The sequence below is a fragment of the Tigriopus californicus genome, chromosome 2 (genome assembly GCF_007210705.1).
Source record: "Tigriopus californicus strain San Diego chromosome 2, Tcal_SD_v2.1, whole genome shotgun sequence".
NCBI lineage: Eukaryota > Metazoa > Arthropoda > Copepoda > Harpacticoida > Harpacticidae > Tigriopus > Tigriopus californicus.
The window spans coordinates 5936475-6000388 of NC_081441.1; the positions used below are offsets into that span (position 1 = coordinate 5936475).

The 63914-nt window shown below is 43.2% G+C and overlaps 8 protein-coding genes and 1 long non-coding RNA gene across 10 annotated transcripts; 3 read left to right on the forward strand and 6 right to left on the reverse strand.

Moving 5' to 3' along the window:
- Positions 1-2923: 2923 nt before the first annotated feature.
- On the forward strand, positions 2924-11129 carry LOC131890876 (uncharacterized; the record flags this gene model as incomplete). The annotated part of the gene is given in 7 exon segments (XM_059240323.1): positions 2924-3852; positions 3924-4089; positions 4161-4855; positions 4958-5684; positions 5801-6841; positions 6988-9481; positions 9596-11129. Coding segments are annotated over 7 exon segments (6963 nt in total), but the record flags the coding sequence as incomplete, so codon positions are not given.
- LOC131890886 (uncharacterized) lies at positions 11011-12064 on the reverse strand. The gene has a single exon (XM_059240334.1). It carries the CDS (start codon positions 11794-11796, stop codon positions 11194-11196), a length of 603 nt encoding a protein of 200 aa, XP_059096317.1. The 5' UTR covers positions 11797-12064; the 3' UTR covers positions 11011-11193.
- A 631-nt stretch (positions 12065-12695) lies between these two features.
- LOC131890897 (uncharacterized) lies at positions 12696-17058 on the forward strand. The gene is made up of 2 exons (XR_009374351.1): positions 12696-15484; positions 15569-17058. It is a non-coding gene; the product is annotated as an uncharacterized LOC131890897 (long non-coding RNA).
- A 4856-nt stretch (positions 17059-21914) lies between these two features.
- Positions 21915-24298, reverse strand: LOC131891847 (monocarboxylate transporter 14-like). Its single transcript, XM_059241524.1, has one exon. It carries the CDS (start codon positions 24205-24207, stop codon positions 22054-22056), a length of 2154 nt encoding a protein of 717 aa, XP_059097507.1. The 5' UTR covers positions 24208-24298; the 3' UTR covers positions 21915-22053.
- A 186-nt stretch (positions 24299-24484) lies between these two features.
- LOC131891834 (intraflagellar transport protein 81 homolog) lies at positions 24485-36766 on the forward strand. 2 transcript variants are annotated; one of them, XM_059241514.1, is made up of 2 exons: positions 24485-24646; positions 34937-36766. In XM_059241514.1, the coding sequence occupies exons 1-2, from the start codon at positions 24569-24571 to the stop codon at positions 36692-36694; spliced, it is 1836 nt and encodes a 611-aa protein (XP_059097497.1). In that variant the 5' UTR covers positions 24485-24568; the 3' UTR covers positions 36695-36766. The 2 variants fall into 2 exon arrangements, with proteins under 2 accessions (XP_059097497.1, XP_059097490.1); XM_059241507.1 differs by lacking the exon at positions 24485-24646 and adding an exon at positions 33473-34007.
- Positions 36767-36827: 61 nt separating this feature from the next.
- LOC131891858 (guanine nucleotide-binding protein subunit gamma-1-like) lies at positions 36828-38491 on the reverse strand. The gene is made up of 3 exons (XM_059241535.1): positions 37947-38491; positions 37632-37730; positions 36828-36963 (listed from the first exon to the last, which is right to left on the reverse strand). Exons 1-3 carry the CDS (start codon positions 38025-38027, stop codon positions 36862-36864), a joined length of 282 nt encoding a protein of 93 aa, XP_059097518.1. The 5' UTR covers positions 38028-38491; the 3' UTR covers positions 36828-36861.
- Positions 38492-39351: 860 nt separating this feature from the next.
- Positions 39352-42757, reverse strand: LOC131891823 (AP-1 complex subunit gamma-1-like). The gene has a single exon (XM_059241495.1). The coding sequence runs from the start codon at positions 42218-42220 to the stop codon at positions 39554-39556; it is 2667 nt and encodes an 888-aa protein (XP_059097478.1). The 5' UTR covers positions 42221-42757; the 3' UTR covers positions 39352-39553.
- A 12132-nt stretch (positions 42758-54889) lies between these two features.
- On the reverse strand, positions 54890-59167 carry LOC131893143 (neurocalcin homolog). Its single transcript, XM_059243090.1, has 2 exons — positions 58963-59167; positions 54890-56283 (listed from the first exon to the last, which is right to left on the reverse strand). The coding sequence occupies exon 2, from the start codon at positions 55916-55918 to the stop codon at positions 55343-55345; it is 576 nt and encodes a 191-aa protein (XP_059099073.1). The 5' UTR covers positions 55919-56283; positions 58963-59167; the 3' UTR covers positions 54890-55342.
- A 2335-nt stretch (positions 59168-61502) lies between these two features.
- On the reverse strand, positions 61503-62941 carry LOC131892654 (deubiquitinase OTUD6B-like). Its single transcript, XM_059242475.1, has 3 exons — positions 62905-62941; positions 62290-62723; positions 61503-62151 (listed from the first exon to the last, which is right to left on the reverse strand). Exons 1-3 carry the CDS (start codon positions 62924-62926, stop codon positions 61555-61557), a joined length of 1053 nt encoding a protein of 350 aa, XP_059098458.1. The 5' UTR covers positions 62927-62941; the 3' UTR covers positions 61503-61554.
- Positions 62942-63914: the final 973 nt, after the last annotated feature.

Here is a 63914-nt window from a genome sequence, read left to right on the forward strand (position 1 = left end):
CTCGCAAAAGTCCTACGAGGGCGGAAATAAGGAACTGATCAAATCAAATGTTGGCATTAGCAAGCATAACTACGGTTTAACAGTTTCTTTAGTGCAACATAGTCCTACTATGATAAAAATGAAATCATGGGCATCTTGATGTTTGCTCTAGATTTTCATGATAAAAAAAAGACATTTTTGCTTTTTTTGAAGACAAAAGTCTTGATATTTGCCATCCAAAGCCACTGACGGGAGAGACTCTTTACAAACCTATCTTTATTTCAAGGCTCTGATGGTAATATTACGCAAATTATTCTTCAGGTTAACAAATTCATCTTCAACAAAGCAAGCCCCATGTTTTTCATTTTTATTCGTGATAATTAGGTTTTTTTAAGGTTTGCCCTGGTCTTGTGGGACGAAATCGAAAGAATTCTTAGAACTATAATTACAAGTAAATTTTACCTTTGTGGAAGTGAAGACATAGCTGAAGCCTCCTAGGAGCTGCTCATGGCTAGGGGATTTTCTGGTATTCCAATGTCCCATCCGTAATTTACACGCGGCTCCATCGATTGGAACCACTTTATGAAAACACAATTATTCAGAAACCCAAGAGTAGGCATCTACATTTCGAACTGGACTTAAAGGACAAAGTTGCTTGACCCTGCATCCACTCTGGAATCTGGCATCGGAGTCCCGGGACCTTTTCGTCGATCGATTTCTGAAAAGGTTCTGAAAGGTTAAGTTCTTTGTTTTCAGACATTTAGGCTGGATTGACAATGGGCAGTCACACACAAGCAACCCTTGCCTCTGGCCAATTGGGTAGGCAGGTGCCTTCTCTTACAGGCTTGCTAGATTCAGTGGCCAGAATCAGGATATGTGAGACCATTGAGACTTGTTAAGCACTGTCAGCTGCTAGATCAATCACTTCTACCTACGAATAGATGATGAATCTCTATGCCTAAATTTCTTATTGTCAACGTACGGTTAGAATCTAAAGAGATAACCACAAGCTGTAACCACGCAATTTTCTTGGTAATTTCATATTACATGAATTTTGTTCTGGCTGACAGAAGAAATATTGATTCATCCGGTAGAAATTGACCTAACCTCATTTTGATCGGGGAATTCTACTGTGGGAAAGTACTGATCTATAGCTTTTTTTCATGGCATATCTATCTTGATCGATAAAGGACACAATAATAGTAATAATAATCATCACCAAAATGAAATCCGGATAAATTCTACTTTTGACAGTGCCAGTTATGCGCAATGTGGCCATCAGCATGTCTCTGGGTAACTACCTGACTGGCAACGATCGTGGTCGAGTGATTGGTGACCCCAGTGCATGCCTCAGTCCCCTTGGGCTAGCTCTCGATCTCGGTTCCTTAGGCTAGTAGGGCGAGTGATCCTTCAGAACATGAGGGCAGGCTCACCTTTGGGCCAGTGCAGCATTTTTACGCAGTCATTCTGATCCGCGAGTTGGGCCGAGTCAGGCTAGCCCAAGTCAGTCGCCAGTGCTCGTCTGGCTGGTCCAGAGGTCTGGCTGAATTGGCGGGGCTAGGCATTGTCCAGCTTTGGGCTGACGCTGTGTGTACAAAACTTCTGCGGTCATGGCCTGACCGCCCCCGCGGATCCTGATAGGATTGACTGACGAAAGGGCTGTCCAGCCATTTGGCTGGTGAGGCAGGAGGTGGCTATTATTATTACCTTGGCTAGAAATTGCTCAGGCTGGCTAGGCAGTTGGCCTGGGTTGAAGGCCAGTCACACCAGCCGGGCACGAGCACGACCAAATCGAGAGGGCCGTGAGTGGGCTCCAGCCAACATTGTTAGGGTTTTCATTCGGCTGGCTGGCTGGATTGGCTGGGTGGCTGGAATGGCTGGCTGGAATGGCTGCTGTTGGATGAGGCCGTGAATGGAAGTTTTGATTGGACTGACGACTGGCTGAGTTGGGTGGCCCATGAATTTAAGCAGGCCAACACAGCCCATGCCGCCTGTTGGGAAGAGGATGACTGAGTGAGTGAGTGAGTGAGTGAGTGAGTGAATGGGGCAAGGCAGAGAAGAAGGCTAGGCCGCCAAAGAAAGGCAGCATACCACAGAGGAACGAAAGAACGAACGAAACGAACGAACGAAGGAAAGATCTGTGAAGCTCTGTGAAGCTCTGGAGCCATCAGCCATCAGCAATCAGCATTCAGCCATCAGATCCACTCTCCAAGTGGAAGGAAAGAAACTGAACATCGTCTGAAATTCCCCGCCGAACTCAAGGCCTCTAAACGGACCACGGGTTGAGCCAGCACTCCATTGGTCCAAGCCCACGCCATCCGTATTGAGTGTCAGTCGATTGTCAGCCCGCACTGGCACTAGATCACTACGGCTTCTGAACCCGTGGCTGATGGGCGGACGAGATTGACGAACGTCCTAGAACCCTCCCTGCCTTTGGTCGTCTGGGGGGTCTGACCCAGACTCCGACCAACGATCCCGCGGTTCCCGAGCCTGGGACACCCGTTGGACAGTGTAGCGGGTCTAGCCACGGCCAGCCACAGCTCGGGTTGGGACAGTTTGGATGTGGGCGTGGCCGTGTTTAGTCTGGTCTCAGTTGGATTGGCTGGCGGGTGGAGATACTCATTTGACCGCGTAAGGGGCCCTTCAAGCGGTTTTTTGCGCTGGCGGCTGGTATCGGCCTCCCCCGCCCGCCCGCCCTTTTCGCTAGTCGCCCCGCCCCCTCGTTTCGCACGCGTACTATGACGTGCGCGGGTCGCTGCCGATCGTCTGTGGAGCCGCATTACTTCCGTGAACCCGCCGCTTGGACCTGAGCCGTGCGTGCCCTCCTCGGCCGCGTTTCCCTTTCATGTTGGTCAAGGCCAATCACAGTGGGCCGGCGGCTACGGCCGGCTCAACCGTCAAAGGCGGCTCGCCCGCTCATGCTTTGCCCGCATCCGTGTCGGCTTCGTCCCCCTTAGCCCTCAGCGGCCATGAGTCGCTTCGTGGGGTGGGACCGTTGGTGGGGGGTGGCAAGGGACTGGATTCGGCCCCCCGCCTCACCGTGGGATCCCACGCCTCCAACGCCAGTTTGGCCGGGGCTGCCTTATTGTCTTTGGCCTTGGAGCGGCCGCCGGCCTCTTCCCCCTCGTCAGCCCACCCGCCCCTGTCGCACCCTCATCACCACATTGTGCAACACCATCCTCCCCCGGTTAGCACGCCCAACAGCTTGGCCTTGCATCCCGTTTCGCTGGGGGGCGTAACGACGGTGGTGGGTCCGGTTTCGTCAGGCGGGCCTGGTCCGGGTGATGGTCGAATGCGAATGATTCGTTTGCCTCCGGGTCACACCCCGGCCTTGCCTCAATCGCCAGTGCGCCAGTCCGCCTTACTCATGAGTTCAGCCTCAAATCTGAATCGGCCTCGTCTGCCCCAATCGCCCGTACCGTTGCCGCAGACACCCATTAATCTCGTACCTGCCCGCCCTCACGCCCGAGGGGGGACCTTTAAAACCGCGCCCAAGCTGATCATGAATTCCAACACGTTGGCTGCCATGTTACCCAAGACCCCAACGCCCGGATTCTATCCCCCCTCCACTTCGCAATCGGGGGCCTCGGTGACCGGCATTCTCCCCACCAACCCGGTCAGCTTGATGCCTCCCAGCGCTTTCGCGGGTAGTGGCTTGGCGGGCACGGCTCCTCGGAGTCATCTGCCTCAGCCCCCATCCAATCTTCAGCCGCCGGTGCGAATGCCTCACCTGCAGCCCTCGCATCCATCCCAACACCCCCCGCATCTGAAAACCCAATCGCATCCGCCTCCTCCATCGCTCCACCCTACCCTCCAGCAGCCCCAACGGCATCTCCTGCAGAGGGTCCATCGGCGCCATGACTTGGACAAAGGGTGAGGCAGTTTTGAGCTGGTTTTGGATTTGAGAAGGGAAAATGATTTTAGATTTACTTTCTTTGTTGCAGCTTGGACATGAGTGATAAACACGAAGTTCTGACCCACAACGCCAAGGGACGGCGGACAGTGGGCTTCCCCTCCCATCATCAAGTTCAAATGACGTACTCCCCCAGGTCCGCTCGGGCACCTCAGGCCACTTCAATTGTTGGCGGGAAGATTATGGCTTCTAGACAGGTAAGCATTGACCGACCTCATGAACCCAAGGCGTTCATTTCATCTCCCTTAAAACGACCACCTTGTTTCAGCTCAATCCGGCTCTCCAGGACCATAACTACGCGTCTCGTCCACCTCCTACCCCGCCCCAGAGTCCCACAACTCTATCTGGTAACGCGGACAGTCCCTCGTCTTTCAACACGTTTGGCATTGCCTCGGACCCCAACCTTAGCGCTACCCATGCCATGGTCGTCGGAAAATCTCCCATCCTACCGCCCACTGCAGCACTTGATCTGGGCGTGGCGGCTAACGTGAGTCCCAGCCCTCTTTCGGGGACTGCCCTCGAGCAAGCCAATACAGTATCCATCGAAGAAGCGGGCGTGGGGCCCATGGCCCCTTTGGTTGCGGCTGCCGCTGCGGTTCAGGCCGCCGCGGCCCAAGCTGCCACCAAGGAAGAACGCCCCACCGCCCCCAATGCGGGGGTTCCTCACCCGTTAGAGAAAGACGTTGCGGATGAGGAGGACACGCACTCCGGAAGTCAGCTCAGTCCAAGGGGCGGGAGTGAGGGCGAGGGTGAGGAGACAGAAACGGCCCCTGAAGGAGAAAACGAGGATGATGACGACGAGGATGATGACGACGAAGACGAGGAGGCCGAGGAAGTGGTGGAGGGTGACGCTCTCAATGAGAGTTTGAATAAGACGAGCAAGGATCAAGATGATTCTATCACCAGATGTATTTGTGATTTTCTTCATGACGATGGCTACATGATCTGTTGCGACAAATGCCTGTGAGTACACGCCTTGTCATGGCTTACATGGCAGAACAGACATTTTATTTATGCTCATGGCTTATGGGCTCTCGTGAAATGTATTTTTGAATTTTATTCCAGAGTATGGCAACATGTGGTGTGTATGGGTTTGGATCGGAACAATATCCCCGACGAGTATCTCTGCGAAATTTGCAAGCCCCGACCTGTGGATAGGAAACGGGCTAAGACTCTTCAGGCTCGTCGGAAAAACGAGATTTTCAACAATTCTAGTTCGAGTGAAGAAGGCGGATCGCGATTATCATTGGGCGCTCGATCTGCGCTCAAGGGACTGCGCGCAAAGTCCAAGGTGGCGGACAAGAAGCCCGAGATCGGAGCTAAAGTGACCAAAAGGAAAGCCAAGTGGACCCCCGGCAAAGGCGTACTGAATCCTATTCCCAAAGCGGACACAAGATTAGTGTCGGCAAATAAAAGCAAGAAGCAATATCGAAAGCGGAAGCCCATTGATAAGGATTCCAAGAAAGGCTCATCCGGCATTCGAAGGCTAAGCGGTCGAAGGAAGTCCACCTCGATTGTCCAGCCTCCCTTGTCCATTCTTGGCCAAGAAGACATTCCTCCCGAAGACGACGACAACGACGAGGAGGATGAAGAAGATCTACTAGAGCCTGAGCTCGAAGCGAATCAGCACCTTCGCTCATGGATCGATCATTATGAGGAAGCGGTCACCAATCACTATTCTCCAGAACTAAGGGCTCGGCTCCAAGGAGCCAAAGTGACGAGTGATTTACGTAGCAGTGCCATCGGAGGACCAGTCAAATGTAACGTGTCTCTGAAAGGAAATGGAGTCAAGGTAGGAAAAGACAGTACCACAATATTGGGTATAGTCATAGCCATGATACCAATGTAACGGCAATGATCGTTGTTGGCAGGCACATCAATCAATTTCCTCATCATGATTCATTTCAGATCTTGACTGCATACGCCAACATGACTGCGAACACGCCTGTGATTGAGTGCAGAGGGAAGCTGATGCTGAAGAGCCAATACCGGTCGCCAACTAAAAGCAAGACGCATGCCCATCCAGACTCGCCATATGTTTTTTCGCACAAGCTAGGAGACTCTCTCGAGATTTGCTTGGATGGAAAAACCTACGGCAATGACAGTCGATTCTGTCGACGTTCCCCCAATCCGAATGCTCAATTGAAACATGTGTTGGACCGAGGATCTCTCCACATCTTCATTGTCAGCACGAAACCCATTGAAAAAAATCAAGAGATTCTTCTCCCGGAAGTGGAGCACAGTGTGACCAATCACAGCCCATCGGCTCCTCTCCCTTCCATCAACGCGGATCTGAGGGAAATCAAGAAGCCCAATGGATCACTCTCCATCAATGAAGGGGGTCAGGCCCCGTTGTCGGGGGGCTTGACTGGAAATCGAAAGACCTTGGGAGTCAAACCGCTGAACTTCTCTGTAGCCGCTGGTGCTGCTGCTTCGCCTTTGCTTTCCACGGCGGGTGCGCCCACGGCTAGCTCTCGATCACACACGGGCTCATCACTTGCAGCTCCAGGGATTTCCTCTATCAAGAAGAAGGTGGCCAATGCCGGCGCTTCCTCTACTTCTGCTCCATCGAAGAAGAATCAGGGCCCTTCCAAGCCCACTTTGAGGAAAACTAGTCAGAAAGTGGCCACGAAATCCCCGTATGTGGTTCATTCTGACCACTCGGACGAAGGCCTCGATTCGCCCTCGTCCCAAGCCGAGGAGAGTAACAACCTGTTTAATGGGAAAGAGATGAAAGAAGAGCAAGAAGAGAGTGAGAAACCTTTGGACGAATTGGGCCACCATCGAGAACGTAGGTTAAGCAAAGGTTACGATTCGCAGTCCAGCCTCTCCCCGTCCAAAGGCAAACCCAGTCCAGGAAAACTTGGGCTACCTGACAATAGTGGCCTCATTGTGGGTGTGAACACGATCAACTACGATGCTTCAAGCTCATTGAGAAATAAGGCCAAGGTAAGGTGTAGTAATCGTAAATAGTAAAGCGTTGCTTCTTTCGGATGGAGTTTTTCGAACGAGAACGAATGTGGTAGTAGTCCTTCGTATGCAATTAACCACGATTTCATCCATTACGATAATAATGCATTGTATTTGGATTCTAGTCGAGAGAGGAGCGAAAAATGGAGATGATCATGAAGGCTATTGAACAAATGGAAAAGGCTGAACAACGCAAGAAGGACCTAACCGTAGAAGAGCAACGACCCCTGGGACCCATGAAGAGACGCCGAAGCCAGTCATCCAAGACGCAAAATAATACGGATTCGGCTTTGGACGCATCCTCTGCCGATGAGGCCAAGTCAGAAACTCGTCGGGTTGCCAGAAAGAAGGCAAGGAAGAGTGGCTCAAACACCCCGCAGAGAAGGCGTTCCCGTCTTCTCTCGGGTGGCTCTCAGTCCGCCCTGTCCGAAACGGAAGGCTTGAGCAACAACGAGTCAACGCCTAACACTGCTGAAAGTCCAAACGGACCCTTTCGGTTCCCGAAGACCAAAAAGATGCTCATGTCAGATTGGCAGCATGAGTCGGAATTGGCCGGTGGCGAGGATGACGACGTGTCTGCCAGTTATCTCAAAGGAAGCCGAAGTCCCCCTGGGATTGCTACTCATTTATTGAGAGCCACGGCGCCTCAAAGTCCCAACAAATCCGTTTGTTCGGCCAAAAAGCGTTGGCTGAGGCAAGCTATATCTGAGGACCAAACCGAAGAAGACGAAAACAACCACCATCGCCGTCAGCAACAGCAACAGCAGCAGCAGCAGCAACCGCAACAACAACAGCAACAGCAACAAGCAAGACATCAGTCACTGGAACACACCAGTTTTGTCCCCATCCAAAATGGTGGGGATGGCGAAAGTCCAAATGAGACAGTCAATGACTACGTAACTCCGTTGAAGAAGCGTCGTTTAGAGAACTACAAAAATGACCAGGAAAGCCCCAACTCTGAGCAAGAGGCTCCTGAGACCATGAAAGTGGAGGAGGAATCCGTACCCGAAGGCGAAGAGAACCCCTCTCAAGTACTAGATCACACGGATTCGAAAACGCCTTACGGTCCCAGCAGTCTGAAGAAGAAACTGTTGAACAACTTGGTTTTGGAAGCCGTACTTGACAAGGCCATGCAAGATATGTTGGGCTCGGATACGATTGTTGACCATCATGCGAGTGACGAGGAAGGAGTAAAACGACGTCAAGAACAGCAAGAGCAAGAAGAAGAGGAGGAGGAAGCCGAAGCCGAAGCCGAAGCCGACGTCGAGGAACACGAAGGGGAAAACAAGCATGTAACTTTCAAGAATGAGAGATACTTTGACCATCCTGCAAAAGACGAGCCCAAGGATGTCCCAATCTCGAGACCCGAGGTGACCAAACTGGAACTGAACGATGAGAGTGGCAATTGTGCCATGGAGTTTTCTCTACCGCCTTGCACGTCGAACGCTCGAGGCGAATCGGCTCGAAAAAGCTTTCGTCAGTCAGCCAAAGTGTCGGTCAAATGTCGTTCCCCATCCAAGAAGAGGAGGAACAGCCAGCCCGAGGAAGTCCACAAAAGCGACCCGATCAAACCGCCTTCTCCCAGTGATGTATTTAAATCGTTCTTCAAGCCTAACGTGTCCTTGGAGGCGCTCGAGGCTCAAATCGAAGCAGCCAAGCGAGAACGGGAAGCCAATCTCATGGAAACCTCCACCCCACCTACATCAGTGTCTGAAATCAAGGCAGAATCGCCGGAGCCCTCCTCCAAATCTGAGCTCTCCTTTAAATCTGAACTCTCGTCCTCTCTGGTCGTCAATTCACCAGAAATGAAAAAGTCTTTACCTGTCATTAATGACCCGCATTCTGCGCCCAACGAAATCAAAGCCGAACTTTCAGAACCAAATGACGACGAAGTCCCAATGAAACAAGGACACGAGAATGAATCAATTGCCCAGTCACTCGTTTCTGAATTGGACGCAACAACTCCTAAACCAGAAGCAGTGCCTGAAGCGAAAGTAGTTGAAGAATCTCCGTCCAATTTGTTTCCAAGCGAAGAGCCCATTGTCAGCACTCCTAACAGCACCCCATCGGTGGACACCCTGGAACCCAAAGAACCTCCTCCTCCTCCTGCTCCTCTTCCTCTTCCTCAGCTTCTCCAAACGGCACTGACAAAGCCCAAAGAGAAGCGCCGTGTTTCCTTGGCCGACTACAAACGTAGACGGAAGATCGAGGACAACTCTCCGAGCCCGAGTGCCAAGGTGGCCTCTTCGCCCTTACCCATGGCGACTACAGTGGCGGGAAAAGGGACTACTTTGCCGATCGTAGCTGCAGGAGTGGGGGGTTCCATCTCGTGTTCGTCTTCCGGTGCATCTTTACCTTACCCCTCTACCGTACCTTTGTCGATAGGCCAGTCTGAGTCCAGATTAACGTCCTTTGGAGATCCAGCTACATTGGGCGAATTGTCTCGTCTCAAGCCAGGACCGGAACTCATTTCAGGTGATCCCCAAGAAGATGGACCTGGAACGCCTACCTTGGACGAGCAATCTCTAAATCTCAACCCTCCACCCACTCTAAATGCCTTGCCACTCTTCGAGAAGCTTGAAAAACTAGAGCGAGCTCAGAAAGAGTGCAAGTTAAAAGGTAAGAAGTGTCCCCAATTTAGATAGTCGTCCATGCTTTTGTTTTTTTTTTGTTTACCATCGGCTCATCTGCTCATCATCATTGTACATGTCCAAATCCGTCTTCTACTTGCAGTACAAAATGCATTGCTACCTGAATCCATTGCTCCACCTCCCGTGCTGCCTGTCGTCAGTATTCCGGAACCGAAGCGAGAAAACCTAACCGAGCGCTTGAAGAAAGAATTCGGTCTCATGGTGGATGACGAGTCCAACACCGAAAACGAAGGCGACTCCACGCCCACTACTGAAGAGTCGTTCAAGAACAGTAGCGGGGTTTTGTCTCACGACGACCATGCCTCCATGTTACATCCAGGGCCACACATCCCTGCCGTCAGTCGATTGCCCACGAACTTCCCCACCAATCCCACGCCCTATGCCGGCTATCCTCCAGGGAATCCGTATCCACCGCCTCCCCCTCCTCTTCCTTCTTCGCTGGCTTTACCCTTGCCGCTGTCTAACGTGCCTCACTATCCCAAACCCAACACCGGAATCCTTCCCGTACGACCTTACCCCGGGGGACCCCCTCATCCGCCCCCAACCACGAATAACCATCATGGTTCGGGAGGGCCGCCTCCGCCCCCACCGCCTCTTCCTTACTTCGATCCCAGGGAAAACCAGAGTCCGGGGATGAATGTGGGTTATTCGTCGCAGAGTGGTGCCGCGCCCTCTTCTTTTACCAGCTACAACCCGCCTCATCCCCCGCCTCCTAACGGGAAAGAGGAGCCGCTAGGAAGGTCGTCGCGTCGAGGTCATCCTTCTTCGTCCTCGTCCGAATCAAAGGTCGACGCCTCGTATGGCTGTAAAGGATATTACAGCAGCACGCGAGATCGTCGGGATCGCAATCGCGATTATGATTCGCGTGACCGCGATTACCGAGGCTCCCCAGGCAATGAAAGAGACTATCACCATGGCCACCATCACCGTGGGAGTGGATCCCACAAAAGTCGTTACGGGTCGTCATCGTCATCGTACAACAATCGCTTTTGAAGGACGGGGCTTCCAGAGTTACAGTGGTTTACTCCGTGCCCGACGGGTTTGGGGATCCCCCTTGGCCCATTTTGTCATGTCCTTACCAGTGGTTCTCGCCGTAGGTGCCCGAAGAAGGCGCACGATTTTCCTCTGTAAAAGTACAAACCTCAAACCAATCGTTTCGTGGTGTTGAGGGACTCCAATCGTCCGACAACCCCCGCCCCAGGTTCGGTCCTTGGTTCGGCATTTTCACACCCCAGATATGAATAGAGTGAACGTGAAATGTGCGAGCATTGCCCCACTACCGGGTCATCCGTGCGAGCTCCATCTAATGGCCTCGACCTCCCAATCTCAGGCTCGTTCGTTTTCACCTCGAGGATGGGGTGAGCTGTCTATGCGATTCCATCGCTCCGGCCTTGACAACTCCTGGCCCTGAGTCGTCAACCACCAGGGAAACCTTCATCATCTCATCGCTTCACTCCTCCACTCGCCCACACACACACACACACACACACATAAATATATATATATATAAATATCTATTTTTGATGTCTGTTTCCATTCATCTCTAGATTTAAAAGATATCGATAATTGACAGAGGAAGAAGCAAAAGTTCAAATACAGATCAGTATACGAGAGAATCCGTACGTGTGTGTGTCCGACTACCAGCAGGCATCATGATTGGCCAATCGTGCGACCAAGTCATCATTCCAAACGCTGACTGACGGTCCGGTCGTAGAGGCAAAAGTTCTCGGACAACGTGCCCATCAAGCGATTATAATCAGCAATGGCGTCCCAAGTGCGCCGCTCCACCTCGGTGGCCCCTTCGTCCTGGGCCAGATGCTGGAGCGTGACCCGCCGCAACCGGGTCTGTAAGGGATCTAAACGCTCGGCCATGGGCCCACTGGCATCCAGACTGGCGCGAGCTGAGCGGAGGCGCTCCCAGGTGTGGGCGGCGGTGCGTAGCTGGCCTTGGTGGGCCAACACGAGGTCGGCCTTGACGGCCGCACTCAAGTGGGCCTCCTCGTCCAAGAATGAAGGTGCCAGATAGGTCTCTAACTCGGGCAGCCGTCGAAGGAGGGGCTGGATGCGGTCCCGCGAGCCCACGGACGAGCCACTGACTGCCATCAGAGTTGAGAGACGGCCCAAGGCACTGCCCGTCTCGGGCTCACCGGAGACCGGCGAGGCCGAGCTGGGTCCCAAGGTCGGGGGTTGTGTGTCCTGTCGGCTGGGGGCGGGTGAGCCGCCAAACACGAGTGTTTCGAGGCGTTCACAGCGCTTCTCGATCACGTCCAAGTCCACCACCATGGTGCTTCTGGATTGATGATGGATTGATGGATGGATGGGAGTGGTGTTGACGTTCAAGCCAGCCCACCCGGATTGAGAACCGACACGGCGAAATAATACTCAATCGTTCCCAATTGTTGTTCGATTCATATAGTTGGTCAAATCGCAATCCGGCTTGCGGGCGAGGTCGACAATTTTAATGGTTTGTTTCGGTTTGCCAAGTTCGATCTACTATGGACGTTACACGGAGTTTCTAAACCGAGTACATAAGCACATAAACTGTCAACATCCAGAGAGTCAGTGTTGCCATTTTGAAATCATTCCTGACCTAACCTAACCTGACCTAACCTAACCTCTCGGTTGCAAGGGCCAGGGGGCGCCTAGGCCGCGGCGCAAGCCTGCGGCAGCTCGGTTGCAAGGGTCAGGGGGCGCCTAGGCCGCGGCGCAAGCCTGCGGCAGCTCGGTTGCAAGGGTCAGGGGGCGCCTAGGCCGCGGCGCAAGCCTGCGGCAGCTCGGTTGCAAGGGTCAGGGGGCGCTTAGGCAGTGGCGCAACAAAATGGCAACACTAAGTCTTATGTACTCGTTTTAAAAACTGTGTGTAACGTTTACATTCGATCTACTGCCACATATAGAGCACGCATAGAGACGATAGAGACGCGGGTAGATTGACGGTAAACGTTATTCTCCACCGATTAGTTGTCGGTGCTACTTTTTTAAATCTTAACCTGACCTAATCAAAGCTAATCTAACCTTACCTAACCTAACCCAACCTAACCTAACACGATATCAATAACCCTCAAAGTCTCTATCTAAACCTTTTAACATTTTGCCACAAATTTAAAAATGAGCAACGCCAACTAATCGGTGGGGAATAACGTTTACCGTAAATCTACTGATGGGGATCAAGTTAAAAGTCACGGGAGGTTGTAATCAGGGTTACCAACTTACATTTTCAGTAATATATGTTAATAGTGCTGGCATGTCGGAAACCCGTTAGTTAGCCTAAAAGAGTAGCCCTGACTTTTTATCTGTCCAACCAGGACTGCCTTTTCGATCAAACCTAGCTTTTTGCATTGAATTGGATCGGCTGGCACTTTACTTTCCAAGTGTATCATTGCCAATGCCAACCAAGGTCCTAGAAGATAGGGATGGGCACCTCAGAAATTAAACCAACCCAGGGGAAAAGGCGACGTCATAGCGGATCGAAGAAGGCTTGCACAGAGCGAAAACATTGCTCGAAAACGGGTTGTTCAAATAAGAACCCAAATTGTGCGTGGTTGACCTAGTGGTGGATAGGAGTACAATATTGCCTTTCACCCTTGAGGCAACCATATTCACTATTTCTCCTTTTTTGTCAATGATATGGATGGACCAAACTTGGACCAAACCAAGTTGTGCTTGACCAAAGAAAGGGTACACTAATAGGCTTTTTGAGTGGTATCCACAATACCAATACGCTATTTTTTGGATACCATAACTTGTAACAAGCAATTTCAATATAAAAAGACAAAGAAAACAGCTTCTAATCAAATCATTCATTGTATCTACTCAATTTTGAAATTTAGATAAATACTTATAACATTATGTTGGTAGATACTCCTTTTGTAAACTCTTTGTTGTAATTCAATAGAATTTTTAGGAAGATTACATTTACCATTGTTCTTGCAATTGATATGTTTTATTGCCATATGTTTTCTACTTCTTAAACCATTGGTTGCTCATGTGTTTCTTTTTCTTTCCCGTTTTTTCTCTTCTCTCTTCGTTTTTTTTCATTTGTGGCATTACTCAATTAAACACAATGTTAGCAATAAACAATGAAACAATTTAAAAGGAAACAGAGGTTTGGTACAGAGATAATCATGAATGTTTTTTCTGCATTCAAAACTGTTGAAATCTTGTGAAGATAGATACAAACAAAAGTGATGACATTTCTTATGAATGATATGATTGTTAAGTGAAATAAGGATGATGAGTAAAGACTTTTATATTGTTTACTTCTTGTCACCGGATCTTGTCATTTTGGGACATTTTAAACATTCAGGTGTTTTTAACCAAGTTTCCCCAAAAAAATACAGATTTGGTTTCAAATAATCCAAAAATTGGACATTTTTCTTGCAAAGTTATGCACCAAAGACCATGAATAATGCATTTTGGTTTACCTCTCATACTTTAAAACTTCAAGGGGTCATTTTTTATGTGCCTTTTTGCCTAGGAAACTCTGCCCTGTCTTCATTGTTGCAATTTTTTGTTGCCATCCTGATCTTAACAAAGACGTGGTGTAGTGGTTAGCGCAGTTTCCTAACATGAGAGAGATCCCTGGTTCCATTCTGCTCCCCAACCTTTCTCAAAGAAACTTTTAGACGCTAACCGCGCCCACAGACAGAGAACCAGAACTGATGTGGACATGACGAGGCCTATCAGAGCAATATGTAAGCACGATGTGATGGCTGGCTTTGCTGGCCAGGCGCAGCTTATCCCTCTGACCCTACCACCCAAATACAAAACAAAATCGTTTATGAACTTGGACTAAATCAATATCAAACCTTAGCATTGCCAAATCTTAGCATCCAAATCTTGGCTGAGTTTATTCATCAAGATATTTGCCAAGCAAATGAAAGGGCAAAATGTGAAAACCACTCTCTTTGTACAGGTTAAAAAACTAGCTCATACTTTGAACTTGATCATTCATTGAAAATGGCCAAGTGGCAAAATATATTATACCTCCAGATTTAAAAAAAAAGCAGTTGATAAGCCTTCCAAAAAAAAAATGAAAGTAACTATCTCATGGTATCTGAAATTTAGACCCTTGGGAGGGAGACATTTTCAAGAAGTTTGGATAATGGCTTAAGTAAGGCTGGCAACAGCTAATTTGAAATTTAGTGACACAGTTACATCAATATAAAAGTGCAAAAAAAGAATCCATCTAATACACCCTCTTTTCAACACAACTTGCCCTTTACTTTCAGTCAGTTTTCAATAGTAAGACAGTTTTGTTGGATAAGGTATTGAAAACTACATTATGTAATAACTAGAGCCACTCTATGATGGCTCTAGTAATAACAAAGTTTTTATGATCAATTCTTCAATTGAGCCAAAACAGAGTTGTGGACAGTCTCAATTTTCACATATACTATTGAGATTTCTTGGGAAAAACAAAAATGCCAATTTATAATTTCGGCGAATCAAATCTTTTCAATTTTATTTAACTATGGTCATTGCCTTTTTAATATTTTGCCTTTTTGAAGTAAATATTATTTCAATATTTTTTTCTCTTAAAGTGGAGAGGTATCCAAGTTTCTAGTGATGAGAGTTCTAATTCAGCAATTAGTAGTAATGCCACCTCACAAACAACTGAATTGATTTTTTTTCCAAGGAATCCAGTCCAATATCTTAACCAATACTCTATCTTCAAACTCGATGCATGAGTTGTTCAAACCAGAAACAACTTTAATGGCATTGTTGTCGCAGCCTATCACGCTATAGAACCATCAATTGGAGTTATGTGATCAAATGAATTATCAAAATTAAATGAATGGTACCACAAAACTTGGAGAGTAAAGGCATTATCCATAGACCACTGAAAATTATGGACGTAACTCGATGACCAAGATCAGGGCTGCACCATCAGTCTTGCCATGTTGCAGGTTCGCTCTGTCAATAGGCACCTTCAAGCTACAGATGACTGATGACGTCATCTTAAAAAGGAAAGGTAAACAAATCTCTGGGGCGGTCACTTTTCCAGTGCTACTAAGACTATTGAACTCATTTAGCATTCATTCCTCCAAAATTTCAGTGAACAATGTCGCCTATGCCACTAGTCATTACTGTTTAGTGGTTCTGGGCCATCATGATCAAAACTCCAAAGAATAATCCACAATGGAATCTATGGATTGAAGCTGTTCTGCCATTACACTCAACATTCAAGAGTTCTGGAAGGATGGATGAATCGCATCCACGGGAGTCTCTTACTATCAGTGGACTCAGGCAAATTTTATTCAGAGGCCATTGCAGTGGCCAACTCTTCTTAAAGATGATGTTCACCCACCGTTTGAGCGCTTTTCTGGATTGGCTGAGGATTGGGATCTCCTTTACAAATTCCAATTTGATTTCCAGAGCAGCCGCTCTACCACCTCTGCAGTTACTCTCTTCTATGAAATTGTCCAATCTTTGTGGATCTCTCCTCAAGCACCATCAACCCAACTTTCCTCCACCAATCATCTCAAATCATCAATAGTCAAAGCTAGGGCCATGATTGAAAACATTTCCAATAGACTTCCCATCAAGAATCTTCCCTCTCTAATAGTTCTTCAACTCTTCTGGACCTACATCAACCCAATTCTCCTCTACTGCCTTCTGCCCAATCCGCCCTCAAATCCGCCGATGCCACCTTCACCAAATTCCTCTAACGATTTCTGTGCGTTCCCCAATATGCCAAAAATGCATGGAGGTATTTTTACAACCAAAAATTGGGCTGGCCATGTTAGTGTCCCAGTATTGGGAACCTGACCTTTCTGGAGGTGATGTCCGGACTCAAGTTGTCCTTCTCGGTCAAGGACATACTAACACCCTACTGTCCTTGGCCTGACATCCCTTTGGAATATTGGCGGTCACTCATGTTTTTCCGGCTCCGGTCCAAATGTCATCAACGGTGTGAGCTGAAACAGGATCTGTTCAATCTGACCCACCCAATCTTCTGCAGTAATCAAGATTTTCATCACTTGTCTCTACCCAACTGTTTATGTACTGGCTGTGATTCTCCTCTTCACTTTTTTCATGTAGACTATACTTGAAGTATGGAACCCTCCTAACAGGGAATATTGGCCGTATAGAGAAGGTGCAAAGAAGAATCCCCAAGTGGCACAATTCTTATCCAGTACAGAATATCTTCACTCTCTTCAAACATTAAAAGAGAGACATATTTTCTTGGACTTCCCTCTTATGTTGAAGGTGTGCTTTCAACTGTTAACAATATCACTTCTTTGGGATCACCTATTGTTGTGATCAATTTCTTAGCTCGTGAAGGATCAGATTTGATGAAGATGTGCAAATTAGAAAATGGGCCTTTTTTGAAATTAAATGTAATCTTGTACATGTTACCATTCATTTTTATGCGTTCTGCTTGTATGTGGAACACTTATACTTGAAACATTCTTGATCAGTGAGTGCGTTTAAAAAAACTTTTTTCCTAGCATGGTTCCAAATTATTAGTCCATTATTAAACCCTTCTGTTATCATCAATTCGATGTTTGAGTAGTACACACAATAAACAATTCTATCTAGTCATATTTAGTGTGATATCACATTCTAGTCAGGTATCTTATCGTTCTCACCATTTAATTCAAATTTTCTGATATTGATTTCTACCTGCAAGTGCTCATCTGTTTGTATTCATGTGGAAAGGTGCATTAAACAAATTCAGCATTTCAAGATACTTGACTTCACCTGCAAAACCTTTTGCAACACAATGACATAACGGTTCAGCTTGCTCAATTATTTACATAAAATACAAGATTCGAGTCTGATTAATAATGGTTGACAATAAGTATTAACCCAAGATTCCAGTCAAGATGGAAGACGACTGTCCCAAGAATGTCCGTCGATTTGATTAAGCTGTTGTATTAGGAAATGAGATGTGACAAGTGACCGCCCTAGGACGAAGCAAAATGGAGGTTTCGTGACCATTTCTCTCAGAAGGTTGAGTTTGACATCAACTTAAAGGTCCCTATAGCTGTCTTGAAGCTCAAGAGAACGCAATTTTCAATATGTGCCTGGCAGCCCTGACATCTTGACTAACAAATCGGACCAAAGTTTCTACAGACAGCCTAAAGGTAATTGCGGCTGAATTGGCTTTTTGTTATGACTAGTCTTGGTCGAGATATGTCCATAATTTTCAGTGGTTTATGCATTATCCAATGCTCACAGAGGTTGTTATTTACTCCCTTGCACGCCTGCGCCCCCCGTTGACTTACGTAGTGATGTGTCAAAGTTTTGACTGTGGCATGAGTTAATAACACCCAGTGTTGGAATTAGAGTAGCAGTTATATGAAAAAACCAAAGGATGATGCTAGAAGCTATCAAAAAGATAAAATTTGAAGCTCTTTTAGACCCAAAAGATCAACTATTGGTGGAAAATGGGTGTCTTTATACGTTTGACACATCACTGCATATCTGGAAGATAGCGCTTGGGTGCAAAGGGGTACAAAAACCAAACAAACTGATCCTGTGATGGTATCCTATTTCCAAGTAATGAGTTATCATTAATCAAAAAGACTACCTCAGTTTAATGGAAGAACAATCAGAATTACACTATGAGGCTAGCTAATATAATGTGATGTCATTGAAAAAGTAAGTCAACTCTAATAACAACCGTCTGTGATTATTTTATTAAAGGGATCAGTAACCCATAGTTATTGTTTGATCTTTGATGTTGCAGAATGTCTCATTCAAAATTGCCAGGATTTCTTGTTTGATAGTTGATAGTTTGATGTCAAATGCTGTTTAGGTTATTGAATATCTTTCTTTACAACGACGCAAGAACAAACGTTAGCAGTGTTTACTAAAGCTGTGTTTTCTTTTTTTTGCCGCAAGTTGTCTCATTATGAAACAAGCAGTCCCTATTGGAGTGCATCTTTGCGGCGAGAGGTCTTAGAATAGAGCCCTGATAAGTGATAACTTCATGACTAGGGCCGACAAAATTTGCATATAAATATGGTCTTTATTGACAAGAAACTTCCATTAAAAATCATCTGAATTTGAATAAAAATTCCTGAAATAAAGCGGTCAAAACATAGGCACCTCCTTGTGGAGGTCTGTAAAGGCTATTTTTGCCTTCCAAATCAAGCAATGGTAAATAAAAAGTATATTTCTGTCCTAATAACTCTCAGCACAATAACTTGAAACTTCTGTACCTTACGTATACGGGGAGAAGAGGCTAGCTGTGGTACCGTGTTGGTAGAGCATTTGCTCTCTAATTTGTTAATTCTGGTTTGTTCCCTGGTTTTCCAAGTTCAAACTTCTTTGCAGTTCTTAGATTGCAGCAAAAGTTGCTGCTTTGATAGCGTAAATGGGCAAACATGTGTCTATTATCAGATGGAATGTTATGTGAGAGAGCTACCATCTGACTTTGTAAGAAAGCAACAAATTGGGGGGGTAAATTCTTGTATTATTCAAGCTGCCTCTCAGACCAATCAGTTAGACCGGCATCTTGAACATATATCTTCAATATTGTATGATGAAAAGATACCTGAGTCCTGCAACAGCATATTGTGAAACTATTACGCAACAATTTTGTTATTAATATTATGTTTCATTACATGTTAGAGATAAGATCACACCACTTTCAAGCTTCTTGAAAATGATTGCAGGCCAATTCCTTCCAAATTAATCATCCATCTCCTAGCCATTTACCAATACCCCAGGCCATGGAAACATGTTAAGACGTGTCTGACTTTTAAAGGAGAAGAATGCTGCACAAACAAAAGAAACTGCGGCAATTTCCATTTTTTTCTACTTTTTTTACTCTCTTTCCACCCTTTTTTTCTCACCACTTTTCACATTTTAGGACATTTTTTTGCCCTTTTATTGTCATTTTGGCTCCTACCTACTTCCTTTCTAGCTTGTTCCGCTTTGGGGACCTTTTTATTTACTTCTGTACAACATGATCAGATGAAGGATTAAATCCTCAACCAGAACATCTCAGCAATTTTTTGGGTTTGGTTTTCACTGGCTCTATTAACCACTGGAAGGAATGTAATTCCCAGCATAATTAAAATAAAAGATTATGATTAGTCTAGCTCATAATGCTGCCACTTAAACTCTACAATATTTTGCCCAGTAGAGAATTGAATATATTTTGGTTTGGGAAAGTCTGCAAAAAGAGGGCTTGCAGTTGAGCTAGATCTGCCATCATGGATTTGATCCGACCCAAAATCACTTGCGAACAAAAGCACCCTCAGCACCAGAACAGTAGGCTCCAGAAGAGTGTCAATTGTTTACCATGACATATGTATCAATTGAATGCGTATCCTAATGTCAAACAATGTCAATTTCTTGTGAACCCAAACGATACGCTAGTAAATAAGTTGGGTGCCTAGATTTTGTAACAAATACAAAAGGGGCGAAAAAACGACTTTTTTCTCATTATAGCAATTCCTTTTACATTATTGAAACTGGTTTTTGCATATTTGCACATTTTCATAGCTTTTTTCTGTTTTCTCAATTTTTTTCGCATTTTTCTCAACTTAAAAAAGAATATTTCGGCGGAAAAGGCAACTGTTTTTCGAGGTCCACTGACCAAACTAATAAGGGCCCTTATTTGCAACGTCAGACAGCCCAAACAAAAGATTGCAAAAAACCTACTCGTGTCGTGTCATGAAAGGGATTTGTTTTCCAAACATTTTGTGACCCAGGTCACTTATTATACTTAAGATTTTGAAAGAATTTGCCAAAAACAAGACAAACGTATTATAAATCAATTAAGAGAAATCGGCCATATATTTGGTAGTGGCTGACTCACAAAGCGCCCTCTGAATTGCAAAACGTAAACCTTATTTCGTACAGTGTAAGGGGGCTATTGACTTTCGAAATCGCCCTCTACCGGCTCTAGAGCGCAAAATTAGAGAAGATGCTCAGAACACAAGCTCCGTACTTTTATAGGATTCTTGTTGATTTTCTTTGACTTTTCCTCCCCTCTTTTCAGCCACTCTTCATTGGTTGACGGATTTTTGGCAGAGCATTGGGTTTCCGCTAATTCATTCTTTAAGTCTCTTGTTCATTTGGTTCGTGAGTGTTGCCTAAACAAGCCATTATAGCCCAAAAAGTCTGTTGTACTGAAGTCTTCATCCCTGTCACTTTGTACTCGTCTGATTATGGTCACCCAGGGCAAGGTGACTCGAGAAGACATGGGCACTTGTCTTCTCCCTCTCTTTCTCCTTTCTTTTTCTCTCTAACTCTTGTCATTCACAAGGTGTCCGTTTCTAAATCATAAAGTCTGCATTTTAATTTCGCCAAAACTTTGTTGTTGTTATGTTATGGACACGCGGAGAACAGATAGACGATGTACTCTGGTTGAAGCTCTATTGCAAACTGTTTATTGAACGGTAGTTGGTGCATGGATACAAGAGATCGTATATACACAGAGAGCATATATGAGGAACGAGAGAGCATGAATAATACTACAATTGTGAAAGCTCTTTGTGATATTGGCAGAAGCTAAGATTTGATGTACGGATAAACATGCGCACTTTCTAATCATTTCCAAACCATTTCGAAGCTCTGGTAAAGTATGGTAGCCATTCGAATACAGTGCTATATTTGGCCTCTTGCTTCAGAGCATCATCTGCTCTTTTGAACATATTTCCTGCGAGATGACAACCTCGTATGCATTTTGAAAGTCTACGGAAATTTTCTCTCAAAGTCTATCGTAACTGGTTATTGGATACCCACAAGATCTTAACACTGGTGCAAATGCATCCACGTAAAGGCAATATCTTTTCGAAGTTGCCTCACATTCATATAACATCAGATGTGTCTGTCAAACAATAAGCATGAAGCTTCTTTAGATTAGAATCATACCAAGCTAGCGTCATTCGACGAGCCCAAGTAATTAGTCCCAACGCTTAGAGAAGGTTGATACAAATTCTTTTTGAAAGCGAGAAAACTATCTACAGGGTGCGAGGCATGCAGGGTTACACTTTCAAAGTCTTCGAAGTTGTTGTTGGTCAATTCTGACCTCGTCATGCAACAGTGATAAAAACGCAAATGGAAGTTAAATTATGTAAGGTACCTCCCAATATACCCAGTTCCCGAGTTTCATTGCGATTTGTTGAGTATTTTATAAGCTGGATCAACGTTTCGATTTTTATTGAAAGTGTAACGCCGCATACCTAGCTCCCGATAATCTAACTACTTAAGAACTGTGCAAACTATTGAGAATCATTTCCGATACTCAGAACAATAAGCAGAGCTTGGTCCGCATGGCACTACTTTCATTTCTCATTAAAATCTTAATGTTTGAGCCATTCATATGGCAACCAGGTACAGCATTCGGAGTTCAAGCGGAGGAAGGTTGGCATCCCTGGTTGGACGACTAAGAGCTCCGTAATCCTTAGCAGGAAAGTAGCCCATAATAAAATAACATCTCAATTATTGGGCATCTATTTCTTGCCCTAAGCATCATTGCAGGAGACCACATACGTACATGGTGAAAATAAACGTGATAAAGAGCTCCACATTTTCAAATAGTCATGAGCTAAATGGGCATCTGGCACAATTGGTTAGTTATTGCTTTATAGACGATTGTTTTTGCTGGCGTTGGGATATGAAACTGAACACTGATGCAGCAATAAAAAATATGCCGGCTAAGATAAATGATGCGTTATAGCCATTAGTTAAGTCAAAGATCACGCCGGCCAGGGGTGGACCAACCACCGAGGAAACGCCTCGAAATAGGACCAATAACCCAAATGCGCTCGTGAGCAAATCCAAGCCTAAGAGATCCACCAGAACAATTGAAGTCAAGGCGATGTATGCGGAAATGCTGATGCCAAGCAAGAAGGCGTTCAACAGGAAGGCCTCGTAAGTATAGCACAGGGTAAAACTCATCACACTGAAACCACTCAACAGCAAAGACACGTTCGTGATTGATAACGAATTGGCCCAGGGGAAATCCACACACCAACCCACAATTATTCGGCCGATGGTATTGGCAATGCCAATAACAGACACGACCACACTGGCATCTTGGTTAGTCATCCCTCGGAGGACCATCATGTTGGGTAGATACATGAAAGGAACGTACAGAGCTAAAAATCCAAACACATTACTAATACAAATGAACAGAAATTGACGGTTGTGAAATAAGCGAACGTCCATCATTTCGTTGAAAACGCGAAACAACGCTGCAGAGGAGCGGTTCAGGTCAACGTCCTCCAATAAGTCTTCGTCGAGAATGGCATCCCGTTTCACCTCGACATGACTGGCCACAATGGAACCCCTGGGCATCGAGAGCCTTTGAGATCCTCGGGGCATTGAGATCACCGAGTGTCGGTAACGGTTCAGCTCAGCCTTCGACGGTGGGCTTTTGTGATGAGAAAGGCTGACCAAACTCGTAATGGAGCCGCCATAAAAGATATCCTTTCGAGACATGGGACGAACGATGGCTACGCTGTTTCTGCGTGCTGGCTTGAGAGAGATTCGAGAGCCATCGTTGACCCCGTACATGATATTTTCTACATGATGTTGGGATTGTATCTCCGTGCCCAGGCCCAAAACGTTGCGTGAGAGACCTGGGGTGGACACATTTCTTCGTATATTTAAGGGGTGACCATATCGGGGTGCCAAGAACCGGGATGAATCATTATTGGGCGTCTCTGAAATGGTCCGTCTCCTGGCCCTCTTGGCGTTTTCCCTTTCAAGAAAGCGTTGCTTCTGAATAGGCAGCGTTCCAGGCTCTTCATCGAAACGGTCCTCGTCTTCTGTGAACTCCTCTTCAGGAATGATTTCGACCACTATTTTTCCCGTACTGGGCGAGGTCTGTAGCGCACCAACCCCAGCGTCAGATAAATCCATCACATTTTCTTGGCAAAGGCTGTCCCGATGACACGAATTACTCGTACCGTCGGGTAAATGCAGAGACATACTTTTCCCATCGTTGGGGCTGGCATCTTTTTCCGATATGGACAACTCCAATGGCCGCATCAGAGCTCCAAAAACGCAACATTGGAGGCAGAGGCCAGCGTAAATGATATTGGTGCCTTTCCAACCAAAATGACCCAATAAAAAGTTGGTGAGAGGGGCAAACGTGAAGCAACCCACTCCTGACCCACAAACAGAGATTCCCGTGGCTAGGGCCCGTTTGCTCTCGAAATAGTAGCCACAAGAGACTACAGCTGGTAAATATATGAGACCCAAGCCAAATCCCCCCAAGATTCCGTACGAGAGCATAAGAGTCGGGACATTGTTGGCCAGAGTACTGAGCAAGAGCCCCAGACAGGCAGTCACCCCTCCGAGCATGCAAATTGGTCGGCACCCAAACTTGTTGACGAGGCCCCCCACCAAAGGGCCCGAAATCATGAACACCCCAGTCAACAAGCTGCCCACCCAAGAGATATTGGTCCGAGAGGATTGAAAATGATCCACAAGAGGTAAGAGCAATACACCAAAGGAATAAGCAATCCCGTCGATGATGAAATTGCTCATGAAGCTGGCGATCACGATGACCCAGCCCCAGCCACCATCGGGTGGAGCCGGGAGTTCCATAATGGGTGAGAGTGTGGGAAGACTGGCATGGCTGGCACAATGCACCAAATTGGCTTGTTCTCGGGAGGTGAAGTTTTCAGCCACCGGGAGACTTCCTCGCCGTTCCAAGGGGATGTGCTCGCGACTTCTCACCACTTTTAGACCAGGAATCGGAGAATTGTTTCCTCTTTGCATAGTCTCAGTCACAAACGCAAAGAAAAAGAAGAAGAAATAATCTCAGTCGATGTATATCACACTGAACGTCAAGTCTGGCTGTTTCCACACGACTGAATGACTGACATATCAATGCTCAAACAATTTGTTTATGTTCAAGGAACTCGATAAAGGGGAACCAGTTATTTGATTCATGAAATGCTCGGAAATGCTCCGCGGCCTCCATTGAGTATTGTTTCAGCGGACAAAACTAGAACAATATTCCCCGAATAATCAATCGCGTCATACTCATTCTATTTCAAGCATCGAGCATCGACCAAAAGTGGACAACGTTCTGGCATTCAAATTTTTCGACTCGTTCGAAATCAATTCAAAGCTGTTAATGCCTAACTTGGACATAAAATTAACAGAATTGAAAAGAATTGGCTCAGGGGAGATCGCTAAGATTGTTACAAACGGGGTAAGTAAAAGCGTTGAGACACGGATGGTAAAATTCTTAGGGTCTTGGAGATAGAAGCCAGCATAATCTCTTATCCAAATTTGAACAGTTACAAGGCTGCCGTTGTCAAAGGAAGTGAAACGAAACTGAGGGTGGAGGGAAGCATGCTTATGGATGTCGATTATTCAAACGTTGTTCTGAAAGGTTGAGACTTGTGTGTGAACTCGGCGTACCACATTTTTCTTGTTTTAGTCGCCATCATGTCCTCGTCATTTCGTTGCCTAATATATCTTGCCAAATCGAATATTGCTTGCACTTTTTTGACCCAATTCCTGAAATACGGTATCAACACATTTTCGACAAACCCTAGAACTTTGTCAATTTTTGACTCATTGTTTTAAACAGTTTCGGGAGCGGTGGGAAAAACTGAGATTGCGCGAATTTCTGTCAGTCTCTGCCACAAGTGGCAGAAAATGGTAGAAAGTGGCAGAAATCGGCAGAAAATTGCAAAAACGTGATGGAAGGTGGTCAAAAATGGCCGCCGGTGGTTAGAATGATTTTAAAAGGTGTCAAAGACAAGAAAGATCATAGGGTTTGGATGAGTTTTTCAGGTGTCCTTCGCTAAAAAGCAAATTGGTATAGCATTGGCCTAAATGCAAAATGTTCCAAGTGTTCGTAAATACTAAAAAGGATGATTTAAAATGATATAATTATCTTTATTTCTTGCCACTTACTTTGGACCAATTTCTGCCACCATTTTGTGCCAGGTGGTAGAAAATGGCTTTTGATAAATTCTCATCCCTGGTTTTGAGGGGTACTAAAAACATTCCATTTTATTTTTTCAATCGCCAATGTTACAAGATAAACCAAGGACACTGGAGCAATGAAACGCCACTTTTTTGTTATCACCAAACCTTTCCTGTCAAGTTGGTGGGGATATTTTTCAATATGTCAGTTAATGACAGTTAGCGTACAAAATATGTGATTGATATAATTTTGGAGCCATCGGTATTTGCTTCTAACAAAGTAAATAAACATACACGGTGTTCAAAAAGCCCTATCAAGTTTCCACGGAAACTCCCAAACACAACTTGGCATTTTTCTACCTCATACAATCATGGGCAACAATTTTGATTTTATTGCTTTATGGATTTCTAGCCCACATAAAAAAAATTACATACCTAAAAACATTATAAAAACTAAAATTTTCAAAAACTTACTTAATTTACATTGAGAGAACACTTAGTAGCTCTTGAATATAAATTATTATATCATCTGTTGCACCGTTACTTAATAAAATGGGATTTAGTGGTCCAAATTTCATCGTTTTTTGCCCCATGATGCCCCGGTCATTTGTTAATCTAATTTCCCAAAGAATTAATATCGATTTTCACTATCACAAAAATGAACAATTACTTTTCTTTTTTCTTGTCTAATTTCAAAATAACTTAAAACCTCAAACAACTATATATAAAATCCTCGAAAAAGCAGATTTTTGAAAATTTATTTTAGAATCGTCCAAATGATATTTAGTTAAGCGGTTACTAAAAATTTCACAAATATCAATGAAGTCTTACAGAAGTTATTGTTAATCAGTTTCAACAGTCTTAAAGGAACGACAAAATCTATAACATTGTGTGTTGCATGTATTGTCTTCAGAATTCAAATGAATGCATAACTTAGTGTACACATGATGATTGTAAAACACATTTTCAAAGATAACACTTTTAGTGTGTTTTAAGTGACATTATATGATATTTTCAGGTGTTGTGTTACTATGCAAAAAAAGAAAAATAATCGTTCATTTTTGTCATAATGAAAGTCGACTTTAATTATTTGGGAAATTAAATTAACATATAACCAGGGCATTTTGGGGCAAAAAACGATGAAATTTGGACCACTAAATCCCATGCAACTAAGTAGCGGTGAAGTAGATGATATCATAATTTGTATTCAAGAGCTAACTGAGTGTGCTCCCAAAGTAAATTGAGTAGCTTTTTTTAAATTTTAGTTTTTATAATGTTTTTAGGGTATGTAAGTTTTTCATGTGGGCTACAATTCCATAAAGCAATAAAATCAAAATTGTTCCCCATGATTTTCTGAGGTAGAAAAATGCCAAGATGCGTTTGGGAATCTCCATCAAAACTTTAAAGGGTATTTCTACCACTGTACATACTTAAAATGACTTCTGACATGTCTTGAAGTACAGTTTGTCCAAAAATTGATGCTGGAAATTTTTTTGCGGATTTCCTTACTGCTACTTTGATTGGAATGCCAGCATTTCAAGACAAGAAATTTATTCAGTTTACTTAACTTTTATTTGTAATGAAGAAGCGGCAATCTACTCCAAAGCTGGCATGAAGGCTGACCACAAAAGGATACCCAATGTCTAAGTGCTCTGTCCTCAAATATTTGCGTGAAACACTCAACGCTGAGCCGTACAAACTCCGACTGCAACCAAAGCTCAGCAAGGTGCAGTGAAAGGCACGGCTTCAAATCTGCAAGGAGTGGAAGAACTGGACCGTGGAGGACTGGAGGAGGGTCCTGTTCAGCGGCAAGAGTCCGTTCAAGCTTTTTTCATCCTCCAAATCGCCACACAGCTCGCGTTTGGGCCAATAACATTGAAGACGTCCCAATAACACCGACAGCCAAGTTTCCTTTGGAAATTCAAGTTTGGGCCATTATCAGCCATCAGGCGATTTTCGAATTGCATTTTATTCACAAAAAAACAGTCTGTCAGTTATGTTGATGAAATATTGTCCAATTCATTATTGCCAGCTTTGTCAAGGACTTGCAAAAATGGTTCCATTCTTGAACGGGAATTGTTGCTTGATCCTTCAAGAGGGATTTTCCAATACGACAGCGCTCCAGCGCACACTTCGAGGAAGGCCCAAAACTGGTGTCAACAGCATTTGGGCTGTTTCTGGAGCAAGGGCATATGGCCTGCCAATAGCCCTGACTCGTCTCCTATTGAAAATCTGTGAGCCTTGCTCCAGGAGCAACTCAACAGCTATACACCAGCAACCTCTAAGCAAATCCTTGTCCGTAATCTGAAAAATTCTTGGAGAAAGATCTCGCCAGACCCCCTGGAAAAAATAGGTACTGGAATGCCTAAACGAATTCTAAACTGCATACAATTGCAAGACCGCCATAATGGGAAATAAATCATAGTTTGTACTTCTAGGTATGGATTATTCATTTGATAGCTGTGAAGAGTTTTAAAGACCACCATCTATTCTTAGATAAACTGTACAACTACTGTGAAATACAAATTGAGTGTTTTTGATAAAGAAAAATTTTCTCTTTACACAATTTGCCAATTTTTCTGTTACTAATAACATTGCTTGAAGAAAATTGTTTCAGGAACATCTTGACTAAAATTCAAATAGTTCGGTGCACTTGTTATCAGAATATGGTTCTTACTAGTGCTGGGGCGAGTCTGGCAAAAGTTGGACTCGTAGTCCTTTGATTCTTTTACTTTTTGCCGGACTCGAGTCTCTTACAGCGATCAGATCTTGCAATAAAGCTCTTGCGAATTTCTAAGGAGAAAAATGGTTTTTTTTTCTTGACGAGTTCGGACTTGAGCACGGCTAATTTCTCCAAATCGAGTAAAAGACTCGAGTGCACTCGGACTTGAGTTCGGACTCACCCCAGCACTAGCTTTTACTCTGCGAATGGCCCAAATACTAAAAGTAGGGGCATTGTAGCTCTGAGCTAAATATTGTTGTCCAAATTCATTTTCATACTTCATAAAAATGGAATGATTTTTCTTATCAAATATAACCCCTTTTTGACTATCTTGGATGTATTTGCTACAAAACAAATTTATTGGAGTCCAAAATTTAAATTTAGTGGAGTGGACTTTGGAATTACTCTATGCACTTTAAATTAAATAATGCTTGCCTTTTATGTAAACTTCATTAGAGTTAGAGATTTATACTTTACTTAAAGAAAACCCATCAATTTTCCACCAATGCCTAATGCTTGTTTGGTTAAATGGATGGATCAAACCAAAATTATCAGTTGTGCAGCCCAGATATTCAAATAAGTCAATATTTATGTACATGTCCTTTAATTGACAATTTCAAATATTTCTTCTGTTATAGTCAGTGTAAGTTCCTCATCACTATAAAAATTGACTCTTGTTGCAGACTTTTGTTCTTTTAATTTTTTTTGAACAAGTTTTGTCCCATGTTTTAATTATTTCAAAGAGAATTCGATTGTTTTTTTATCGTCATGGTTATTCATTCATGCTATAGATCTTTAGAATAAATGTAGAAATATTTGGTATAAGAGCAGAGTTGTATATCAAAGAGATCATTATTTTTATTAGAGTTTTTCATATTCTTAGGCTTATCAAATGGTTTTTTTACAACCGCATATTGAGTTTCGTCAAGTTAGCTAAATTTTGCATCCTAATGCCACATTCGGCATATGCACCAGGGTAGAAAATTTATTTAATCAACTATATTCTACATTATCATTTTTGTATAGTAAATTAAAATTTGTACATTCTACGGCAGAGTGCGCCCCACCCATCTCTTACCACGTGAAGTCCACTAAGAGATGAAAGTCACATTCACTCACAAAATCAACGAAATGATTGCCTTGCGTACAGTCACTCACTACGGTGAGTCAAGAGCGAGTGTTCCAAACAACGCCTTTTTTCACTTTTCAGACGGCAATTGCTTGATAAACTCAACTAAAATAGACGCATTGCATTTGTGAAAAACCAATAATCACTTATTTATACGTGACATGGAGGAAATAGCGAAAAATGTTGCGCACCGTCAGCTGATGTGAAACACCTTCCCTATATTTCTTCTAAAATTTTACATAAAACTTCTAAAAAGTGAAAGAAATCTTTTCTTTAACAATAGATAAATAACCAAAAAAATGATCTTTTGACCCCTCGCTATAAGATAGTTAATTAATCTAGCCCTGGAAGCGTCTTTTCAAATATTGCATTAATATTCCTGAAACAAAAGTGCCGTCGTTTGTGGTCTTTCGTGTCACTCTCTTGAAATTGGGTTGCTCTAAAAATCATTGACCAGGTTAACAAATAACATACGTAAAACTACAATCACTTCTTTCTATTTGTCTGAGAAAGGTCAAATTCAGTTTTTGAAGAGAGCATTCGAACTTATCCTAGCCTTCTCCTACCGTTCCCCTTTCTTCTTTTTGGAGTCGATCCAAATTTGCTTACCTCGATTGTCCAACCAAGTTGCCTGGGTCGGTTCCCGATCCTTTACCAAATAGTTCGCAAAGTTCAAAATCCATCAAACCATAACTTTTTTATGCGGACTATGTTTGTGATTTTCCCAGCTGAAGACTTGATTAGTGAATCCTACTTAGCCTTGATATCGCACGAACAACGGGAGGCCAATCCCACTGGAATCACCTCAACAAGTCATCGTACCGACGAAAATGAGGCTGAGGCCACGTTCACGCCAATACGAATTGATGAATTGGAACCAAAACGGCGAGTTGTCCTCCGGAAGCAAAAGAAATATTCAGTCATGAACCTGATTACTCCCGAGCAGGACGAGCCAGAGGAGCTCCAACGATATGAAGGCTTAGCCAAAGCTTCAGAAATGTGTCAATCAATTTCGGTAACTACCTCGGCCTTGGACCAGGACGAAAAGCCCCTCAATTGTTCTCTTTTTTCCGGAGAAAGCCCAAAGACAGTTATGCTCGCCAATCAGACTGGCGGCTCGTTTCGGGCAAACCCTGACTTCAATCCCAAACGTGCTCAAGACGTCAGAGATGCTAAGGATCTGACAATGGAGTTTGAACTCAAGACATTCCAGTATGAGCTTCAACGTCAGATGGTTCGCTTAGCTAATCCTGGACCAAGTGGAACGAAAAGGGCCAAGGATGTTAACCATATCAGTAATACTGCAAATATAGTGGCCGAAGACTATCTAGTTCCAACAGCTTATTCAAGAAAGAACGTGACATGGAAAAAGAAAGCGCTAAAATAAATGTAACGCTCAATATCTTTGGCAATTAAGACGAATAATTCTGCTCCCAGTGATATTTTTCACACACGTATCCTCCCTTGGTATTCTGATTTTCCAAACTGATCACAATCTAAAGCGTTTTGACATAGCATTGAAATAAAGTTGTTTTCTTTATACCCCAATATCACTAGTGCAGTTTAGTCACTTGCAATAGAAAGAATTACCTGGAACGTGAAAAAGGCGCCATCATACGTACAAAGTCTATTTTGAATTTAATTTTTCTTAGTCTATTTATTACCTTTCAATCTTTATATGATATTTGGTCTACCAACGAATTTGATTTGGCAGACTGAGTTATAGATTTCTAGACGCTGGATGTCGGACGACCGACCACTCGGTTGGCTAAACAGTACAATAAACCGGTTTGTAATCAATTCCCAGGAGACCGTCCATTGTACTGTTTTACCAGCCGAGTGGTCGGTCGTCCGACATCCAGTGTCTAGAAATCTATGACTGAGTTAGTCCTAAAATGTAGGTTTGATCTGGAAAGCTATCTAAAAATTTGTCCCAGTCGACTTGAAAGATGCTAGCGGATCAATAAGGCCTACGTGTTCCCTACGAATATTAACGGGAAGCAAATCAAACAATTAAGCACCCCGAGAAAGAAGAGAAGAGGACTTTATTGGTTGAATTAGCCTGGATTCTCGAGGGTTTGAAGGTGCTCTCAAAACGCACATTAAGCCTCGGCGGTCACTAGAATTGACCCTAAATCCTGAGTTGGGACAAAGCTCATGGATACTTTTGAAGACGTACAATATCAGATACCTTTCGTACCTTCTCTGAACACTGAACAATCCCAACTTGTTTAGTCTTTCCCAATATGAGAGCTCTCTCATGCCTGTGATGTTCCTAGTTAAATACGTTTGAAAGGCTTTACCCACCTTCAACTGGATATGCTCATCGAACTTTCCATTATTTTGGAGGACTACATCTAAATCTTTCATAGATGAGACCTGCTCAATATCTTTACCTCCATTATCTACGAGTGGAGTATTCAAAGGAGTTGACCCAAAGGTCATTGAACGAAATTTCATTCCGTTCAGGGCTGTTCCGTCCACCAGCCAGGGATGAAAGGTCCTGACATATTGAATTCCCGTAGCGAACTGAAGCATGGAACTCTTGACCCAAGCACTAGGTAAAAATACCTTGTTAGATACAGTTAGACGTCGGCATTTTGGAGGCATCGCTCCTTTGGGAGTAGATGTTGGAGGAGTTGGGTTTGTCCAAGGAATCCACCAGTATGTGGCTCTTCATTTTCTCGGGACATTCTAAAAACACCGTTCCGTGAACCATTGTTCATCATGTACTTGATTCATCCATATCATATCAGGATGATGTACTCGATTGTGCACGGAGCAAGGGCAGCAAGAACCAAACAAGAATCTTCTCTCCAGGTATGGTGTGATCAAACCCAGGTGCCTGAAGCTAGCCTTCTTTTGCGGGCCAGATGATCTTCCCGTTAGAAATTAAGATGCATTGGGGGACATCGGGAACTTGAGGGTTTCAAGTTCGCCTGGTCCTGATGGTATGACATTTCAGTTTCTGATGGGATGCTCACAGGTTCTTGCTTCTGTCGCTCCCCATTAGCTACAGGCTCATTTCTATCACTTCGAATTTTGTGAAGGTGCTTGAAAATACCAAGACATTTGACCCTGCAGAATTTCATGAAGTCCTTCCTCCTTGTCAGCACAGGGTTTCGAGCATATTACCTGCCGGTCACCCAATTGATTAAGCATATAGATCCGGTCTTTGGAGCCACGAGTCAGCAGATATAATCCATCCCGACTTCCGGTGTTCCTAAGGGCAGCATTTTAGGTTCTCTCCTTCTCTTCATCTTCTTTGCTCCAATTCAGAAACCTTGTACCAATGTAATGCCTTATCATGCTGATGATTCAAAATTAATATGTATTAGGAATGGTTACAACTCTGGTTGTCTGGCAGAGGTCGAAGATAAAATTTACTCTTGGTCTGCTGAGAGAAACATGGCATGGGATCGGCACCATTAAACACGTCAGTTGTAAATAATGGAAGTAAATATATTGTTCAGGTCTCGTCCATGAAGTATTTAGGTGTAGTCCCCCATGAGCACAATTGCAATTGAAAGTTGGCTAAGCTTTTCAAATATGTGGTTGGATACATCGTAGGTTTAGTCCAGAGATAGTATCACGATGCTAATTCTGCGCAAGTCGATTGTCCAGCCACATATTGAATACGCCTAACCCATCTGGGCTCCAATGAGTTCAACAGGTTTGAAAAAGATTGAACAAGTTCAAAGGTGTTTCACAGTGATGGAATGAGAGTGCTCTCACATTGGGACAAACTAGAAAAGTTGGGGCCGTACAGTATTCAATTAAGATAAGAAAAGTTTTCATAAGTATGCAGGAGCTTTGTCCCAACCCTAAAAGGTTAATTGACGAGACCGCTTAATGTGCGTCTTGATCAAGCCGATTAGTTCCAACAATGAAGTCAAACTCTGTTCTTTTTCGGGCTCCTTCACTGTTCAACATACTTGCCTCAAATATTCGTAGGCAATGAATAGGCGGAAAATTAAAATAGTTTTTTTGCTATTTCCCTAAGTATTTGGCAAAATGTAGCCATTCGAAATAGCACGTTTCTCTGGTATTCGGACATTTGGGCAAGCGCTGGTACCAGCAAACAAACTTGCCTGCCAATGCCAGTGATGCAAAATTGGCGTTTCAAACTGGTTTTAACAAAGCTGACCTTTCCTCATATAGCAATGCGAAAGTTGGGTCAGCTTCTAAAAAACGTGTTTGAAGCCCCAAACTTGCATCCCTGACACTGGTACCAGCAAACAAACGAACCTGCCAGAGCTTGCCTAAACGTCCCCATTGCCCCGTCTCTCCTCCTAAAAACAATCAATTATTGCAATGCTAGTAACAAAAACAGTCACGTTTTCCCAATCCCCTACCAATATGGTGCTCTGCAAAGACATCATGTCGGAAAGTCCTCGTCTGATACCTGCCTCAATTCTGGAATTCGTACCTGCTTTCGACTTGATGGTCCGAAACAGATATTTCCTAACAAGTACACAGTGTAAAGGAAAAAGGGAAAAGATGGGCGAAGTATTGAAATTTATCGTCGAAACTTTAAATTCAACACCTTACTTCAAGAATTTGAACCTGATTTCATTCGATTCTTTGGCTGGTGAACAATACCTTCAGATATTAAGCGATGTCTTGTCAGAAATTGAATCGAAAAGCCCAATTGATATTCGAGAAGAGGACACGGAAGTTACCATTGTCAGGATATTAGCATGTTTACGAATGCTCAAATACAAGCCTCCGAGCCACATCAATGCCCAAGTATTTCGAGAGGGCCTCTTACTCGGTTCCAAAGCGGTGAGTCCTATTAAACAAGGAATTTTGAAGCTTCGAAAGTTTTCCACCGGGAGGCGGGGAAACTTTAGGCTTTGGAAGAGAACAATCTCTAAATAACTTTTCACATCATTTAAAAAGAAAGCTTTTTGACTCAAGATTGACTAGGCGATTTTTTTTTTCCTGCTGAAATGCTAAGTTCATTCTCCTAACTCAAGTTGCTCGACCCTATCAAGGAGCTCTAATTTCAAACGTCATACAACCCAAAGGAAATGACGAGGCGGCAGGGTAGTTTGCTTAATAAAAGCCATGAACATGCCATGAACACAATTTCTTTTCCCATCATTATGTGTCCTTACATAAACAACTCTGGTATTCTAATTCAATAAAGAAGACTCAGCCCAACCGAAGCCCTTTGAAGTGAAGAACGTTAATCATATTTTGTGCAGCGTAGGAAGCCTCATCATTGGCTAATGAAATAAAAGTGTTGAAAAATTATGACAGTAGAAATATCAGCGAAAAGTGTCACTGACACTTGATGAGCCAATTTTGAATTAGTCGAAGATATCATATTTGATAACTCTTTGCCTGCCTTAAATATCCAATCAACGAAATTCCATCATGCTCAAATCGATTTTGATTGCTAGATAAAGATTCATTTCATTGGTAGAATGTAATGCAATACTTTAAGAGCTGGAGAAATGAAATGTTATGGCGCAATACCAGATGCAGGGTCAATAGATTTATATTTCGTATTGATATCAACAAATAATCAATGTGGAAAAAACTGTTCACTCTTGACCAATGAATTGAATTCAGTCACAAACTACTTTACAAGAGCCCGAAAATGGGAAATGAGGACCAAGCGGTCAGAATTAGAACGACAAAACAATGTACTTTTAACATGAACTTTTGATTATAATTGCAACCTTTAAAGATGGTCCTTCTTTCAGGTTATCTATCCAATTTTGGACTGGCTGCTCAGACGTCAACCTGAGTTAAAGACCAGAGCGTACTTAGCCAGATTTCTGATCAAGGTGGATATTCCTGGGGATTACTTAGCAGACGCAGACGTTTTAGAGGTTAGCAATCAATATGATGGATTGATTGAAGAATTCAAGCTCGCGCACAAGGAAGTGGAGACCCTAAAATCGAGCGGTTATGGAACCTCCGAACTACGCCGAGACATTGAGGAAATGGAGAATGAAAGTGAAGTGGTCGAGAAGAGGATTGAGAGGATCCAGCGGAAATTGGATGGAATGCCAACCTTGAACACCATGCTTGAAACAGCAAAGTCGTTACGACAACAGAAGGAACGAGATCAAGAGCTCCAATCCCAAAAAGAAGATCAGAGGAACATGATCCATCACATCGACCAAAGGATCACACGATTAGAGTCTCAGTTGAGCAACTTGAAACAGAGTAGCACGGGAGCCACCTCAGATGGGTTGATCCAGAAACTCACGGAAGAAAACAACGTTAACGCCTATTTAGTCACTCAAAAGTTGCCCAAAGAACTGTCCAGCAAACGGAATGGCAACAATGCTATTGACAAAGTGATTAGTCAAGCTGCCTTGGGCAAGGAGGATATTGCTAAAATCAAGTCCAAAATTGATGCCGTCTCCAAAGAGCTGGTGGACATCTCCAATAAGCGTAATGTGACGAATGATCCTATCGAAGATAAATTGACCCTATTCCGACAACAGGCAGCCATCATTGGGCGGAAGAAGAGCAACACCGCCGAAAAGCTCAACGACGTTCGAACCGAGACTGCCGCCTTGACTTCGGAATTAACTGAAATGAAGGACAAGATGCAGTCCTTTTCTGGGGAAACTATAGTTCGAGGCGATGATTTCAAAAAATATGTCAGCTCCTTGAGATCCAAAAGCACCGTGTACAAGCAGAGAAGGGCCGTGTTTTCGGAGCTGAAGGCGGAGTATGGGATACTTTCTCGAACTTTCGAGATCTTAAACACCAACAAGGAATATCTCGCGCAAATGCTCGAGAAGGTTGAAACCGAGAAAGGAATTCAAGGTTTCCGCCATACACAAGACACCATGGAGAAGCTGGCGGTGGCCAAAGCTGACCTCGACGATCAGAAAGGTCAGACACTCGATGACATGTCCGGCCTGGTTCAGGAACTGACCATGAAAATAAGCGAGCGGAAAGCCCAACTGGCGCCTATCATCAAAGAGTTGCGGCCTTTACGTCAACAATGTCAAGAGCTTCAGACTACGTATGATGAGAAAAAGATGCATTATGACACCCTGTTGCTCCAGCTCGAATCAGGAATGACCCGGTTGGAGAACGAGGTGAAGAAAATCCAGGATGAGATTTTGCGCAACGAGAGGGAGGTCGCCTCGACGGACATAATGCATGCTTTGAACCTCCAATGGCTACAGAGGGCCGAGAACGAGCTCAAGCTCTATGTTGCTAGGAACGCCGTGGGAACAGATCAGCCTAACAAAGGCTGGCGCGAGGAAATCCTCAAGCTCATATCTGTTCAAGAAAAACGAGGCAAGATGTTGAAGGAGGAGCAAATGGTCATGAAAGAGTCGTCCTCACAGGTGTCGAGACAGATCGTGTTGTGGTCCGATATGGCTAAGCTATTCTCTTGCAAATTGCTAGTGAAAGACCAACAGAAAAACTCAGGCGGTGCCGATATGGGAACTATCACGCGAGATCTGGGAACCGAAACGCTCGTGCTTTAAGTGCTCTACAGATCTTTTTCAATGATACCCATATTACAGCCCATCATTAAAGTAGTTTCTGCTTTTTCCCTCCCTTTCGCCGCCGATTTATTATGTGACTAAATGGAGCACACATTTAAAAAACTATGGCACAGGAATAAACTTTAACGACACGGTGAAACATCTCTTCACAATACAGCGCAGGGGGACTTTTCCCTGAAAGGATTATTCGTTTGAGGAGAAAATCCCATTAGAAGATAGTCTTCCTTTTGATGGCACAAAGTAAAACTCTGTAAGAAAAGAAAAATCAAATCCGATTGGTTAATGCGTCATGTTAGTGAACGACGAATTGGATAGAACTACCACAGTTAAACCAAGGAATGTGACCATGTAATGTTGTGGCAAGGGTTTATGTTGTACGGTATAGGTGAATCCCAAAATGTAAGCACGCCTCGGAAGCTTTGGGTGGAAATCACCTAAGTTTTACACTATTTGAACCCATTTTGAGCCACTTTACTGTAGACTCTTGCTTTCCCTTACTCTCGTCCAAGGAGGACAGACCCTCCCGGGATAGCCCCACTGGTCATTGCTCAGTCTAACGTATGGACGATGGACCAATAATACAATCCATCGTCTAATGTTAGTTTGATTTTGGGCGCGGGCAGTTATTACATACATACATGAGCATTGTAAAAGGTTTGATTAGTTCGGCTCCAAGTATCACTGATAAGTATGAGCTTTTCTTCTTGTTAGGAAATTTTAATATGAGCACTCCAATACCCTTTGTCACATCAGACCGCTCTGCTAATAAGAAAGGCGACCAAAGATTGTACTTGGACTTTGCGAATCCCGACCTTTGCTTTTGATTAGGCTTTCTCTTCTTAGGCCCAGTGAACAATAAAGCTTTGCAGATGATCTCGATCGATTTGAAGTATGAAATTGAATGCAAATACCTAACCTGTAAGTCCAAGACTGCGACCGAAACGTTGATTCGCGGCATCAGGGCCTCTCGTCGAAGTTGCTCCACTATTATCCCTTGTTGTTGCATATTGGACAGCTGAAAATAAGACTCATATTGTATTCTTTTTGGATTTCGTTCCATGAAACCGGATTGTAATGACATTAGTCAATGTATGCATTGCTCGAAAACGAAACAGCGAGTCAAAAATATACATACCTAGGTGCATACCAGATTGTCATGCCAATCATTTGTTTTGAAATCTGAAGCCTCTGCTACATGAGCCTTAAATCTGATTTGACACTATATACTCACCTCAAGCATACCCTTATTCGAATTTAAAATGAAACTAGGGGTTTGAGTTCGAAACTGGTGAATGTCGCTGGGGTTCGACATGTTATTCCTCGCTGATAAAGGTTACTTCGAGGTACCGTGCTTCTCTCTTGGTGAAAGAGTAGGGAACAACAAAAGGCAAGGGGAAAGCAACATTGAATTGAAATGCTGAAAACTCTAATAACCAAGTCCAATAGATCTAAATAGCAATGGGGGTGGGGGGTGGGGTTCCAATCATGGATTACACATATGATTTAGGGCTCAGTTCGCTCTATGTGAAACCCAATCCTAAACATGCATCATTAACAACCTCTCAATGTCAATAAAAATATCGAACTGAAAACGAACTGAAAGTTTTCAGTTCGGAGTTATTATACATCAAACATCATTATTTTCATCTTCCTCGCTCTTTTCCGTCTCCATGGAGACTGGAAACGGAATGGAAATCCATAGTAACCAAGATAAGGGTCTAGTTTGACGATGCTGTAATGAAAATACATCCTTTTTTTAATTATACGTGAACAAATGTAAATCTTAACCATTTACAATTTTTATATATCTAACTTCTAGTGCCTTTTCGGCAAGAAATTTTCTTTTTCTGTTTTTCGAGGCCTTTCTTAATATTCGCAAAAAATCGTACTAGAACTAGAACTAGTCGACTAGAAATTCCATTCCTCAAGAAATCCGTGGTGGATGTTCCACCGACGTAAGCCTCTCCACCAAAAGGATGATGAGAGAACAGTGTTGACAATTATTTCTCAAAAGGTCTGCCGTTCTTAGCTCCGTACTTTTCCAGTCTAGTCCTGAATCCCTCCTGGTAGGCCCTATCATTGATCATGCCCTTGGGGTATTGGCTCACTCCAAGACAATTGCGGCCTTTAGGGTCACCACGGATGGGTAGGTGGCCTTCCTTTCAACGATACTCCAAATCCCTCAGTCAAAGAAGTGGATCAAGATCTGGCAAGAACGGTAGCCTCACCTGGGATTCCCAAACTGCTGAAAGGGTGGCTGTGATCCAGTCCTGCATTCTCTTTGTGGCAATGGACAGGGCCCAAACCTACTTTTGGAGATGGGCAACTATGTTAAAAGAAAAAGAAAAATGGTCAAGGCAATGTAATAGTAGAGTCATACTGAGTATGACTAGAATTTGTTTAGTACATATGAAAAAAGTTGAACAGCAAAAGCAGACGGTGCATTCAGGCAGGGAGAGGTCAAGGATTATGATATTGTTGGTTCATTGGTTGGCAAAGCAGGTTGTGGTCCAGATTGAACAAGTTCCTTGTCAGCTCCCGTCGATGATAGAATTTGGCTTGGAGCCCAATGAAGATGCATGACCGCGATCATTCCAAAAGGATGTTGAGCCAACAACAACAGTGAATGAAGGACATCTATTCCGATTTTTTATTTTATCATAATTTATTTTCAATCAAGTCTTTAAAATCTTACAAAAACTTTACAATCACACAAAGAGCATAAACATTATCATTGGTGGGTATGCGCCCAAACAAATACAAGTGATGGGATTTCTTTCAGAACGCTTTGCCGTCCCCATTTTATTTCGGAAAGGAGCGGCTTCTTGACCGACCTTTCTACCACGAACACATTGCTGCGGGAAAATCATTGACTTCAACTTGATGGTTGAATGGAGTCGAAATGTCTTGGAATCGATACGACACTCTCAGGCGGAGACGAAGGACGGCTGCGTTGGGATTCTTGATTGTGATGACGTTGATGTTTTTCTCTTCGTTCGCACCGATGACTATCCCCCCATTGATTTTAGGCATCATCAACTGCATGCTTTTCGGCAAGGCCACATGGAATTCAAAGCTGGAAACATCCTTTTCTGTGTTGTTGACGAGCTTCACGGTTATCTTTAACTCCAAGTCTTTCGCTGGACCGTGACAGAATTCGAAAATAAGTTTAATTCCGTTTTCACTCAAAACCGTCATGGACTCGCTGCTCGCGACAACTGGCGAAGAATCGTTAAATAAATCCATCGAGTTTTGGGAGGGTAAGTGAGTGGAGCCAAGAGCCGAGGGGCCAAAAAGGCTGTTGGACAGGTCATTTTCCGCATTCAAGCTTGGGCTCTCATTCGACGGAGGGCACGCGTCCAAATTACCGAGAAGATCAAGGAGCGTATTGTTAGTCTTGTTGTGGTCCATTATGACGTTGGTCCCAAGATCCATACTGGGCTGGGAATCCAGCAAATCAAACAGACCCCCACCAGCCACCGTGTGGCCATTCGTCTGTCCATTGCCAACATTGGCGAGAGGGTCAGCCATCACTTTGGAGTCGGTAAAGCACATGTCGCCCAGGAGGTTCACTTCCTGGCCCTCGTCGTTGGATGGGATCGGATCAGACTCTGCGGCATCCAGGTGGGTCATGACCGAATCCCGCTCAAGGGGGGGCATGGGCTCCAAAAGAGCCGTCCTCAAATGATCAAAGGAATCAAACAGCTGTTTGAACTCTACACCCCTCTGTTGTAGGTCAATTTGCACGTTCGATCCAAACGAGCTCACAATCTTCTCAATCTTGGGGGTCGCTCGCGGAAATCGAGTGCTTAGTTTTGTGACTGATACTAGTGCATATTGTTTGGTCACAAGGCTCATGTGAGTGGCATCCAAAATCTTTTGGTAAACCAGGATAACCTCTTCCTCGGAAACTGTCAAGTTCTCCCCATCAACCGAAATGCCATCCAGAAGAAACGCACCATACTCGCCAATGCACCAGCACGACACTTGGGTCAGAGGCTGCTTCTCTGTGCAGTTTTCTGTATCCCTGATCGCTTTCCACGATTCATGCACAACGTAGGGTTGAAGATCGGCCATTTCGGCGGATATCAACTGGATGGTGTTGTAAACTACATCATCGCGAACGTAATTGCCGGCGGTCTTTAAAACGTCGAACAGGGTGTCAATATGACAGCGCTTGTTGGGGGCGAAGCGCTCGGCCGAAAGAACCATGGCCGAAGAGCATTGAGCCTTGAATTCGGGTTCGGCGGCTTGGAGGAAGCTGATTAGCTCCTTGGACATGATCTTGAAATTCTGCGTATTCGTGAGAGCAAAACAGAGCTCCATGGCTCTCCGTTTGATGGAGATGTCCGGGTCTTTTAGGCAGTCGAGGACCGTGGCTCGATGGCGTTGAACAGCATTGGCATCGATGTTCACCGTCTTCAGCAGGGTGTTCAGGGCAACATAGCGAATGTTCTTGTCATTGTTGAGTAAAAATCGGCCCAGAATGTTAACGGCCAACACTCTCAAGCCACTTTCCGACTGAATGTCCATGATCGAGAGGACCGTTTCATAAAGGATAGCATTTCCCACATTTTTACTCGTTTCCGTGTTGGTCGCGACTTGGGCCAGAATGTCATTCATGGTCTCGGACGTATCAGAGTCATCTTTCCCGAGAATGCGTAGCAGGCGTAAAATCTTGATTTGCAAGAACGGGTCGCTTATGCCATTAACATCGTGCTCGGGTGAGTAACCCGACATGATCAAGTTCTTCAGAATTCTCACCAAATTAGGCACGACCTTCTTAAAATGGTTCAGCGTATCCGGGCTCCGTTCCGACATCTCCGTGATCAAGACAATGCCGGTGATGAGAACCCCGTGGTTCTTTTCCGACAGCAAAGATCTGGAGGCGGGCAGGAACATTTCCATGAGTTCGGGAACTTTGCGAATGATCTTGAAGGCGCAGAGTGCGGCCTTCTTGCGAATGTAGGCGTTCGAGGACTTGAGAAGCTTCTCAACTTCCGGTGCGAGATCACGGGCCATTTCAATGGAAGCAATGGAGCCCAGGGTGCACAAGGCCAATCCCACGACGAACTGCGTGGGACAATTCAAATCCACTTTGAGGCAATTGTTGATCAGCAGATGCACTTCCTGTTGCTCATCCAAGAGGAGCATGGCGGCCAGATAACCGATGCGTTTGTCCGTGAATTTGGACGAGGCGATCAGCTTGAGACATTCCATTTGTCCGAAATGGGCCGGGTAGCCCAACATGTGGATGTACAACAGTTTGGCCACGTTGCGGCAACGCCACATGGTGTCTTCCGTGGCGAAAGAGTTGCGGATCTGCGAACACTCCTTGTTGACCACTGCCCGTTCATCGGCGGCCGTGCGGGCAGCCCGAATGGCGCGGATCAGATCGCGCAGTCGCATGGGCGTAGGCATCTTGACCCGATCTACGGCCTCGGTCATCATTTGGCGGGCGTTGTTCATGAAGTCCATCACTTTCTCTTGCGCCTCCAAGGCCATGATGAGAGATGAGAGCGTGGCTGGCTGCCTGGCTGGCTGGCTCACCTCACACTGGACTACCACTCACCACCCGCACACACACCACACACACACACACACACACGGCAAATAATAACAACAGAACAACAACAACAGCAACAACAACCCAGGCCAGGGGGGGTTCAATGCAAGTCAGTCAGAATTGAAACACGCCCGAGATGATGGACGAGGAGATGGATAGAGGGATGGGTGCTCGGCCGACCACAGACAACAATCAACCAATCAATTGGAGGGTCGGATGATGAATGGAGGATGAATGGAAGAGGAAACAACAATCACGGGTCTTGATCACGGTCCAAGGCCAATAAGACGATTGGCACTTGCGGGAAAGGACTCGGGACCACGGCAACCCCCGCAGACTACCTCTGCCACCACGACGATGATGAAGGAAAGGGTGGCAGTGAAGATAGAGAAAAGATGAGGGTGAACTTCGTCAGCCAGTTGGTTAGATTGGACAGGATGGATGGAAGGATAGATGTGTCGGTCGGTGGGGTCGGTGGGTCGGTGGGGTCGGTCTGTAACAGAGTTCACTCACACCCACATACAACATGGCCGTAACAGATCTTCCATTCCGCTGTCAGCTGATATTTTCTCAAATAGAGAAGAGAATCAAACCTTACCTATTCTTCGTTGGAAACCAAGCTTAAAAACTTGTTTTTTTTGGTTTACTTCTGTCTTTATATTAATACCTGGGCTCAATATCAAAATAATTTTGGCCTCAACTAGGTGGCAAATGAAGTAAATATCAAATTCAGTCTACGCCCATTGCAGGTTGGCTGTGATGTTTGTCTGAATTCCTCTTCCGCAAAATGCCCAAAATCAGGATACTGCACTGCATCTTCCCCTAAATTTGCTTTACTTCTCAATGTTAATAGTAGAACATGATTTAGAGACCCATGACGTGACGTTCATCTCTTTAGATTTGACCAATCTGATTGGTTGTCAATTGTCAAAAAACCAGAAAAAGGTGCCAAACAAAGCTCAACAGCAAGCCAAGGGGCCCCACATACAAGTATTCCATTTGAGAAGTGAAACAAAAATAAATGCCTGACCCCATTTTATGGAGCAAAATTATATTGAAAATGAGATTTTAACCAAGTTTCACTCAATAATTGAAACTTCATTGATATACCAATGTGAGTTGGATAAGATAACTCTATAAGTTCTCCCTCAACAAAATGTCCAGGGAGCAGCATTACATTTTTCCTTAAGTTATGACATATGTAATGCACCATAGACTTAACCTACTGATTTCATAGAGCTAACATGTGATATGCTATGAGACTTTGTGTCTGCAAGTAGGTAGTGAATAGCATCAGTTATTTAAGTATTTAATGGTATTTCTCACTCTCTCATACAATGCAGCAACTCAAGACATGTTTCCAAATATTTTTTCCATCATTTACTCAGTATGTGGCGCCACTTGACAACCTTCCTGTGTCTCTAAATTCAGGATCTCTAACCTAAACTCCATATTAGGTCCTCTCCATAGCCCCCTTACGCTACACGAAATATGTTTTACATTCTGCACTTCAGAGGGCACTTCGTCATTTAGCCTCTACCAAAAACAGGCTGATTGGGCCAATTCCTTTCTTTTTGACTTATGATGCGTTTCTGTTGTTTTTGGCTAATTCTATCAAAATCTAATTTATGATTAGTGCCCCCGGTCACTTAATGTCTGGAAAAGAAATTGCGTTCAAGGTAAGGCAAGAGCCGTTTATTTAGCAATCTACCATGCGTCTTCCCGTTTTCTTTTGGCCGTGTGACGTTGCAAACAAGGGCCCTTATTTATCACCTTCATTGCTCCAATTCAGAATATCAGTAGCCAACTCTGATTCAATGGTGGGGATCCAATCTTCTTATACTGATGATGAAACAAAATTAGTGTATGGTAGGAATGGTCAAGATTCTGGTAGCTTGGTAGAGATCTTAGATCATTTCTACTCTTGGGTTACTGCAAAAACGGCCTTGAATGGAACAAAATTCCACTCAATGACCTGTGGGTTGACGTCAATGAACACTCTGTTCATAGATTATGGAGGTAAAAATATTGAATAGGTTTCATTCAAGAAGGATTTGGGTGTAGTCCTTGAAAATAATGGAAAGTTTGAGGAGAAGTTGAAAGCTGGAAAAGCTTTTCAAACACGTGGTTGGATATACTCCATGTTCAAGTCCAGAGATAGTATCACAATGCCAACTTTGTACAAGTTGATTGTCTGGTCACATCTTAAATATGACTTGCCCATTTCAGCTCCGTTTAGTTCAGCAGGTTTGCAAAAGGTTGAGCAAGTCCAAAGATGTTTTACCTGGAACATCGTAGGGTGTGAGGGAGATCTCACATTGGGAGAGGCTAAAAGGATTGGGACTGTATTGTATTCAGCAAAGGTATAGAAGGTATCTGATACTGTTTGTTTTCAAAAGCATTCATGAGCTTTGACCCAATCCAAGTTTTAGGGTCAATTGTATTGATTGCAGAGGCTTAACGTGCGTTTTAAGAGGACCTACAATCATACATTCAACGGCTAGACAGATCTGCCAACTCAAATTCATTGGTGGATCAAACATCATATGAATATGAAATCAAGTAAAATTTATACCTTTTCCATCTTGAAGTGCAGGGGATCCAATTCCCAGTAACAAAAAAAACTACCCTAACTGAAACTATCTGTTACATCATCCCTGTAGGACTCAGATGCAAGGGTCCATAACCCTAGGTTCCGTGACCTTAGCTCAGCCATGCAAACTGTCCTAACATCTGGCACTATCTGTTCCAAGGGTCCCGAGCATTGCAAGACTCAGATGCAAGTGCCCCTCCCAAGTCTGCTGGACTCGGGTTCCTGAACACGGTTGTTGTTGATTGTTCATAAACTATTACATACACAATCAAAACATTCTTTTGATAAGGAACTGCATATCGATCTAACGGCAGCTGATGATAAAACGGAAGATGTTAAACCATCATATTATACACACGCACACTTTGCCAGGGATCTGTGTCAAATACACTGATAGACCAACAGGCACACTGACGAACAGTGTGGCCATGGAAATGAGAGTCCTTCCTCTAAAATAGTACTAGCATCAGGGAAATGTCAGAGAGGAGTCTCAAGAAGTACGAAAGTAATGACCTAAATCGGGTCTAAAATAATTCAAGAAGCAAATTAAGCCAGCAGGTTCATTGATTCAGTGTGTCCTTTGACTAACTTTGACTAGTGGCCGGATAGTGGCAGCCCTGAGTGGTGCCATTTCCTCTCTTTGGGGTCAGCCAGATTAGAGAAGCTCAAAGTCATCCGTGCAGCGTTGCCAGATATTCGCCGTAACAACCCAAACCCCAAAAGTAGACTTTGAAAGCATATAAAGCAGTGGTACTCGTACTATTATCATCAATAAAGAAGTCCTTGGCTCAATGAAATGGTTTTGAGCTTTTTAGCACGTTGGACTTTAGACGTTAGACCGACCTTTCCCTTGTTTGGTGTGAAGAGATAATCGTGAAGAGGTTGGAGCTTGGTGAAGAACTCACACATTTGACATTTATTTTGATGGTGTAAACTCAAATCGTTAATGTAATGCATTGTAGAAGAGGGTCAAGATAGTCCAAGTGTGATATGAATTGGCAGAAATAAGAAAAATACAATTCGTAGTTCAAGTTTTTGGTGGGGTTTAATCACACTGGATTTACAAAATGCATAAAAATCTTAGAAACGTGCGGATAGCCTAATAGCTATCCAATGAACTTGAATATTAGGTGTCTTAAAAACACTGCCCCAAGGAGATGGCACTCTTTTGTGGTCATCAAACATTTCCACAAAGATTGGCGTAAACTGCAGGTGCTGATTTTGAATATCAATTAATAGCAGTTATTATTCAAAATACGTGATAACTATCACCTTTGTATCTCCGCAATTTGGAGGTAATCCATGATCTGATAATGAACAATCTCTTCAGAATTTTGACATAGCAAGCAGAATACATACTGGACGATGATTATCCATGGGTGACTTGTCCACTCTTTTATGAGTAGGAGCCACTCAGGCGTTTTTCCAACTTTTTGGGAGGACTCCACTGGCCAAAGACTGGTTCACAAGATAGGCAAGAGGTTCTCCTAGAGTGTTCTTTCGCATTTTTAATGTTTTACTGCCTATGCCATCTAAGCTAGCGGTAGGTTTGGCTTTCAAGGATTCAATGGCTTTTATTACATCCCAACTGTTTACTGGTCTGAAGGTGAAACCGTCCAGAATCCGATTACATTTCCCCATTTTTTTAATGGGCCATTTGCACGGGCTTTATTGTTAATTTTATGGACATCATCTTTTCCTGGAAGAAAGAAACTTTGTTCTTGTCGGTTTTTGTTAATAGTACGCAGTATCGCATCTTAGCATATTGCTTCAAAGCGATTTTTGGGCAATAAAGTCCGTTTTAGATAAACACAGAATAACTATGTCGTTGCCATTACAGAATAATTTTATCTTCTCTTCTTTTGTCGAAAATCCTCTTTGAATATTCTAGAAACCCAATCTTAATTGGGTGTATGTCTAACATGTTAACATAACCATGTCTATGGTTCAGAGAAAGGGAATTCCCCTAGGGTAGGTCACTACACACTTTTTTCCGTCTATACGCTCTTCATTCATATTGTTTGCCTCTCGGTGTAGTTTAGTTAACGCATCCCATTGTATTTCAGTGAGATCATCGCGAACCACATATGACTTCATTTTATCCAGGAGGGCCAATTCGTTCTTCAGTTTGACCAACGATTGTACAACAGAAGATTTATCCACGGTCTTTTTTAATTTGGACCATTTTCCGGCTTTTCCGGCTTTCCGAATCGTTTTACAAAGACTGTTTGAGCCGGGTTCTCACTACTTCTTGAACCTAGAGCTGTATCGACGATCTCCTCCGCAACTTCACAATCGAAACGTCTTGTTTTAGTTTCCTCCCCTTCGTTTTCTCTCGCATGAGAATTATTATTTTGTTCTTCAATCTCTCACGTTGCGCCACTTCATCCACGCACCAAGATGCCCCATCAACTTGTTCTTGCTCATTGGACTCAAGTTTCTCAATTCTCTTTTCCAACACAGCGTCCACTTTCTGCAATTCGAGGACCTTTTTTCAAGGTTTTAACCACAGTCATTACATCTCCACATCCATATTTGGAGTCACCACAATAAACCGGGTAACCTTCGGCCTTGAGCTCCTTTAGTATGACATTACTAAGTGAGATACACTCGGAATGGTAGGACCTTTCGCATCCATCGCAATCACCGTTTAAAGCAAACCGCCTATAATAATGCCAATCTACCATTAGAAGATATTGACCGACGATTGGACGATTGGAATATGCTCGCTATTGTTAGTGCTGAACAAGAGACCGAAGGCGTTAGGTCGAAACCTGTCAGAAGTGTCAAAGAGTGGTGGGAAAAGGATCCAAAGTTGAATAAAAGATCCATCATACCCCATCAAGAGCGTGGGAGTCCGTGAGTTGTTCTCTTTTAGCTCTTCTTATCTCGTAAAGTTTGCTATGTTGAAATTCGAATTTGCAACTTTTAAAAGATTACCCTCATCGGAAGTGTTCTTTTTTCCTTGAGATTTTCTTTCTCCTTCCAAAATTTGTTGATTTCCTCCGTCCATGATCTGAGTCTTTCCTGGACACATCTTGTTCATGAAGGGTTATACTGTTGTAAATCTTGTTTTTAAGTCTCTCTATCACAATAATTTTGAGCCGTTTGTAAATAGAAGAAAAAATCAACAAACTTCATATTTGGCTTGATAATGAGTGCGAACTTTTACGCGGCATTTTCTCGAAAAAAGTCAAAAATAAACCTCACATTATTAATGAATTGAACTTCAAAAGGTGCTAGTGAAGATTGCTTCCTTTCATATTAGATAAGTGGAAAATTGAGTATTATTTTTTTATTTTAGAAATAATGAAGGTGTCATGTACTCTTAATACGCTAAACCATAATACAGTTTGCTACAATGCCATGGCATGTGTTACTTTGACATATAGTGATATATTTAGGCGAAATCTACAATTACCAAAAACTTGTGAGTTTTGGACAAACGTAACAAAGCAAAAAAGTTTGATTATTCAGCAACAAATTCACGAGTCACTTGATGTTGTCTATTTGATTTTGCCAAGGCCTTTGATAAAGTAGGATCCAGGCAAGGTTCTCAATTGGATAAGAAGCTTCATTTCTGGTATGAAGCAATTGGTTAAGGTTGAGGGATTTCTTAGTGACATACATGATGTCAAGTCAGGCGTTCCCCTGGGCTCCATCTTAGGGCCCCTCTTGTTTATAATATTCGTTGCCCCGCTTCAAAAGCTTAGTATTACTGCCAGTTTCTTTTCTTATGCTGACGATACAAAGTTAGTTTCTGGTAGGAATGGCCAAGATTCCACTAGCCTTGCAAAGGACTTAGATCGAATTACGCTTGGGTAACTGAGAGTAATATGGCCCTGAACGGAATGAAATTCCGCTCAATGACNTCCAATTACTTGCAAAGGACCTAGAAATAATCTATTCTTGGTTTACTAAGAGTAATATGGCCCTAAACGGAATAAAATTCCGCTCAATGACGTTTGGGTCCACCCCTCAAAATACTCCACTCGTAGATAATGGAGGTAAAGATATTGAGCAGGTCTCATCTATGAAAGATTTAGGTGTAGTCCTCCAAAATAATGGAAAGTTCGATGAGCATATCCAGTTGAAGGTGAGTAAAGCTTTTCAAATGTGTGGTTGGATATATCGCACGTTTAAGTCCAGAGATAGCATCACACCTCCGGGTATTATCTCAGGGCCTCTTCTATTTTTAATATACATCAATGATCTTCCATATGCAACTAACTTTAAAGTCACAATGTTTGTAGATGATACGACGCTCCAACACTTCAGCACAAATTTAAATACTTTAGAACATGAGACTAATCTGTGGCTCGAGGGAGTTTCAACCTGGATGCAAATAAACAAGCTCACCTTAAACCTGGAGAAAACAAAGTTGATATTTTTTAGTCCCAACAACATGCCTGTCAATCTCAATATTAACGTGAACAAAATAAAAGTCCAACAGGTTGGGTCGAAACACGCTGAAAAGGCAGTCAAATTTCTTGGGCTTTACATTGACGATAAATTGGACTGGAAAGTTCACATTTCGAAACTAAATAAAACGGTACGAAATAGTCTCTTTACATTCTTTTTATCCAAACAAGCACTACCCACACAAATGAGACAGCTATTATACAACTCAATAATCCACTGTCGCTTGGAGTACGGAATTGAGTATTTCGGCAAGTCATCTTCAATACAACATCTTATGACCACACAAAAGAGAGCAATTCGCTGGGTTGTGTCAGCAAGGAGGTCTGAACACTCTAGTAAATTTTTTAAACGTTTGAAGACTCTGAAGGTCCATGATCTGGACAGATTAAAACAACTAAAGTTTATGTTGCTTTGCACAAAAGATAGAATCCCTTCCATTGTAAACTCATATTCAAAGATTACTAAAAGGAATGGTGAGATTTACTTTTCACTACCACTTTACCGTCTAAGCTGGTTTCAGAAACTACCCCACTATACCTTCCCCAAGACCTGGAATGAATTTGGCCAAGCAAACGATTTTAAAAAGGTGACGAATAAAGACTCAATCAAACTATGGATCAAAGGTTTGATAGAAATCATCACGTCCTCATATTCAATAACATGCAGAGTTCAGAACTGTTTCTCTTGTAAACACACGTAATCTGAGCTCATCCTGATGTTTTGCTAATTAATGCACCGGGCCTGACAGATACGTTCGAGGGAGGAGGAATCGCTCCAACTGTTCATATCCCATGCCTTCTGGTGAAGTGTTCACTACATTGGACCATAAACTACCACTGTGAACTTTGCCGATTCAGATGCAATTCCACCTCTTGAAAACAAGCCCTATGGCTTAAGAAGATTGCGAGGCTACCCACATTTTACAACCATATCTATTCATCTCTTATTAAGTTCAACCTTAAAATCCATATTTTCTCATGCTCGTTTAACCAAAAACCACTGGATACACCCCCAAAATACATACATACATACACATACAATGCTAACTTTGTACAAGTCGATTGTCCAGCCACATCTTGAATATGCCTCACCCATTTGGGCTCCAATGAGTTCAGCAGGTTTGCAAAAGGTCGAACAAGTCCAAAGATGTTTCACTTGGAACATCACAGGATTGAGAGAGCTCTCGTATTGGGAGAGGCTAAAAAAGTTGGGACTGTACAGTGTTCAGAGAAGGTACGAAAGGTATCTGATACTGTAGGACTTCAAAAGTATCCATGAGCTTTGTCCCAACCCAGGGTTTAAGGTCAATTTTAGTGACCGTAGAGGCTTAATGTGCGTTTTGAGAGCACCTTCAAGCCTTCGAGAATCCAGGCTAGTTCGAACAATGAAGTCCACATCTCTTCTTTCTCGGGCTCCTTCATTGTTTAATTTGCTTCCCTCTGATATTCGTAGGGAATACGTAGGCCTTGTTGATCCGGTAGCATCTTTCAAGTCAGACTTGGACAAATTTTTAGATGGCATATCAGATCAACCCTACATTCAAGGACTAGCTCGGTCTGCCAACTCAAATTCGTTGGTAGACCAAATATCATATAAAAATTGAAAGGTAATTGATAGATGAATTATAACCTTTCATTTTAATAGTACTGGGGATTACATTCCTGTAGCGGTTAGAAAATCCCGTCAAAACCAAACCAAAAAAAAGATATGCTCATCGAACTTTCCATTATTTTGGAGGACTACACCTAAATCTTTCATAGATGAGACCTGCTCAATATCTTTACCTCCATTATCCAAGAGTGGAGTATTTAAAGGATTTGACCCAAATGTCATTGAGCGGAATTTCATTCCGTTCAGGGCCATATTACTCTCAGCTACCAAGCGTAGATTCGCTCTAAGTCCTTTGCAAGGCTAGTGGAATCTTGGCCATTCCTACCAGAAACTAACTTTGTATCGTCAGCATAAGAAAAGAAACTGGCAGTAATACTAAGTTTTTGAAGCGAGGCAATGAATATTATAAACAGGAGGGGCCCTAAGATCGAACCTTGGGGAACACCTGACTAGACATCATCTATGTCATTAAGGGATCCCTCAACCTTAACCAATTGCTTCCTACCAGAAATGAAACGTTTCAACCAATTGAGAACCTTGCCTTGGATCCCAATGGCATGAAGTCTATTCAACAAAAAGCCATGATCTACTTTTTCAAAGGCCTTTGCAAACTCAAGATAGACAACATCAAGTGACTCGTGTCTTTCCAGTCCCTCAGTGACCTGCTCTAAATGCTCAATCAGTTGGGCAACTTTGCTAAAATTGGCTCGGAACCCGTGCTGGCTAGGAGTTAACCTCAAGAAATTCTACAAGTTTGAACTTCACGATCTTCTCAAGTACATTTGCAAAATTCGAAGTGAGAGAAATCGGTCTATAATTACTGGGGAGCAACTTATCTCTCCCCCTTTGAAAATTGGAACAACATGAGCTAGCTTCAGAGAAGAGGGAAACTTGCCCTGGTCCAGGATGCAACGCATCAAGTACGAGAAAACAGGAGCAAGAACCTGTGAGCATCTCATCAGAAACTGAGATGTCACGCCATCAGGACCAGGAGAACTTGGGAGCCTCAAGTCCCTGATGGCCTCTAAAGTATCTTGATCTGTGACTGCAAGATCATCTAAACGCTCTCCTTAACTAACCTTGTCAATCTCAACAGACTCATCTTCAGAGCAACGAGCTGTTGCTTCCGAACTCAGTTGGGTTGAAAACACACTGGAGAACTGATCTCCACGCATGTTAGCCATTGTCTCTACATTGCTAATGGCTTCCCCATCAACCTCAAAAGGCCCAAAAAAGTGTTTCATTTTTCTCTTAGAGTTCGGATAAGAGGAAAAAGCCTTCGGATTCGACCTGACCTCCTGAACCACCTTACTCTCAGTTTGTAACTGGTCATATTCGATGGAGGCCTTAATCTTACCCTGAACTACGTTCAATTTTTTTGAAGACTAGCCACAATTACTGGATTCGAAGTGCTCTTCAGCCTTTTTGCTAGATTGCAACTCTTTTTGAACAAAGCCTTCTTATATTTTCGAATTTTTGTCTGTGTATGTTTTGTCTGTACCATCTTTCGGAACACATTCAGAGATTGCTAGACTGGAGCAAACTTCCTTAAAAACTGAAACTAACTTATCAATGACCGTATCTATGGACGATTCCTGTTTCAGAATTGAAATCAGGTCAAGTTCTTCTAATCTTTCTATAATCAACGGCCAATGTTCATCTTTGAACTTGAACTTACCAAACCGACCTTTTTGACCGGTTTTACTCTAGAGCACGCCGACTTTTGAGTAATGGTCGACACTATCTCAAGAACATGATGATCTGACAGATTACTAGGTGTCACATGGACATACTGGATCAGATCAGGGTCATTGGAAAAGACCAAGTCGAGAACACTTTTCTCTCTAGTGGCTACACCAACGTGCTGGGAGAAATTGCGCCAAGATCGCGAATTCTTCCAGCTTTTCGAACGACTGAGATGTCGATTTCGAAATGGGAATATACCCATCAGGACTAACCCTCCCACTCTACAACGCTAGCCGGAAAATTGAAGTCCCCTACAAAGAAACCCTTCGAGCAAACTGCCAGGTCCAACTCATTTCCAGTGAATTGGAGAGCTGACGTAAAAGAGCTTGCTGAACAAGAAGGGGTCTATACATTGTTACAATAGACAGATCAAGCCTTTGGATATGACAAACTAAGACCTCTACTTCTCCATTCGACATTTGTACATGACTAATGTGCAAATCATTCCTAACATATAGGCATACGCCCCCATGTGGGAATATGGGATTATCAGGGCGTATCCTATCACAACGAACTAAGTTGAAACCAACTATGGTTAGTTCTTCATCTAAGACCCCTGGCCGAAGCCAGGTTTCTGTTATAGAGATGAATGCAATCTCTCTCTCAACGGCTAGTTCTTCTAAGATCTTAACTTTTGTGCTGTCTTTTTTAGAAATCAGACAATGCACGTTCAAATATAGCCCCTTTACGGGCCCCTCTTTTGACGGACCAAGTTCACAAGATCTTGTGCTCGCCAAAAGTTCAGATTTTGAAGGCTGAAGACTCACTGACATGATTGTGTTAGATATTGCATCACTGAATATTCTTAGTTGTGAAAAAAAAAATAGAAATATAGCTCGCATAGATTACGCCCTATCTAATGGAACATGTTTTTGAAGAATGTGATGAAATTCAAGGGTGTCTGAAATTCATCAAAGCAGGAAGAAAACAGTTGCCTCAAAAAGACAAAGTACATGGTACAACAATCACAGGATAAGATAAAACCAGATGGTAAAATGTCAGAAAAAATCTCAATTTCGATTCTTTTTCTTCGGCATACCATTCTTCTTCATTTTATGCGTAAATTTCCTGCACATTGTATTACGACTGACAATCACCCTTTTTACGACCATCCGAACGAAAAGGAGCAGAGAAACATGAAGAATTAAGAGGTTACGCAAAAACTATTTTTTTCTTCCTGAAATTTCTTTCCCGATTCCTGTTCTAAATGCGGAGCTCAAGTCTTACATAAGGTGGCCACAATTAAATTGATTGAACCCTGTCATGAAACGATTAGCCGCAAGTGGATATTCCATTGGTTACAGTTCCAAATTGCTCCTTCAAGCAGGTGTGCAAAATTCTCTCAACAGTTCATGTACATTGAAGATTTATTGGAGCAAAACAGAGCTACAAATATCTTATGGTTGTAAAAAGCTTGGTTGCCCTGAAAATAGGCTAGCAATAAGAACATGTCCAGTAATCTTTTTGATGGGTGAAATTTTGAAAACAGCTCTCCTTTGTCCTGGTTTGCCTGTTTATAAGCTCACTAACACTGAAACTGAAGTTTTGAATACAAGTAATTATTTTGCAATGACTAAAGAACAACAAAATGATAAAAATGAACTTCACTACTTTGCTGTTGAAGTCTTGTTGGTTTAACAACACAGAACATACTTGAATATGAATCAAATATTTGCGAACAATTAAATATCCCCAAATGTCAATCAAATAAGCAAACCAACAAGGAAACAGCCAATTTGAGCACATCAGTTATTTGAAATATTTTCTCTACATCTGAAATTGAGACGTTACAGAATTCCAACTTTTTCTGATTTTATTAATGTGAGAATAAAAAAAAGGGTGTCTCTAGTTCCGATGTGTCGATTTTACTGCCTCCCTTTTGTCTCCCTTTAAGACGTCACGCAATCAAAAAACTCGAATTAATCTCTTGTGGCGGCTCCATGTTGTAGATAAGGCAGGCCAAGAAGGACATGAAATTCCGAAGCCGGTCTCTCACCTGAATGAGAAAGTAAATCAATTTAGAGCTGACCAATGCTCACACGTTATAAAGGATGAATTGCAAAGGGTATGTTATGATGAAAGAAAATCAGGCTTCTTTTCGTATCGATAAGTACAAAGTCGGGTACCAGATAAATTTTATACGTAATATATTTCAGGACTAAAATTCATAATATTCTCTTACGCACTTGGATTCGTGCTTTCTTTGTGGCAACGTGCATTCCATCCCCATCGTTCATTATGACTATTAGTGAGCAATTCACGAGGTATGGTTCAAAAATCTTCAAAAATTGAAGCAGAAGATTACATTTCGAACACAAAAATATCAACAAAACAAAAAAAAGATCTTTTGAATCATACCCTAAGGTACTATGCCGCTCAGCTGTCATCTTTGGTTGATGTGTTGCTTTCATTAGTATTGTATGCAAGGCGCAGTTCCTTCATCAGTTTCTATCAAAACTCCTCTCCTTTTCATTTAGCTTTTGAAAAATTCGTAACAATGCAATCCGAAAAGCTGATTGAGAGTTCATCTGAAGATGAATGATTTACATTTAACGATAAAACCACTGAAGTTGTCAAGCTGGATAGCGATGATACCTTCTCGTTACCAATACAATTAGACGTCATAACAATGGAATTTGTTTCAGTCTAGATCAATGAAGCGAAGGTGATCTATCTTTTGGGGAAGTGATTAATGAGAGGATTGAGGATCGCACTGAAGAAGACGAACAATGGAAGGATCACTTTTGGCTCCTTCTATGAACTCCTCTAATGATAGCTTGCCATCCATGTTCTTGTCCATTTGACGAAATATCTTATCTGTCCTTTTTTCCGGCGTCGATTCATCTTCGGGCATCTTCATAACTGAACCGACCATCTTGTAAATGGCTGTGACGATCTCCAGCATTTCTTGACGGGTGATGAACCCATCTCCATCCAAGTCGTACATAGTGAACGCCCATTTCAGCTTTTGTTCTAACTTGCCTCTGGAAGTGACGGAGAGGGCGCACAGGAACTCGCGGAAGTCGATGGAACCATCATTATTGGCGTCGAAGGTTCTGAAGACGTGCTCGGCAAATTTAGAGGCATCTCCATATGGGAAAAAGTTGCCATATATCTTTTTAAATTCCTCAACACTGAGCTGTCCATTAGGGCAATCTTTCAGGAATCCTTTGTACCATTCCTGAATCTCCGCGTCGGAAAATTCGGTATTGTGTTTCAAGTCTTCAAGAACTTCCGGCTTCAATTTGCTATTCTGCTTGCCCATCTTGAATGAGTTTTAAGTATTTGTAGGTGGATGAACCTATGTTCAAAAAATGTTAGAGTTTCGCTTAACTTATTTTGTGAAATGGTACTTGATGCAACTGACAAGGAAATCGCACACTTTGATGATCGCGTTTGCAAAAAAACACCTTTTGTCAAGCGCAACTTCAATTGTACGTCACTAAAGTCATGATCACAGTCATTTGTTTATGAACACGAATTAAATGTCGATTAAACACGATGACGAGCACAATTTGATGATGGTTTTCTTCAATTATCTGAAGGTAAAGATATCATTCTGCTTTCTCTTGTTTGTAAAGATAACACTCATTCTCCTGATGAAGCAGAACTGAAGGGATATGCCGCACACTGGAAAAAAAAGGAACGAACTTTCAATAGCCTGTTCAGATGAGACAACAACGTCTTGAACAAAAAGCGAAATTGATCGTCTTTAATGATGATATTGTCACCACGTATAATCCACAAAATTCGGAACAAGCTTCTAACATATTTGCAATTCTTGGCAAGAGCAAACCCCTCTCTTTTCCATACTTCGTGCTCCGAAGCGTTTGCTCACTTTATTCAAAGGCAAGCAAGCAGGGTCACTCGAATAAATTGGCAATAATTCTTAGAGATAAACGCGAGTCCTTTTTTTTCAACCAAAGCTACGGAGATAAGTCGATTGTTTGGGATATCAAGGTTTAGAAAGGGCAGATCTTCAAAACTTCATAATTTCCGTAGTCCCGTTACAGTGTTAAAAATCTATTACTTGAAATTATGAAGCACTAAAACAAGTCACATTGCAGCGTGGAAAAAGCCTTTGAGAAGCACAATTTCATAAAAGGGTTGGATTACTACCTTTATCTTTTCAATGTCCTTCAATTGGTGTCTGGACCAGTTAGGACTAAAAAGTTGACGCTTCCATCAAGTTATTAAATGCTTGATTCAGACAACTAATTTTTGGGGTGGTGGGCACAACTTGGGCGCTCCTTAGTCACCAGGGGTTTCTTTTCATCTCAATTGAATAAATCTATGAAAAAAAGAGTGGTGTCTCTTTGTCCCTTCACCTAAAACCACAATTCCAACTCTTGCAACTCAGCTCCAGTTTTAAGGATCACTCTGTATTTTTCAGGTAGGCGCCGTCAAAATGGCCTCCTCACAATTCTTGGGCATGATCCAAGTTCTTGTGCAAGATGGAGCACTCCCTAGGGCAGCGGGTGTCAGTCCTGGATTTTGGCTAAGAAACATTGAGCATGCAGACACTTGAACATAAATCGTCACTAGATTGAAGTTTGCCAACTTGATTTGATTCAGCACAGCACCCGTAAAAGATGTTCTTTTTGTCTCTTAACAAAAGTGGGTATGGATATGTCATTTCCTGATTAGTGGACTCTTCATTGTAACAAATAATTTGAAGCAAAATTAGCGACAGGAGCATTTCTTGCAATTTGCTCTAGTATCTTGAATTCGTCTAAATAATTGGGTTTCATTTTTTAGTACAAAAGACCTTCGGTTTAAATTATTTTGAGGTGCATTTTAACGTAAAATCCCTCAGTTCTTCTAAAGATTGTGTGTCCGGTGAATCATAACAAAATTACACATTAAAGGTATTTTCTTAAATTTATGAAAATTTGAAAACATGGGATTGTGGTTTCAATTTAAAAAAACCTTGCAATTTTTTAGGGATCACACCATCCCGTTGTAGATGCTTGTTGCAAAAGGAGTCTGTTTCTTGCAGTTTGAAGTTTTTCAGGCTTTCAGGGACTTTCATTTTTACATATGTTGCTTTAATTTTGAGGTCAGGTCAATTTAGATGCAATGTCGTCTGAAAATCCCCAAAACATTTGTGTTAGCCATTTGAAGTAAAGGAAATTCAGGGAAAAATGCAGCGCGGCACCTCATTTTGGGCATTTGTTGGAGGGTGAATTTAAACAAACATCACAGACAACTTGCTCTGGGCATAAAGCATATTTGCCATTTATTTCAATTTGTCGGCTTGCTGAAGCAAACACATTTCTAATATTGAGCCAAGATATTAGTTCAGTGACACAACTATAACAAAAATTACATTTTTTGAGTTTTGTAGCACAACTCACTTGATAGTAGAAAATTCAATTGGATCACAATACAAGTGTGCAGGGATGTTCGTCTTAATTCTCCCTGAATCAAATGCCAAAATTCAGAGTGCCGCACTCATCTTCGAGGGGTGTTATGTAAACCTGCTTGGCCATACTTTTTCTTTGATCACTTTTACATTAAAATAAAATAGTCCGTAAAAAGTCATTCATAGTGGCGTGAATCTGTAAACTCAATATAAAATGCCTTCTTTTGCGACAGACGTAGTACTCCTACTAGTGCTGGGGCGAGTCCTTTGATAAGTTGACTTTTTGCCGGACTCGCCGAGTGCGGACTTGAGTCTTTTACTGCGGCAGTCAGGTCGAGTAAAAAGACTCTTCTTGGAAATTCTAGGAGAAAATGAATAACATTCAATCATACGAAAAGCTGTAACCACTCTGTACACCACTCTATTTGCATTCGCATCATTTGCATTAAAAACATTATTTGGTTACCCTTTTGATACGTCAATTTCTCTCGATCGAAGGTGGACTCGGCGTTTAAGTTTAGAGTCCGAGGATTATGGGTTCCTTGTGGGGAATCCGATCATTTGAGGTTAAAAGTACCTACCCTTCTATACTGGTGGGTGGGTGGATGGATGGATGGATGGATGGATGGATGGATGGATGGATGGATGGATAGAGATGGAGGGAAGAAAGGAAGGACGTATTGAACGTTAGGTAAATACATAAGATAGCCAATAAAATACGTGGCTTCTCTTACGCACGGAAGTCTGGTGTGTCGAATTCCAATAAGAATTAACTACGAGAACAAATGATTCTCAATGGAACTGCAACTTCTGGCAGATTCATCATAAACGGAAAACCATGGTTGATTGATTGGCTTGGTATGGAACGTACTACTACTAGGTTCAAACAAGATAGTCTTTCCCAAGTCTGGGAAGACTGTAGGTAGACACACGTCCAAACGTACCTCAAATCACGCAGCTGAAAGTCCAGATTTACATGCCAAGGAAAACATGAATGACTGACTGACGGACTGACTGAATGAATGCAATTTTGTCCACAAAGTGATGGTAGTAGTAGTAGTAGCAGTAGTAGTTCTTGTAGTGGAACCACCAAGAGAAGTAGCAGAAGAATAAGAGGAGCGATTGGAATCCTCACTCCTCAGTTCTTCTTCCAGCAGTTGCCCAACTCAGGGCTGCCGAATTGCTTTCGTCGGCTAAAGCAACACTAATGCCAGGGAGTTAAACTACTCTGGGAGATTGCTTTTGAGAGTCAAGCCGGGATGATTCATGTACCACTGGTAATCCTATTTCTCGCCTACATTTGATATTGCTCCAGATTTGTCAAAACTTGAGAAGACGAACTGTTTGACACTGCTAAGAAAGATTGAATTCCTCAAGATTTCAGAGTCCCTGATCGGCAAAGCCCGATTCAGGGAGCCTGTTCAAAGAACCGAGACTTTTTGGGACAATTGCCACAACTTAATAGTGACTTATACAGCGAACCCAAAACGAAGGGCAACCCACTAAGAAAGAGCTTAGCATCGGGTAGCCTCAAGACCTGTTATGAGTTTTCGCAATATTTTGGCGTTGTTTCTAACACTTGATTGATACCGGCCCGAAGATTGAAGGTAACAGAATCAATTTAGAGGCGATGGCTTTTAAGTTCGAAACATTCTTTCGGAATAGCGCTTGGACACGACATACTATCAATGTATCTCACGAACAGACATAGACAAAGGCAAAAACCGATGCCACCATCAGACTGGACAATGCGATTTACATGACAAATGAAACAAAGGAAATTCAAAAAGAATGTATTACGTTAACACAGATTTTCAGCATTTTGATGAGGGAGAATGAAGACCAACATTGTACCCAACCTGCACTCGCACTTGCCCTTGAATGCAATAAATTTTGAAATGCGACTGGGCAAAATTTAGTGCTGTCGCATTTCAAAATTTGCGTTCACGAAACCCCGCGAGGGTATCCCATTAGCGCGATCAAGTTCGATTTCGAGCTTTAGAGATTGCTCTGTAGAGGGCGCAATCCAGCACATTGATATCTAATGGTCTTTAGTCATACTATTTCAGAGTGGGCATCACCAAACTGACAAAGGAAATGGAAGGAGGAGGGGTCGGCACAAATGATGGTGAAGTGTGAAGCAGTCTCTAAGAGGGTGAATTTTGGTTAGGGGCTGTACAGAGTATTCTGAATGAAGTGCTCTCAAAGGGAGGGCAGAAGGGCGGGGCATGAGGTAACCTTCTTGGAAATCTGCTGGTGAGGGACACTCCAAGACACCGCCCAAGATTACTGAAGAGTGCTGATGATTACTCCAGCCTCCAACCCCTCTAGAATAAAAATAAACGAGGCCAAATTGTACTACTGCAAACAAGCTCTATAGCAGGTGTTTCATGCATAGTAAGATCTAGCATGCTTTAGACATAGAGCAGGCTGAATTTTCAAATTTCATGTTGTGATTAGTAGATAACTTTCACCCTATTTCCTAAGTAGCCTAAGTATAGCTCAATTTTGGCTAAGTACACCTATTGAACTAGATATTGTTTATCCTACTTAGTGCTAATTTTCAATAAAGTGAATGGTTTAGGATAAGCCAAACTTTTGTTTCTGCTTGCAGTCCACCTCTCTAGAAGTCTGTGGCAAGAGAATAGACTGTCTCCTTGGGCAAGCTAAGTCCTAAAAGCAGACAAGTGAGAAACGCACCAAGAGAGCGAGGCACCGCACAAGACTTTCCTTGGATTTTCTTCACTGAACATGCCCTATTGCCTTGGGCATTCTTTACAGACTGGGAAAGATGCAGTTTGTGACACTAGTGTACTAGCTTACTTAACATCAAAATATGATAGACAATGCCAAGCTTGAAATTATTAATTTATTTTAGTTAATAAAATTAATAAATATGTATCAGGATCATTACTATTTATTAAACCAGGCACTTGCCCATGCCGGCTCAAACGTATTCCAGTAGACTCTCTAACCCAAAGCTCTAGCCCCACTTTTGTTGTAGAGAAAGTTAAGATGGAATGTAGTGCTGGGGCGAGTCCGGCAGAAGTCGGACTCAACTAGCCCCTTGATTTTGTCGCCGGACTCAAGTCCGGCAAAAGGCTCAAGTTCAGCAGTGGACTCGAGTCTTTTACTAGAGTTGGTCAAGTAAGAAGACTTTTCTTGCAAAATAAAAATAAATGTTCTTTTTTGACGGGTCTGGACTCGAGTTCTTTCTAAAAGACCAGCCAATTTCTCAAAATCTGGTCAACCTGAAGAAACCCTTGGCAAAATGCTTGGAGTTATTAATGCCTACGTGAAGCTTTCCATCAATATCAGGTTCAAGTGGTCTTGAACTTGGCAGGCCAGGGATCGAACAAGGATTCGCAAATTGGATAGCGGATGCTCTCCACTAATTCGGTACTGTAGCTAGTCTTGGCAATCAAGGTATCAAACGCGTTACTCTGAATTGATCGCGATACATTTTGAACACGAAAACTCACACTCACAGTTTCGACCGACTATTATATTCATGAAGATTAAAAATAACATCACATCTAGATTGTTGAATTGTAGTGGGCTCCCAATCCATATATATGCCGATGATAAGTTAGAACCAGTGGCGCTTTATCAAATTGACTACCAAAGTGAATTGGCGCACCTTGCCACTGGATAATTTCAATGGGCGTTTCTAGCAGATCGGAGAGGGCTCGAATCTCCATATCGCCACCCCAAGCTGACGTCGATTCCATGATGTGGCAATAATGTTCCATGGGATCGCTCTCTTTCACGCTCTCCGAGTCCATAGCAATCAGAAATGGCAAATAATCATCCCTATTCCGCCTAAGAACGCTCGTGGCTCCCTCCCGCAACTCCCGAATACTCATTTCTCTGGCTTGCTTGGAAATCAGTTGATGCCGCACACCAGCAAAAAGACAATCGCCATCCGATGAGATATCGTACAATGCCAAATCTCGTGAACGTAGACTGTCTTGAATGGCTTGAATTTCTTTTTGACGGGATCCTTCCTTATTCTCCTCTTCTTGCTTCTCTATGGCATCGAGTCGAATGCGCGCTTTTTCCGCGGTCTTCTCCCTCCTCCGTTGGGCCTTGGACACTCGCTTTTGATTGGCGGGCTCAGAATCTGGATGACTCTGTAGGAAGGGAAGACAAAATACCAAGATGAGACCGCATTTTGCCCTCGTTTGGCCTCCTCCCATGGCAATAAAGTGAAGCGTACTACTACCTTGAGGAAATTTAAAACGTGAGGGTATGCTGATGGTCTTACTTACTTCCTCCGACTTGGGCCCCTCAGTGCTAGTGGATACCACACACTGTGAGCTCAGAGCCTCTTGCAAGTCCTGGATTTCCCGCTCTTGCCGCTGGACACAGGCCCGTTCCAAAGTGGCCACCTCTTCCACCAGGTCTTTGCGTTTCTTCTTATCCCCTTTGCTCGCCGACTTCTTTAGGGCTTGAATTTGGGCTTGGAGATCTTTTCGTTCCTTTCGGTGGGACTTGAGCAATCGCTCCAAGGGTTCCTCCGAATCATTCTCATCCTCGCTATTTGCACCCGCTGGATCTTCAGAGGGACATGGTCTTTCTTGGGAGGGCGAGGATGCCATATCTCGAAACTGGAAAGTGACTTCTTCTTCCTTTTGGTCTTTCTGATCCGTGACCAAGATGTTTATCCCAATAAACATGAGAAGCTGACGATGAATCAGGTTCGCTGAAATAAGTTTGAAATTCGGCCAAGTTAGAGAGACACGCTAGACTGCTCGAGAATGACGAATGCATTTTTGGGGAAGAGAGGATTTTTTATCAAACTTTCCTTGAATATCAAATAGGTTTTGATAACAAGTAATTGAATATTATGCCAGATGACATATTTGTTAACATTCAATATTAACCCGGTAGGTCGTAGGTCGACATTTTTGTTGTGTGTTTCTGATGCAACTCAGCTATTTAGCTTGAAAGACCTAAGTTAGGGTTCTCAGCTTGAGCAAAAAAAGGTACTGCCGAGTAGAGATGTAATGGGCTGCGTCTGGGCTAGCGCACAGCTCAGCCCAGACCGAACTGCTGAAACGAATTTGGCCCAAACCACCTCAAGCAGGGTTTAGGCTCTGGCTCAGCCCAGCTCGAAATCGTCGAGCTATGATTCAACCAGACTCGAACTTGACACAATCCAAAATCGCCGCAAAAGCAAACAACAAACCGGCGCAACCTCCAAACCCAATTAACACCTACTCCCCATCAGACATACCTCAATCTGGCCAAAACTAGGCACAAAAGTGATTCGTGGCTGGACAATCAGCACAGAGACAACCCACGTGCTCCGGGGTAATATATATATACATATATTTATATTTAGATACATGTCATTATCTATTATGTATCGTATCTATTCTAACCGCAAATACATCCTAGGTTCCTACCGTTAAATCTAAACACGCGATATCTCTATCAAAGAATGATGAAAATGATCTCCTGGCTTTTTGTTGCGTGTGTCTAGGAGAGCGTTCATTGTAGAGTATTCTGATTTGAGGCTGCCAAATTGGTGCTTGAGGAGTTCGACGATTGCCTTGTAAGTTACAGAATCATCCTTCAGATCCAAAAATCGGTTGCGGACGATGGATATGGTTGTTGGTGCTAGAGCTATTCTGAGCAATCGTTTCCATTGGTTATTGGCTATGGGCTCGACTGATGGCGGGGGGCCATCATGGCCATAAAAGGCCTCACAATAGGCTTCAAAGCCGTCCAACCAGAGTCAAGGGCCTCGAGTCGGTCGTTGTCAGCGTGTGTAGAGTGATCGAAACGTGGTGGATCTGGGCGTCCCTCGGACGGATCCCCCGGGGTTCCCCGCGTCCACATTTAACAATGACATATCTGTCAGTGGGTCTTGAATCCTCGTCGCCAATGA

Excerpts from the sequence above, each read along its gene's own strand:
- LOC131890886 (XM_059240334.1), bottom strand. The coding sequence starts at position 11,796 with ATGGTGGTGGACTTGGACGTGATCGAGAAGCGCTGTGAACGCCTCGAA.
- LOC131891847 (XM_059241524.1), bottom strand. The coding sequence starts at position 24,207 with ATGCAAAGAGGAAACAATTCTCCGATTCCTGGTCTAAAAGTGGTGAGA.
- LOC131891834 (XM_059241507.1), top strand. The coding sequence starts at position 33,537 with ATGCTAGTAACAAAAACAGTCACGTTTTCCCAATCCCCTACCAATATG. Across the intron at positions 34,008-34,936 it reads TCTTACTCGGTTCCAAAGCG|GTTATCTATCCAATTTTGGA; the intron begins GTGAGTCCTATT and ends TCCTTCTTTCAG.
- LOC131891858 (XM_059241535.1), bottom strand. The coding sequence starts at position 38,027 with ATGTCGAACCCCAGCGACATTCACCAGTTTCGAACTCAAACCCCTAGT. Across the intron at positions 37,731-37,946 it reads CGAATAAGGGTATGCTTGAG|CTGTCCAATATGCAACAACA; the intron begins GTGAGTATATAG and ends TCTTATTTTCAG. Across the intron at positions 36,964-37,631 it reads TCGCAGTCTTGGACTTACAG|AGTTTTACTTTGTGCCATCA; the intron begins GTTAGGTATTTG and ends CTTTTCTTACAG.
- LOC131891823 (XM_059241495.1), bottom strand. The coding sequence starts at position 42,220 with ATGGCCTTGGAGGCGCAAGAGAAAGTGATGGACTTCATGAACAACGCC.
- LOC131893143 (XM_059243090.1), bottom strand. The coding sequence starts at position 55,918 with ATGGGCAAGCAGAATAGCAAATTGAAGCCGGAAGTTCTTGAAGACTTG.
- LOC131892654 (XM_059242475.1), bottom strand. The coding sequence starts at position 62,926 with ATGTCGACCTACGACCTACCGG. Across the intron at positions 62,724-62,904 it reads GTCGACCTACGACCTACCGG|CGAACCTGATTCATCGTCAG; the intron begins GTTAATATTGAA and ends AACTTATTTCAG. Across the intron at positions 62,152-62,289 it reads AGGGGCCCAAGTCGGAGGAA|AGTCATCCAGATTCTGAGCC; the intron begins GTAAGTAAGACC and ends CCCTTCCTACAG.